At 37.1% G+C, this 72,089-nt stretch overlaps 2 protein-coding genes across 2 annotated transcripts in view; both read left to right on the top strand.

Annotated features, from left to right (window-relative positions):
• Positions 1–14,853: 14,853 nt before the first annotated feature.
• On the top strand, positions 14,854–44,497 carry LOC140227265 (methyltransferase-like protein 27). Its single transcript, XM_072307689.1, has 5 exons — positions 14,854–15,057; positions 34,914–35,036; positions 35,539–35,677; positions 43,534–43,626; positions 44,126–44,497. Exons 1-5 carry the CDS (start codon positions 14,929–14,931, stop codon positions 44,311–44,313), a joined length of 672 nt encoding a protein of 223 aa, XP_072163790.1. The 5' UTR covers positions 14,854–14,928; the 3' UTR covers positions 44,314–44,497.
• Positions 44,498–58,641: 14,144 nt separating this feature from the next.
• Positions 58,642–72,089, top strand: part of LOC140227887 (endoglucanase A-like) — a 20,418-nt gene continuing 6,970 nt past the window's right edge. The window contains exons 1-4 of the mRNA XM_072308272.1: positions 58,642–58,747; positions 63,869–64,036; positions 70,380–70,724; positions 71,408–71,519. Coding sequence (XP_072164373.1) covers positions 58,642–58,747; positions 63,869–64,036; positions 70,380–70,724; positions 71,408–71,519 — 731 coding nt within the window. The remainder of the gene's footprint in view (positions 58,748–63,868; positions 64,037–70,379; positions 70,725–71,407; positions 71,520–72,089) is intronic.

The following is a 72,089-nucleotide window of genomic DNA, read 5'->3' as shown; positions in this document are numbered from 1 at the left end:
ATATTTATTTAGCGTCTTATCCATACTACCATTCCATCAAAATTTGTGAGTGAGCTGTATAAATAATCGCGTGGTGGCTCATTAAAGAAAATTATACTGAATAACCATCAGAGATGTTCGATTGGTTAATGGTGTCATTAATGAAAGTTAATTATGCTTGAGATAAAAACTGGTGATCAGTACGTCAGTGTGAGCCAGGCGATTATGATGATTGGCAACAAGAGCAACATACTGTCCATAAAAATGAGTTCGAGTTGAAAATCCAAATTGGCAAACGTCTCTGATCAAAGCGAATGTCTCTGATTGAAAATCTCTGAAGGGATATTCCCTCATCTGACACTTACACACTGCATGATACTTTATTCACTGTTATTTGCGCGCTTATATTACGCACTGACGCGCCATCCTGGAATCGAGTCGGCATAATTCAACAACGGAAATGCCCACAAATCCTGAAAATGTGAGTAATAACAAAAACTTTCCTGGTGTTTGTGCCGATTTATAAGAGTTATCATTCCGTAGATTTGCCAATTAGTATCATTTGTGAAATTATGTATTTTAAACTTTGGATTAGAAATAAATTAAAGAAGGATAGACAGTAGATATGTAAGATTCTACATGAAGATCAAAGGCCGCACGTCTCTGAGCAAAATGAAAAACGTCTCTGATAATCACTGTTTCATGAAATAAAGACATCCATTCTACAAATTATGAGAACATTAAAGTAAAATTAGGTCTTGATGGGTGCGGTTAGTATTATAGGAACAAGAAGAAGTTTACACGGGCGTGTTATATTTATTAAGAAAAATGAAGCTTCCTGAAAAATGTTGAAAATATGTAGAAGAGTTTCAAATTTAAGGTTTTCTGTTGATTGAGCAAGTGTAAACACATTGCCTGGACAGAAACTGTGCTTTATGACTAGTAATAGGTCAGTAGTCTATAGTTATAATGTAGTAGTCACTTTGAATTACGTATTTTTTGTGAGAGAAGCAGAAATGTAAGAAAAACAGGTTTAGGTCAGGGACGTTCTCTGAACAAATAAGATCTGTTCTCAGACCAATATTAATGACCCATCATGGCGAATTGCTGCCTACGTTTGTAGCACGTCATAGGTTCCTCAATCCAAATATAATGCTAATATCTTGTAAAAATCAAACCCATTAAATACTGATAAGCAAAGATGTTTACGTCAGAGACGTTATACGGGACGTTTTACATATTTTCAACTACTAAAATTTTGGAGTAGATCTTTCATTATTCCACAGTAGATGGCCCTCGTATACATACATTGTTCTAGGTAATTTGCGCAATCTAAAAACAATGTTGATTTTATAATTTTGATCAGAGACGTTCATTTTGTGCGAACATTGCTCCAGTGCACGGCAAGTTAACTTTAATATAATTTTTACTCTATTTTTTTTTTCTTACAGCAAGATAGGAAGACCGGATGGATTGTAAACACTCCGAATATCCTGTTTAGGATCTTTAGTCTCAGTCATGTTCATGGAGCCTACAAGTTCCAGACCACGGCCGTGGTACTGGCAAGACCGGACGGACATCTTGGAAGTGCCATCTGTTTACACAATAATGACTTTCCCAACCCCGGTTTCAGGTATCGCAAGCGACAAAGTCGATACAAGTGCTGTACTATGCACTGATTGAGGACATTGAATACGAAATGAAGGAGAAATTCAGTTCAATGTTATAATGCCGACACCGTTTTTAATGCACGTCAATACGTTTGCTTTTGAGACTGTGAAATTTGAGGCTTACGCTAAGAAGTAAAGGTTCAAATAATTTGCTCTCAATTTGAAACAATGGCAGGACACACTTGAACCCTTAATTATGTTTAATTGCACCCTTACTTAACTGCCTTTATGAATTTTTGCCAATTCCTGCAAATAAGGTTTTTGTACAGTGGATAAGAATATGCAAATGAGTGAGCTAACCATGTCATAACCTCTCCATTTACCATTGATCGTGTACAAAAAATAAAACATGAAACATATGAATGAAACATAATGCTATTCCTGGTTGATTACCTTCGGAATAGTGATCAGTTACATATATACCCGGATTTAAGCCTGGGCATAATTATGTTCGAATTAAAAAACTGGAAATTTCAAAATATTATGTTCAAATGTTATGGCAAGTTGTGAGGGGATGACATGCTCATTTTGCCATTTGCAGATTCATAATGACCATTCAAAAACTGTTTACTGAAGAACTAGCGAAACTTCAAAATGTCACAACCTTCTCATTTTTGTGGAGCCCGTATGATTTTCTTTCTTATCAGCGAATAACGTTATACATTTGGGCTGAATTTCCCCTTTAATGAAGCTTTTTCCTTTGGAAGTAAGTGAAATATTCTTGTGATATTTTTGAGGTTTGTAAGCCAAATACATGAGAAAAGGAAAAATACTAACGTCTGTGATGAAACAAAGAAACGTCTATTAAGAATGTCCCTTACCTGGTTTCCACTATGAACACTATGCATCACCTTTGAGTTGAAGGAAGAAGGATTAATAATCCCCTAACGATGTGACAGATAAAATGTGATATTGTTATGTTATCATTGCCAACCTCTTGAAAGAGGTTTTCATTTCACTTTTGGTCAACAAACAGTTGCTATACCATACTGTCGATATTTTTTTGAGTTTGGTGTTGTTTTCCTTCTTCACATTTCACAGTTGGTCATGTGTGTGTGTGTGTGTGTGTGTGTGCCTGCGCGCGTGTGGGTGTACTATTCAGACAGAGGAACTGGGAAAATCAAAACATTTTACGCTCCTGCGAGCTTATGTGGTTTTCTCTTAATCTTAAATTTTATATGAACTTAAACAATTTGAATCATGTCTATCTTTAGCGCAACCTGTTGGGGGAGCAAGGTTGTTATAGATAAATAAATGAATAGATAGATAGATGGATAGATAGATGAATAAATAAATAAATAAATAAATAAATAAATAAATAAATAAATAAATAAGTAAATAAATAAATACGTATTTATATATCGAAATATCAATGGCTACGCTGGATATATCTCAGGTATGCATAATCATGTACGGCTTACGTGATACTACACACTGTAGTACTTCTATCCTTATTCAGTCAGTTTTGTTTTGTTTTGTTTTTTTTTACGTGATTGAGCAAGCGACTATTAAAACAGTTTCATGGAACAAGAGGGAAAATTAATTTGAATGTGCTTTGTCAAAAATTTTGTCGGTTCCATTTGTCCGAGCTCTTTATCGTTTTGGCAAGTACTAGTATACAAGACTGTCCACATGTTTCGACACATCACTGAACAAGACATGAATGATTGGGGTTCCAATAAGTCTAGAATGACTTATTAAGTCGTGAATGGTGATTATGCAATTAGACAAAATCAATCACCTGGTTCTGTTTTAATGAAGACTGGAAAAACAAGAAATGCTCAAAGATGGTTTTCTGTTTCCATTACAAAAAAAAAAGTGTCTTTGTTACTTCACTTTGATACAAAATATTGAGAAAAAATATTCACCTCTGACATTACAGCGTGTGCAGTGCTCTGGGATCCATCCACTTGACAGAAGTCTTGGTGTCTTCTAAGATTAACAATGCAAATGAATACACTTTCTTTAATCTTTCTCTATGTCAGGGATCTGTACACGAAGTCACGACAAATATCTGTTTGTGCGTATAATGAATAATGCGAATTATTCGACCCAAACTTCATTCAATCTACTAATGAACCAATGCTAACTATATTAACCGATAACATAATACGACATCATACAGTGGTTTGAAAACTTTACTCAAAGGACTAAGCGGCTAGGATAGCGCAGTAATATACAAAGTTATAATATACAAGAGATAGATACATTTCTATTTCCACCTTCTAAAAACTTGAAATATATTGTACATGCGTCAATGGGCGTATTATAGAGGCTTTCCTGCCCGAACTTAATCTAGCTAGCTACCTCCTTCACTGACATTACAGAAACAAAAACAAAAAAAAAAGCAGCTTGTCTACATTTCCATCAATATAAGCAGGGAGGTGGGTGCACAGCACATCATATATGTCATCCCAAGTCTTTTGAATGGTGAGAGAGGAAGCTTGCCGAGAAATAGAGATAAAAAGCACATTCTCTTGAATACATCTCTGCATTGGTCCCCTGTATAGGCAGTCAACCTTTGTTATCAAAGCCAAAGAACCTATCAGCATCTTGTATCATTCTACGGGGGTCAAGTTCATTCCCCTTTGTTTTATTCTCCAGAGTGCCTACTGAAATCACCCAGTGTACATTGGGCTATGTGAACACTTTTATCTTTTATCTCCATAATACGGTGATATCTATGCTGTACTCTCTGCATCAAGCACGCTTCTCAAAGTCACATAGAATAAAGATGAAGTTACAAACATCTACAGTCCGTCATTAAGCTTGCTGAAAGTGGTGTTCCCCACCAATACCACTCCATATTAATAACACTAAAGCATATATGAAAACAAAACTACATACCCATTCTTAGTTGCTAATGCACTTCGGGCGACTGAAATGCCATCTTCATTAACCACTTGTTTGTCAATTAAACTTCATACAGTAATTATTTGGTAGAACCAAACACTCTCAAGTTATCATAATTATGTAATATAATGAACGCCACATATCATGTTAATCAATGTAAAATAGTATAGGCACATCATGCATAATTATGTTCTCACCTTAGTACTACGGGTAAGGGACTGGACTGGCTAGCCACAGGAGCAGGTTGATTAAAATGACGTTGCAACTAGATTACTGTGATATATCTTGCATATAATATATTATGTGTGGATAGGAAATAAATGAAATTCACATTTAAATATCACATGCAATGAGCGGGTGCGAATACACGGGAAGGGGGTGGGGGTGGGAGTGCTGATATTACAGTGACCCTCACGTATATAAAGTGCATATTCTTGAACAGGGTGTTCTGGAACCCTTCAATACACATTGTTACCTTAGTGATAGTGATAATGCCCGCCAAGTTTGTTGACAAATTTAACCGTGCTTTCAGGAAGAAGAGGAAAATAATTATGCAAATCAGGCTCCATTTTGGCCACTCCACCCCCATCCCCACCCTCCCTACACACACGCACACACACACACACACACACACACACACGCACACGCACACGCACACACACACACACACACACACACACAAACAGGCCCTACCTCGGAACTGCCATTACTGAAAACTTCAGTCACAATCTTATTTACTCATATTCAGTTGTAGCACCAACCTAGCTTATTACGTCTGGTTCTGAAGAAGATTTGTAAAGATCCCTAAAGTGGGGTCAATTTTTTTTTTTTTTTAAATCTGACACACTTTTGCAAGAAGAAAATTAAAATGAGAAAACTTTCTAGCACAGTATACTTTGATTCCAATATTCCACGTCACATTGATGTATAAATACACATAACAAAACAAACAAGACACAAGATAATATAGTGGCTCATGACAAGCAATCATGTCAGCATGTGATACCAAATCTGAATAAGACTACTCTCATCAATAAGATGTGAAATATAAAGGAGGCAAAACGCTGAAACTAGAAGCAAAACAAGTGCGTAGGGCCTACTAAACTTGATTTGCCGTGCGTTAAGAGATCATTATGAAATAATATTTGAAGGGTTCTCGTCAGGCAACTTATAATCATTGGGTAGCATTGAGTTAAATTTTTGTTGGACCCCAAAATTGGACCATGACTTGCACCCCCTAATCCATCCCGCATCTGCGAAAAACAAACGTACAGTCACGAGTCTTCTTACTAGTTAACTTAATTACTTAAACCATAAACTAAGCTTATCCATTCCCGTCAGTAGATTTGCAGAGATTTCTTGAATTTCGGGGCTTTGCACCCCATCCCCTCCAGGAACAATTTGCAATTACATCTGGCAATTTTAGTGAAAACTTGACCATTCATTTCAAGAAGAGGTTAAATGAAAAATTTAGGCCCTCAAACTTTTACCCCTTCCAGCATAAATTGCAACCGGTTTTGTTATTTATCAATTGATATATGATACACTGTGCTTCACTTTGTATTATTGTTCTTGCTTTGCATTAATTTTCTCATGTACATTACTTGACTTTAAAGGGATCGTACAGTTTTGGTTGAGACCTAATTTCAGGTTTCTAACATTTTTTGGTGAAATAATGAGAAACTTCTTATGTAATATGAAAGAGCATGTAATTCCATGAGGAATTCAACGTTTATTTGATGAAAATTGGTTTTGAAACGACTGAGATATCCAAAACAGAGCGATTCTAATTTAGTGTGGGACCCACAATTTTTTTTTTGTTGCGATCGCTTTGTTTTACTTTGTTTTTGGATGTTTCAGTCATTCCAAACCTGATTTTCTTCAAATAAATTTTGAATTCCTCTTAAAATGGTATGCTCTGTACTATTTCATAAGTGTTTTCTTGGTATCTCGCAAAAAGTTAAAAGCCCACTTCTTATCTTCACCAATACTGCACCATCCCTTTAACCAGTTTTCCATTTTTTGTGAAAGGAATGTTCAAATACGTACACTTGTAAAACGCAGAGGCCTGTTTGGATTATTTCCCGCATATTATACATGTGCACCATGTACATCATAATGCACTGGTTCAATTACCTGGACGACAAAAATATTGTACATTGAAGTTGCAAACATTGTACAATGTATTGCCGATTCACGAGGTGTTGAAAAATTTCGTTGAACATTCACACTGTGTACAGAATTCCATGCAATACTACGTGTAGACACCCTATACGATTAATGTTAATCTTCCATGCAATAGTTAACAGTTCACATTTTCTTTTCGCAATATGATTTTTTTTTTCCAAAATTGTTTCTTCTTTCTTAGTGGATAAGACTCCCGGCTCCTGATCGGAGGACCCGAGTTCGAATCCCGCCCAGTTCTTACGTCCTTGGACAGGATTTTTTTTTACCCACATTACCTGGCAACGATAGGGTAATGATAATGGCAGGGCCCTCTGGTAGAGCAGTATGAAAATGGGTTGCATGCATTCTAAAGACATGCAAGGCCATACTAATGAACAGGAAAGAAAAAAAGAAATGCGACGGAAAAGTGCTATCGTGAGCATTCTCGGGATAAGTATAATAACAATTGTATGTGCTCGACGCTTGTTAAGATTAATTGGCAATTAAAACATGTAATAATGCTGTATATCATAGATGAGACCTGCCTTATGTTACATGCAATCATTTTTCACATGAGCAGAGAGAAATGAAGAAAATTTACGCAATAAACGGAACGCCGTCAACGATGCCGCGACTCCCGCGGATGAGAACTGTGACTAAACGTGCCTGAAATTACCACTCATTTTAGGACAAATTATTGATGCTGATCACGTAATTATGGTGACAGTTTTCATCACATCGAATCCTGTCATTGTTTAATTCCTTCGGGAAACTATGCTCTCAAACATCATTATTTTTCTCTATCGACTCGAATGGCTCTTACTGCCAGATGGAGAGCACCATGTGCTTCCTGCTTATTGCCATGCATCATGTTTAATGTGTGCTTTGCAGTCAGACCGCAACGCCGCTGTTAATGAGCTCAAATCAAAAATTTATCGTACGCGCAGGTTTTTGCGCATGTCCTTCTCAACACCCGAGATTTTGCGAGATAATTCAGAGACAAAGTGCATGGTCTACGAGATTCATTTATTGACGACATGAAGATCTACTCTCCGTGACTAATTGACATGATTTGTGAATATTTGATATTAATCAGACCTTTTAATGCTTATATCATGTGAAATGAACTTATGATACCGTTATTCTTATCACCGCATCCTACTGACATTTTTTAAAACGATCCTAGAACATATTATGACAAGGCTTTCTATTTATTGATCACCCGACCCGTTCCAAAGTTGAATCAACTCATTACTGATATCCAACATTCTAGAGATTCTTGTCATAATAGGCACAGTAAGAACTGAATTGGTCCCTCGCTTAGAAAACTATAAAAATTGAAAGTCTCGTCGAGTGAAAATCGTGGAGTGGCAATTTGAGATACATGCATGATCATGTGCTCTCAGGGTATCATTAGTTAAATTACTCAGCGATGTATACAGTGGAATTAGATGGAATAATTATTGTAATTCACAATAGAGATCCCCAAAGAACTATGCGTGCACAATAAGTTTTAGATCTTTTATTACTGATTAATAATGAGCCATTCATTAATGCAACAGTTACTGCTAGCTGAGTAAACAAAGTCCAAGCCAAAGTTGAGCTGTCGATCAGATCAGAGTGGAGTGTTGTTCTTGTTGTTGACGTGGAGATGCGCGCGCACACACACACTCATAGGGTCCTACACTTTTATCTACACACAGAGTATTACTGTATGTACAGCACACGTTTACTGTCCTTCCGCGCTGACCAACTGTTCAACTCTCCACTCAGAGGGAATTAACCAATCAGAAACGCGTATTCGCGGCAAACTGAAATCTCGTCAAAAATTAACTGTACAACGCAATGATTTATTCGATCACCTGACCCGTTCCAATAATCAGTCCACATGAAGTCATCATATTTCCATAGTATGATATTTCCTCTTTCATTTCATACCTCTTCGATTTTGGTCCACGTTTATTTCATTGTTCTAATGTACCCCCTAAGAAAAATGAAAAATATGCAAATTTTATGTTTTATAATTTCCTTGCTCAGTATATTTTATATGTCACAACCTTTCAAGTAGTCGGATGTCATTAAAGTACAACTTTTCAGCTTTTTATCGATGTATTAATCAGGAAGATTGGTAATGTCGTTTAGATTTACAGGAACTCTAAAAATATGGTCTTCCAGCTCATTACGTATTCACGTCCGCAAGGTCCATGCATACGCGTACGATAAATGAGAAGGCTTTTCAGGGTGTTGCGGTCTGACTGTTTGCCTGAAGATTGACCCGTCAAGTAGATTGACATCGATGCCGTTAACAAAAAGTTAAGTTACTGAAAGAGCGGGTGACTTTAAGATCATAGGTCTCAAAATGTTTATGTGACGTTACTGTCCTCATGGCTGGCGTCATTTTTTTTTTTCTTCAAAAGAGCCCACTTCCGGGATTCATGAGGTAACAAGCAAAAATCAAAACAAAACAAAACAAAACAAAACAACAACAAGCAATAAAAAAAGATAAAGGCCTTACAGAGCTCATAGAATTCATTCTATTCTTTTTCTTCTCTAGTGTCACTTCCGGGGTAAAAAAACAAAAATTAATGATAATAACAAATTTAGGGGGGAGGGGGACACCAAAGTGGTGACACCCTTTGTATTTCTATGTACGGGTGAAGAAAAAAAGTGGGGAGGCTCTTCCCCCCCCCCCCCCGGATTCGCCGACCCTGACCCTATAATCCATCAGTACTAAAATTAAACTTTTGTATTATGTACTAGCATACGACCTCATCAAATTCTATTTTGGCAGGTAATTCAATTGCTCTTATAATCAAAACGTACGTTATGGGGTTGTCTAACTGATCGGCTAATGCTTGCGAACGTTGTATATTCTAGCAAATCGTAGAATGTTTTGTCAGGGTTCGGTAGCAGTTGCAATCAGAGCAGTTTTCATTGCTTGCGAACAGTTTTTCTTATCGCAAAGAAATTTTGAACATGTTCAAAACTTCTGACAAAACCTACAATTTGCTACGTTCGCACACATTCGCCGCTCACAGTTAGATATCGATACAGATTAGATAGGACTACAGATATGTGTTTTAGTATTTTTAAGTCGCGAAGTATACTAAGTCTGTCGAAGGTGAACTGAGTGGGGAAAGACAGTGGGAAGGGTGGTATTCCCCTACATGTACTACAAGGGCGTCACCAGCTATTTTTCAACGGGGGTGCGTTTTGACCCTAATGTAACGAGATCTTTGTAGGGGACAGACATTTGGAATATAGGAAGCTCTCAATCCCTAGACTTTTACTGTTTTTGAGGGAAACCAAGCGGGGAAAGGGCACCGGCGTAGCTAGGATTTCATCTTTGGGGGGGGGGGGGGGGTGTTAGTATGCGACGGAGCGAGCATGAAGGGGGGGGGGAGGGTGTGGAAGAGCACTTTTTGCATTTTGATGTTGTAAATGGTGCAATTTGATGCAGGTATTTTACGTGTTTTATCAGTACATTTTGAAGTAAAATGTTATTGAACAATTTGTCTATAAATGGTATAATTCAAATAAACTGCTAGCAATGATTCGTACACTGATGTCATGAACGCGACCGAGCCCGAACAAGCGGAACGAGCAAGGGGGAGGGGGAGGTTGTGGGAGGGGGTTGTCCCCCTATAAATGGATTATGGAATGACGGTGTGAAACGACAAATTACTGGCAGCAATATCGGGAGAATGGCTTAACGATTACATGCGAGCGAGCTTTAGAATTTTGACATTTTACAGTCCACAAACTGCCGTTTGTAGCCATATTTTTTTTGCTTTGGAAATTAAGGGGGGGGGGGACCGGGTGCAACTGCTGGCAATTACTGGCAGCAACATCAGTGGCCCATTGCATAAAACTTACCATTGAATTTCAATGGTAACTACCGTCAAAATTAGGCGTCACAGCCAATCAGCATCAAGGATTATAAAATTTACCGCAAATTTGAAGACTTACCGCTAGAAAGGAGCGGTAAGTCCAGCGGTAAGGGTTTTATGCAACAGGGCCCAGGTGAATGGCATAACGACTAAATGCGAGTAAGCGAAGAGAGCGAGCTTGAAAATTTTGACCTACAGTCAAAAAACTACCATTTGGAGCTATATTTTTTCGCTCTGGAAATAAAGGGGGGAGGGCGCACCGGGCGAAACTGCCGGCAATTACTGGCAGCAACATCAGGAGAAAGGCATAACAATTAAATGCGAGCGAGCGGAGCGAGCGAGCTTCAATATTTTGACATTTTACAGGAAAAAAAAACCCTGCCGTTTGTTGCTATATTTTTTCGCTTTGGAATTTAAGGGGGGCGCATCGGGCGCAACTCCTAGCAATTACTGGCAGCAATATCAGGAGAGCATAACATTACATGCGAGCGAGCGGAGCGAGCGAGCTTGAAATTTTTAAATTTTACAGTCCAAAAGCTGCCGTTCTTAACCATATTTTTTCGCTTTTGAAATCAAAGGAGGGGGATGCACCGGGCGGAATTGCTGGCAATTACTGGCAGCAACATCAGGTGAATTGCATAACGATTAAATGCGAGCGAGCTTGAAAATTTTACATTTTACAGTCCAAAAGCTGCCGTTCTTAGCCATATTTTTTCGCTCTGGAAATTAAGGGGGGGGTGGAGCGCATGCCACCAGGCGCAACCACTGGCAATTACTGGCAGCAACATCAGGTGAATTGCATAACGATTAAATGCGAGCGAGCTTGAAAATTTTTACATTTTACAGTAGAAAAACTGCTGTTTGTAGCTATATTTTTTCGCTTTGGAAATTAAGGGGGGGGGGGCGCACCGGGTGCAACTGCAGACAATTACTGGCAGTAACATCAGGGGAATTGCATAAAGATTAAATGCTAGCGAGCTTGAAAATTTTGACATTTTACAGTCCAAGAACTGCCGTTTGAAGCTATATCTTTTTTGCTTTCGAAATGAAGGGGGGGGGGCGCACCCGGCGCAACTGCTGCCAATTACTGGCAGCAATATTAGGAGAATTTAAATACGAGCGAGCGGAGCGAGCGAGCTTGAAAATTGTGACGTTTTACAGTCCAAAAACTGCCGTTTGTAGCTATATATATTTTTTTTTTGCAGTAAAGGGGGGGGGGGGGCGCACCGGGTGGAACTGCCGGCAATTACTGGCAGCAACTTCAGGAGAATGGCATTACGATTAAATGCGAGCGAGCTTGAAAATTTTTACATTTTACAGTAGAAAAACTGCTGTTTGTAGCTATATTTTTTCGCTTTGGAAATTAAGGGGGGGCGCACCGGGTGCAACTGCAGACAATTACAGGCAGTAACATCAGGGGAATTGCATAAAGATTAAATGCTAGCGAGCTTGAAAATTTTGACATTTTACAGTCCAAGAACTGCCGTTTGAAGCTATATCTTTTTTGCTTTCGAAATGAAGGGGGGGGCGCACCGGGCGCAACTGCTGCCAATTACTGGCAGCAATATTAGGAGAATTTAAATACGAGCGAGCGGAGCGAGCGAGCTTGAAAATTGTGACGTTTTACAGTCCAAAAACTGCCGTTTGTAGCTATATATATTTTTTTTTTGCAGTAGAGGGGGGGGGGCGCACCGGGTGGAACTGCCGGCAATTACTGGCAGCAACTTCAGGAGAATGGCATTACGACTATAAATGCCAGCGAGCGGAGAGAGCGAGCTTGAAAATTTTGACATTTTACAGTCCCAAAACTGCAGTTTGTAGCTATACTTTTTCGCTTTGGAAATTAAGAGGGGGCGGGGGGGGGGGGGGTGGGACGCCCGGTTCGCCCTTCCCCTGGATCCGCCACTGGTAGTCAAGGGTGTCGGTTTATGTTCATGACTGGGGGAGGTACGACCAGCTAGATGGCGTCGAAATGACCAAGCATGGGAAGGATGTCCAAAATCTATCTAAATAGTAAACACTGTGTAGAATACACTTGTAGTAGTAGATATGTATAAAATCAGTGCTGCCAGAACCAGGGGTGCGAATTGTTTTTGCCCATGATTTTTTTTTTTATCCCCGATGCAAAATTTCAACAAAAAAAAAAGAATAGATAAAAAATAATTATTATTTAGGGTCCGACGTTGAGGTCGCTCGCAGACTGAAGTTGTGTTTTTTTTTTTTTTTTTTTTTTTTTTTAGGGTCTGAAGGAGGGTGCGTTCGCACCCAACGCACCCCCCCCCCCCCTCCCCGGTGACGCCCATGTACTAGTACCACACAAGGGAGATTTTTCAATTTCAGATGTAAACATTAACAAAAGACAAAAACTGTTAGTGGTGCACACTTTTTTGTGGAATATTTGTCCAAGTCGACTTTTTAAAATATTGACGCTTGTATATTGTAATTAGCTGTTGCTTAGAGCAACAATGGTTCGCAACTTTTTGTTTGGGTTGCATTAGTGATCTGACGCCTTCTGTGAAGTTTGGTCGTAACCCTGTGCTTCATCATAAATTATATGTAGATCTAATTCCTTCCGGATTTCAGCTTCATTGACATGACTGAGGTTTCCAGCCTCCTTAACAAGCGAAGGGGAAAGAAATTATTAAAGATGTTATATGTTTTTACACATTGTGCCATTAATTGTATTGTCTAGGAGGTAGCCTCTGGCAATGCACAGAAGAGCAGTTTTCAGAAACAATATTGTACTTATAATCTGATAATTGCAAAGTCAGTTAGACCATCATGTTGTTCATCAGAGATATCCTTTAATAAGTTCATTTTAGACTTATTGGAACCCAAATCATTCATGTCTTGTTCAGTGATGTGTCGAAACATGTGAACAGTCTCGTATACTTGCCAAAACGATAAAGAGCTCGGACAAATGGAACCGACAAAATTTTTGACAAAGAACATTCAAATTAATTTTCTCTCTTGTTCCATGAAACTGTTTTGATAGTCGCTTGCTCAATCACGTAAAAAACAAAACAAAACAAAACTGCCTGAATAAGGATAGAAGTACTACAGTGTGTAGTATCACGTAAGCCGTACATGATTATGCATACCTGAGATATATCCAGCGTAGCCATTGATATTTCCTTATATGAATACGTTTTTATTTATTCATTTATTTATTTATTTATTTATTTATTCATCTATCTATCCATCTATCTATTCATTTATTTAATTATTTATAACAACCTTGCTCCCCCAACAGGTTGCGCTATACATAGACATGATTTAAATTGTTTAAGTTCATATAAAACTTAAGATTAAGGGAAAACCACATAAGCTCGCAGGAGCGTAAACTGTTTTGATTTTCCCAGTTCCTCTGTCTGTAATAGTACACCCACACGCCCGCAGGCACACACACATACACACACACACACATGACCAACTGTGAGATGTGAAGTAGGAAAAACGCTATTATCAGTAATAATACATTATCATACCATAAAGAATTCCAGCAACTCTATTCTTACCCTTTATGACCGTAGAGGACGTGTGTTTTGCATATACTGCATTGTACTGATACGAGGCGAAGCCCTTCAGCATTTTGATATTATACAAACCCTGTTCTCTATGGAAAAATATCAATGCAGAGTGTATTGCCATCAATACCAGTAATGACAAAGAGTAAAGAAGCGCACGCAGTACACATAGACGGACGTAGTACACCTTGGAGCTCAACTGCGGTCATTTTAGGAGCAAACAGCGCGATTATCGAGGGTTACTGGCTGCGAGAATCAGTACTGTGAAACGCAGGTTTTGATTGGACAGTAATATTGCACTGCCAAACAGTGAGATACGTATCGAGGACAAAGAGATACGTATCACAAAGGAAAGTATACGTATCTCGTATAATTCAATACGTATCGTGAATATAAGATACGTATCATCAAGAAGAGAGTATACGTATCCCAAAGAGTGTGATACGTATCGAGTACGTATCGATACGTATGGAGAATATGAGTTACGTATTACAAGCATAGAGAGATACGTATCTCATTATTCTCGATACGTATCAGATGATAAAGGGATACGTATCTGTTCTGTGAGGCATCTGATTGGTCAAATTGGGATACATATCTCTTGCATTTTGGATACGTATTGTTTGCGGGTACGTATCGATTGTGCGACTTTTGAACACGATGGCCCGCCATACAGAATGGGGGGAGGCTGCGCATGTTGCGTTCGTCTCCGTGCCGCACAAACCACTCGCCACGATTGTAAGTTCGTCATTCGGAAAGTTCTCGCGCGATCAGTCACAAATAAAATATCAAAATTTATACTCCAGATTCAGTAGAGACGAGAGAGCGCAGACGTTATTCAAAATGTATGAGCAAACGGGAGCATTTGTTTCAACATGTGTATCGCCGTCAGCCAAGCATGTGGAAATGCCTGCTTTGGACATAATCCAAGTGCAAAAGGCGTACGACTCGTGGTCAGAGACGTATGACGAGGTAAGCTGCGTCTAAAGGAGATTTTCATCTTCATCATCTAGTCAGATTTTTGATAATTAATTAGATTTCAACTTCATTTTCGATGTGTATTGTCCATTTGGAATTTTTTTTCCAAGTCTTACACATAAACACAGAGAACATTGAACAAATATTATAATCACACATCACAAGACATTCATCGTAAACGTTGAACATAGGCCCTTCTTCAGCAAGGGACTTCTTGAATCTAGGGCTCTTCGTGTCGTGCAGTTAGACAAGTTCTATAACAACTCATGTCGATCATGTACGTGTGTCAACGAAAAGTATCTGTGAATAAACTAGCAGTTCGCCCGGAAACACGCTCTTCCATTTAACATCCATGTTGTATACCTCTCTCATCGTGATGGTGAATTGCGTGAATTTTTACCTTATAACTAGCTATATTTCATTGCCGAAAATCTGTCTACTTCAGTCAGACCGCAACGCTGCTGTTAATGAGCTCAAATCAATAATTTATCGTACGCGCAGGTTTTTGCGCATGTCCTTCTCAGCACCCGAGATTTTGCGAGATAATTCAGAGACAAAGTGCATGGTCTACGAGATTCACTTATTGACGACATGAAGATCTACTATCCGTGACTAATTGACATGGTTTGTGAATATTTGAAATAAATCACACCTTTTAATGCTTACATTCTACAAAATGAGCTTATGATACCATTATTCATATCTCTGCATTATATCGATATTTTCCAAACGACCCAGAGACAAATTAGAACAAGGCTTTCTATTTATTGCCAACCCGACCCGTTCATAGGTTGAATCAACAAATGAATGATGGTCAACGTTTTAGATATACTTGTTATAATAGCACAGTAAGAACTGAATTGGTCCCTCCCTTAGAAACAAACGAAAATTGAAAGTCTCGTCGAGTAAAAATCATAGTGTGGCAATTTGAGATACATGAATGATCATGCGCTCCTAGGGTATCATTAGATAAATTACTCAGCGATGTATACAGTGGATAAATAAGGAATAATTATTCTAATACCAAATAGAGAGCCCCAAAGAACTCATATGCGCAAACTTAGTGCTAGATCTTTTATTATTGATTTGTATGCTATTTATTAATGCACGCTTCTCTATCTAGTTGTGCAAACAAAGTTCAAGCCAAAGTTGAGCTGTCGATCAGAGTGGAGTGTTGTTCTTGTTGTTTACGTGGAGATCTTTGTCTCAGCTGGAACCTGAGCGCGTATACATACATTGTGTGCGCGCACACACACACACACACCATAGGGTCCTACACTGTCATCTACACACAGTGTATTACTGTTATGTAGAGTACACGTTCACTGACATTCCGCGAGGTTCGTTCAACTCTCCACTCAGATGGAATTAACCAATCAGAAACGCGTATTCGCGGCAAACTGAAATCTCGTCAAAAATTAACTGTACAACGCAATGGTTTATTCGCCAACCTGACCCGTTCATAGGATCAGTCCACATAAAGTCATTATGTTTTTATAGAATGATATTTCCTCTTTCATTTTATACCTCTCCCATTTTGGTCCACCTTAATTTCGTTGGTCTAATGTACCCCTTAAGAAAAATGAAAAATATGCAAATTTTGTGTTTTATAATTTCCTTGTTCAGTATATTTTATATGTCATAACCTTTTAAGTGGTCAAATCTCATCAAAGTACATTTCTTCAGCTTTTTATCGATGTATAAATCATGAAGATTGATAATGTCGTTTAGATTTACAGACACTCTAAAAATGTGGTCTCCCAGCTCATTACGTATTCATGTCCGCGAGGTCCATGCATACGCGTACGATAAATGCGAAGGCTTTTCAGGACGTTGCGGTCTGACTGACTTGGGGCGGGCATAATTCCCGCTCTACCACCATCCTGCAGACTCCCCATTAGTCATCTCGCCCACATTTTCCCGCAACATAATACATAGTTGCGGGACAATGGATTAGCGCGCATTGTGCAGCTCTCCACAGAACTCCTATTTTCTATATTTTGTTGTTACCTCCGCCAAGAGAGGAGGTTATGTTTTCATTACCGTTGGTTTGTGTGTTCGTTCGTTTGTTCGTTTGTCCGTGTGCAAAATAACTCGAAAAGTAGTTAGCGGATTGGATGAAACTTGCAGGAAAGGTTGAGAATGACACAAGTAACAAATGATTAACTTTTGGTAGTGATCCGAGAATTTAGGGGGAATTTATGAAGGATTTTTGATATTTTGGTAGGTAGGGTCAATAAACTTGGGAGTTCAAGTTGCGCGTATTTGATGTTTGCATGCGCGCACTAATGTGCGTGCTCTAGTTTCTGCTAGGGCGAGGCGCGCCGTGCAGCTGAGGGTTTATGACGTAACAAAGGCTTCTATAATTGGGGAAATCGGGCGACTCTCAGCACACAATGCAGCTATAAGTATGTATGGGTGGAAATCACTGATATCTCTATGGAAGAACAAGATCAGTGGTGGAAATGAGCTGCATGAAATACAACGTATTTGCAAATTGCCACTGGCATTCAATGCATATAGTGTAGACAAGAACTTTCGTGTGCATTTTGACTTCACGAATCCTGGCTCTCGCGAAATTCGCAAAATTAAAATGCAGGTAAACATTCCTTGTTTTACAGTATCTACAGCACAGAAAATATAATAGCATCCCTGACGTGATGTTTCTATCTTCTTTCTAAAGTCTGGTATGAAAGACTACTACCTGCCTACTAATTCTTTGGTTTGAGGCAATACAAGCATTACAAAATATCAATGTATTATAGAAGCCACATACTTTACACTGCATGCACACAAGTAAAACTGAAACGTTGCAAATAAGACCTTGATTCTCTAGACCGATTCAAGTGACTGTTCATGGAAGTGCGCCCTCTTAAGGCGACGCCATAACTGGGGGCCAACCAGGCCGGGTCGGCAAGCGCCGTGCGTGCTTGGCAAGGGTGCCAACGGCAGCCAGTGCTTTTACCACCCGGCGCCAGCCGGCCAGCTAGCTATCTCTGGCGCTGGTACATGTAGCGATCGACGCATCTGGCTTTGAGACAACTAGAGTCTACATTTTAAATATAAAATTAAACAACCTATACCGACTATGAGCGAATGGGTAGATGTCATTATGGATGTAGCCAAAACTTGAATTTCAAGGTAAATATCCGGTACGATCTGTGAGTGTTTGTAGACTCCATGTCCCTTGACTTGGGTACTCGCGTGTAAGCCCCATATAGATCTATACAGAGAGGATTATAAGAGCATTAAAAACACCTTGGGAGAACTGGCTAGGCGCAGGTAGACGTCTAGATAGTAAGCCTAATTTAGACTGTTGAGAAGTTAACTGATATTATACAAATAATGGATCAGAATCTTGAGCTATATATGGCGCTATCGTAGCAACAAGTTAACTTAAACCGTTTTAAGGTTTGCCTTTTCTCGGACCAGAGGGGTAGAGTCTGTCTAACGTTTTTTAGATCTTGTCTAGAATTCTAGGCAACAGTCCAGACTAGATCTAACCCGTCTAGACCTATTGACTTCTAGAATCTCAGATACATCCTATATCATTTTCGGTTGTCACTAGCTTCCGGCAAGTCTAACTAACTTTGTAACCAAACTGAAGGCAAATCTAGGCGTTTCTAAGCCGTATAAACTAAAGAAATTAATTTACTTCGCCTGATGCCAACAACCAAAACTTCTTCTGTTTAAGGTCTAATCATTACTTTTTAACATCGCGCTAACGCCTAAAATTATAATCTACAATTTGTGCAAAAGTGATTTTCAAATCAAACTTTCTTGATATGAATTATGATAAGGAACGGATATTTGCCACCATTCATGGCAGATTAATATTTATATGTATCTCTTCATTAATTCAAATTCAGAGTTCCAGGCCAGAATTGAATATGGTCAATTTGACCCTGAACGCTTAGTGAAGAAGTATAAAAATTATAAGATTTTTTTTTAAAATTATAAGAATTTGAAAAAAATTATAAGAATTATAAGAATCTTTTTTACACAATTTGAAACATTCATTTAGCTGTAGTGTAGGCTTTAAAATGTTTGTCATAATAGAAACTAGTATAGCCAGGAAGTGTTTGGTAAGTATTGCACCAAGCATTAAAAAAAAAAAAAAAAAAAAATCAGTGAATTCTCAAAATCTTTGATCTGAACTTGTCTTCTACAATGAACAACTTTATTTTACGAATATGCAGTGATAGCCTATTTAAATAGAGATTATAGTACGGATAGGCCAAAGTTTGTTTCGAAAATCTGTGCATTTTTTATTCCGCTTTATTTCACCTAAGTGTATATAATTATTCATCATGCGTCAGTAGTGTCTGAATTTCACACACTGACGTGCAGCTTCCCTTTACGGCTTTATTTGTGCACCAAACAACTGCACAATACATGCATGTGGGTTTTTTTTTTTCTGGACCTTCCTTTGAAGAGCTTTCATTCTAGATCGATATGTTTGAATTACTCAATTATTTTGTCCAAAAGAAAGGCAATAAATGTCGCTGAATTACTTTTCCACATTGAGTAAACAATCACAATTTTAGCGCGGCGGTCCCCGATGCAGCGGCCGCCGGCGGCGCATGCGGCCGCACCCGGCTAACTATGCGCGATGGGTACGCTAGGCTGCTAGCTGCAAGTGTAACTCGCTGGGTAGCTAGGTCGCTGGAAGCCCCCGTTGGCGTGTTTTTTTTTTAGACGGCACAGATTGGGGAAACTAAAAATCTATCGGGGACCCTATCCCTAAACCTAACCCTAATCCTAATCCTAACCCTAACCATCAAACCCTAACCCTAACCCTAACCCTAACCCTAACCCAAACCCTGACCCTAACCCTAACCCTAACCATAACCAAAAACCCTAACCCAACGTTTTTCCCATAGGTTTAACACGCGCCATGCCCCAATCTGTGCCGTCTTAAAAAAAAAAAAACGCCCCCCGTTGGCCCCACCGAACTAAAACATAGTGGAATGCGTGTTCACCCATGAAATACGCAGCCACCAAAACTTGCTACCACCGCCATTTTGTTCGGGCAATTTTTCCTTATATGGAGTGCGGGCTGTGTCTCCGAAGCGCAATTGACCATTGTCATGTACAAACGTGCATTGTTACGTCATAATCACTAGCCACTGGACGGCGTACTCTTGCTTGCGCGCGTACCAGTGGCCCAGTCTGACCGCGCCAAAGCGTGCACTCCATATAAGGAAAAATTGCCCGAACAAGATGGCGACGCAACACGGTAATTTGGCTGCACGGTCTCGTGTATGTTGGGAATAGGGACACGCATTCCACTATGTTTTAGTTCGGTGGTTGGCCCCCAGTTATGGCGGCCATTATAGCGCCGCCAGCGGCGGTAGGTGAATAGGCCATCGAAATTGAAACGGTCTATAACTACGTATGGGTGGAAATCACTGATATCTCTATGGAAGAACAAGATCAGTGGTTGAAATGAGCTGCATGCTTGGCGGAGGTCTGCGCTCTCAGAGTGCTTCTCTAGTTTATTCTGGTTTAGCACATACTTGACATTTTTACATCATTGTTATCTTGTTATACCAGTGATCTAGATATTACTAGACCATTATTTTTGTGTGTGGAGTGTTTGATGATTTTGGTCACTTATTATACCAGTATCATTTTTCCTTTGCAACTTAGCCTTTTTCAGCCAAGGCAAGAAGGCATGGTCTCCCATACACTGTAAGTAGTTGCCTATAATGTAATGCACTGCTACATGTACAACTGTATACCCACTCTATTCACTGAACCTGAACTTGGACACGATGGGACTTCTTCAGCTGTGCCTGGTGCTTGCTTTGTGTCTTTATGTGAGGATGAATGGACCTGACGCTCAGCATTCCTTCCTTTTGTTCGTCAGCCTTTCATCAGAAAGCATTTTTTGAAGTGTAGGATCTCCTATAGCCAGAACAGTGCTTCTTTTCAGATTGAGATACTGCAGGATGGAGATATCAACCCTAACCCAGGTCCAGACCAGCAAATGTCACCTATCTTCTTTACTCAGACTATCTCTGTCATCTTCTGAACGAGGAATCAAGTACACTCCAACAGAGCTTCTATGGCGGGCTAGATACGAAAGACATACATAAATACATGAGTGTAGGAACGACTGTAGGGTTTTAGCACACCAGAATGCAATAACTCGTGCACACATGCATTAGTGAGGGAACGGCTGTTGGGTTTTAACCATTCAGGATGCGATTAATAGACATCCATTAATCTATTCATGCTGAGCGACGGCTGTAGGGTTTTAGCCAATCAAGCTGGATTGTTTTAAACTATACAGCCATTCATCCCTGCAGCATGAATGAACAAGACAACCATTCCTCCGCGCGGCAAATGGACGAATTGTTGTATTTTTTCACTCATTCCCAGCACCTCCCTGAGTATACATCCACACCTGCCTTATGAGGGCAGGTCATGAACCCTTGATGTGGAAAGGAATGGAGACCATTGCACCAACGGTATGATAAATATGTCAGGGGATTTTAGGGGTTAGCAGAGCCCCAAGGCTAATTACGTGCAGAGGGAAAGGCAATGCTCCAGTACTCAAAGTGGTCAAACGATGGATGACATTTTATAGAACAGATTCTTCGAAAGAGAGAGGGAGAGAGTGGGAGAGAGTGAAACCATACAACCATTCGTCCATTTGCCGCCCGGAGGAATGGTAATTGCCTTGTTCATTCATGCTGCAGGGATGAATGGCTGTATAGTTTAAAACCCAACAGCCGTAATGATGCAGGGCCGTATGGTTGTTCGGTTAATGGCACTTCGGCCCGTACGAGTGACAACCATACAGGCATTCTAGGGCTGTACAGTTGCACAGTTGCATAGTTGCACAGTTGCATAGTTGTACGGTTTCTTGAGTTCTGATTGGCTAAAACCTGACATCCATTCCATGGCTGTATAGTTGTATGGTTGTGTCGAATTCTGTCGTATCTAGCCCGCCATAGGTTGTGTCGAATTCTGTCGTATCTAGCCCGCCATAAACGGACGCCAACCGCACAGGTAGCACTAAAGTACATTACAGTTTTGACTTTGGCTGCGGTAGACGCAAACGGAAGATGAAATCAGCTATACGTATTGCTAGGTGCGGCTGCAACCTGCAAAGCGGTATAAAACATAGCAATGTACGCAATGGTCTAACAGAGGCATTAGTGTGTAACAGAAACTGCTGTGCTTCATTCGAAATCATTATTACGCACTCGCCACGGCACATACAAGCATACAAGTACAATTGTACATGGGTATATCTCAGGGGCCGCGGAACATTTTTTCAGTTTGGGAGGCTGCGCAGCCGGGGGGGGGGGGGGGGGTGTATCACCGGCGTAGCTTGGATAATGATCGTGTGATCTTGGGAGGGCGGCGGTTCCTTTGCGAGGGAGCCAAGCGACCGAGCCCGAGCGAGCGGAGGGAAGGAGGGGGGGGGGGGGGAAGGGTGTGGGAGGGGCCTGTTCCCCCCTCCCACGGGGAGAACTTTTTGCATTTTGATGTTGTAAATGGTGCAATTTGATGCATCTTTTTGCGTCTTTTATTGACTTGAAACCGCCCCACTTTTTTAAGGTAGCAGGATATTTTGATGTGGATTATTATTGAACAATTTGCCAATTAGCCTGGATAATGATCTTGTGATATTGGGAGGGCGGTGGTTACCATGCGAGCGAGCGAAGCGAGCGAGCCCGAGCGAGCGGAGGGAACGGGAGGGGGGGGAGGGGGTGGGGGGGTGTTCCCCCTCGCACGGTGAGAACTTTTTGCATTTTTATGTTGTAAATGGTGCAATTTGATGCATGTTTTTCCGTCTTTAATCGACTTGAAACGGCCCCACTTGTTTAAGGTAGCAGGATATTTTGATGTGGATTATTATTGAACAATTTGCCTATAAAGTGGTAGCATTTAAATAAACTTCTTGTATTAATTCATTGTCACTATGAATTTCATGAACGTTGTCTGCAGTTAAGCAATCAAACAGAAAAGACATGCTCACGAGGGTGTATAATATACAAAAGGGATATTTCTCCTCCCACACAAAGGTGATTTTACATTTTCAGACCTGAAATTCAGCGATCTGGTGGAAACTTTTGGTGCAATACTTGGATTTTTTTCTAGCTCCCCCACCCCCCCCCCAAAAAAAAATATTTATGGAAATGATTTGGACTTTTTTCAGGAAAGTGTTAATAGCAAAATCACGGCATTTAGCTCTTATTCCGCGTGTGCATCATCTGTGTGTATTCACAAAGTCTAATGAGGTAGAGGGGGAGGGTGTGGGAGGGGGATGCCCCCTCCCACTCGACGGAGCTTTTGCGTTTTTAAAATCAAGATAAAGCGATCTGAAGCACACTTTTTGTGAGAAATTCGGGTACTGTGATTTTTCCCCCGATTTTTCCCCTTTCTTTCTTTTTTTTTTTCACGATCCAAAAGTGTGCGGGGGGGGGGGTGCTGCAGCCCCCAGCCCCCCCCCCGGTTCCGCGGCCCCTGTATCTTCAATGAACTTGGACCATATCTCACGTGAAACGGGTATGATTTATACCGCGCAATTTGCGAGATACAGAGCCTTCTACAATATAGCCTATGGTACTTCGTACTCCTCTCCCCTCCTTCCATGTTTAAGCGTACAAATTTTGTCCAGTGCAAATACGATAACGTTGCACATAATTTCATGCAAGGTAGGCTGCATAACTAACCCAAACATAAATATTATACAGTATGTTCCAAAAAAAAAATATGCAATCAGATTTTCGCATTGATAACACCCACTATGATTAAATTGTCTAAATGCTACTTCAGGGTCTTAAAATATAAAATTTTAGCTCTATTTTGCAGTAAACCCCATTCGATTGGTTAAGCGGTCACAGAGAAATGTGGATTGTTGTAAAGCATGTCATGAGTCTGATTCTTCCAAGTTTAGCACTTCAATGATCTTGTGTGTGAATACAATAGACAGAACTTGGAGGGAAGAGATTCCTGACATCCTCTACAAAATTCCTCATTTCTCTTTGACCACTGAAGCAAATCGAATGGGGTTTCCTGTAAGATGTGGGAAATGAGTTACAGTTTCATACCCTGAATTTGTATTTAGATTGATTCGATATTTTTAAAGATATCATTGCAGAGGGTCCCGTTGTAATTTTTTGGGGGACATACGGTATTTGAGGTCATTGCCATCACTGAAGACACGTAAGCTTCATTCTGAGGTAATTGACCGCTCACATTCCTGAGACCTTTTCCTATGAACCAGTGCTCTGTGGAATATGCATACATGCTTTGATTATAACGTCAAGGCGTGATTTGTAAATGATTGAACTTTTAGGATTAAACCAATGAAGCCAAACATCAATATTTGTAATCCTACACAGATTTTGATATTCTAAAAGTCTGACCTCACATTGTCCTTAGATGTCAAAGTTGGATATACACAGGGTAATGATCAATGTTCTGTGGTATGAGAAGACACTTCTATTGTAACATTTAAATGCTAATAGCATAATGCATGATTGCACACCAGGTATACAGTTAACCATTGAATATACGTCAAATATCAATATTCTGATATTTTGAGGTCATTGACCTGTCACTGGTCAAAGGCAGAGACATGTAAATAATTTCCCTTGATCTGAGGAATAGTAAAGCGATTCAGTTGTAACACAATGAATTTTTAAGACATCGTTATCATGTTTATCATCAACCAATTGCACCAAATATCAAAATTCTGATAATTTGAGGTCATTGACCTCTGGAGGTCATCAGAGGTCAAGTGTAGAAACCTGTCAAGGATCGGTGGAACATTGAAGCAATTCCGCTGAAAAAAAAAACACAAACAAACATGGTTTTAGTGCATCATTACCGTGTTTATCATTAATCATTGACAAATATCCAAATTCTGATATTTTGAGGTCATTGACCTCCGGAGGTCATCAGAGGTCAAAGGTAGAAACCTGTCAGGGTTCTATGGAACATGAAGACAATTCCACTGTAACAAAAATGAGTTTTTAGTACATAATTACCATTTTAACATTCATCAATGACGCAAAATATCTATTTTTATCAAATTTTGAGGTCACTGACCTTTGGAGGTCATCAGAGGTCAATTCAGACTTACCTCCCGATCTTAAAATGAATCTTATAACATGTACTAACACTGGTGAAAGTTTCATGCTTTAGTCAAATTTTGCACAATTTTTCGGCTTATCTGCTCTACTATAAGGGAAGTATCGTATCATGTTATTAAATTAACAGGGTATTTAGGGTTCCAGGGAGAGAGCCACCGTTTAGGGTTCCAGTGAGGACCAAGTTTAGGGTTCCAGAGAGGACCACAGTTTGGGGTTCCAGAGAGGACCAGAAGTTGGGAAGCCTACGAAACAACCAGAAAGGGGAGACGACCCGCTACTTCAGGCAGGGCATCGTCGACAGCCTAGAGCAACCAAGCAAGGAAGCTTCTAGAATTAACAACCGGGCAGAGCAACCAAGCTCAAGATCAAGCGAAATTGGAAATCTGTACTCAAGTTTGTACTTATGTTATTATTGTAAACCATCACAACTTTGAGACCAGCATAATAAATAACATTGATTGTTATATTGTACGAATATTGTGTAATTGGCCACTTATTTCGAGGCACATGAGTTGCACAAGTCGAAAGAGTTGATTGAATGAATGGTCTGCTAACAATCTGCTGCATTTGGAGAAAGTCAACCTTTGACTATATAGAAAAGATCCCAGTCGCAGGGAGGACTTTCAGTCCCCAAATTCAGAGGAAAGTCCCCTATGACACTAGTAATTGTATATAAGAGAAAAATCTTCAGGGAAACTCGCACACCATACCTGTTGTCGAAAGTCTATAAAACCAGTTCGTAGTTCTACTTTCTGCATGAACAGAAAGAGGTCATTCGTACTGGGTCAAAACGCATGATGGTTTTAAATCCACTGAGAAAAGCATCTGTCATATATCACTCATGCAATGCTTTTAAATGGTACTTGCCAATACATCCACCTGACAGGAAGCCTGGATTTGGCGTTCAATACAAAACAACGAAATGGATGCTTCCCTCGAGGGTTGTTTAAAGGACCATTTTTAATCACCTGGTCTCGCTATATGGAAGAATTATTTTTTATTTTTTTTATTTTTTTTTTTTTTTAACACGAATTCCATTAATTGTTGTGCCGGGCAAGCTTACCGGTACGCAATATGTTGCTCTGAAAACGAGGGAAGTGCCTAACCAACTGAGAAAAGAAAGGTCAATTGTACCAATGTGCACATGAGCTAATTACGAACTGGCTTGCTGTTCTGTCACTGTCATTGTCTGTTGATCCTGGTCTTTCACTGCTTCCTGTGTAACTCAAGAGGAGAGTTCGTCATTCGAAAAGTTCTCGCGCGATCAGTCACAAATAAGATATCCAAATTTATACTCCAAATTCAGTAGAGACGAAAGAGCGCAGACGTTATTGATTCAAAATGTATGAGCAAACGGGCGCATTTATTTCAACATGTATATCGCCGTCAGCCAAGCGTGTGGAAATGCCTGCTTTGGACACAATCCAAGTGAGAAAGGCATATGACTCGTGGTCCGAGACGTATGACGAGGTAAGTTACGTCTTAAGGAGATTTTCATCTTCATCAACTAGTCAGAATTTTGATAATCAGGTAAATTCAATTTCATTTTCGACCTGTATTGTCCAATTGGAAATTCTTTCTTTTTTTTTTAATTCTTACATAATTACAAACACATAAAACAATAAACAAAAATATAATCACTCATCACAAGACATTCATCGTAAAGGCTAAACGTAGGCCCCTACGTAAAATAACATACTATCTTGTAAAACTCGAGCATTCAGCCAATAATCTGACACTTCATTAAGCAATGAATTCCAACATTTCACCTCTCATGAAACACAATTTTACATTTCCATTACAGCTCATCATGATTACTAATCAAACAAAGCAAACTCTACATTGTTAAACAATTTGTGAAAAAGATTATCACACTGAGCATAAAAAACGGAATACACGAGGCTGCCACCACCAAATATTTCGGTACCTGTGTAACTTAATCTTAAGAATGATACCCTTCCATAACAGATCGGATAATATGAAATAAAATAAAATAAATCCGTCAAAAATCCTGCGTGGCCTACATAGGCCACGCACAGGACACCGACGAAATCCAAAATATCAAAGTATATCATCCGGCACACGTACTGACGATATACATCTCTGATAACAACTGCATACATATATACACAATCTGTACAGGTATAAAAATGTTAAAAAGTATTTCAGCGATCAAATACAATAGAACAAACAGAATGCATTATAATCAGTATCGGTAAAAGCCTATGAGGCTTGACAGGTAGATACACCCATAATGTATGACATGAAATATGAGATCCAGATTTTTTAAGTTGTAATTTGATATATTTGTATTTATATTCTCAATATCTTTTTTTTTAATGTAATGTATTGTTTTATTCATTATTTGGTCACCGGTTTCAAGTCTTCGGTTTTAGATATCCCTTTCCTCGTAATATATACACACACACTCAAACACATTTTTGTTGTCGTTAATTAGTATTTTGGTTAGGCATTTAGTTGTGTTTAGTTGAGTTCTCTGAGCATATTTCTGTCGTCTTTTTGTCCGGTTATTTCTATTATTGCCATTATTTTAATGGCAGTAATCGGAATAACGAGCTGTGACCGGTATACCACGAACCCCGTAATATTGCAGTTTGGATAGTAAAACTGAGTGGGAAAAGGTGTCGAAGGCCTTCGATAAATCCATAAATATTGCAGTTGTATGCTTATTTTTATCTATAAGATTTAATACCCGATCATACAAATCGATTTAGAGCAAACTCAGTGGAATATTGAGAACGGAAACCATACTGATTAGAACAAAGAATATCATTCTGATTAAGAAAAGTGTCAAACCTATCAAATGCTATTCTCTCCAATATTTTTGCAAAAACCGGTAGTACTGATATAGGTCTGTAGTTATTACAATCATTCTTGTCTCCTTTCTTAAACACAGGGATAACTTTAGCAGTTTTCATACTGGACGGAAATACACCGGTTTCGAGAGATAAATTGCATATAATTATGTACACATGGTTTAATGACAAATGTAATAACTGATTTTACAATGGAAGCAGGTATGTTATCAAAACCAGCACTCTCGTTAACATCAATTTTTTGAACAATATCATATATTTCTGATTCAGAAACCGGTTTTAAAAAGAAAGAATGTTCAAAATTACCGGATAAAATCAGAAAAACTCATAGACGTATCTGTTGTATCAATCGAAGGAGACAAATTTGGACCAACATCAACAAAATGTTCATTGAAAATATTTGCTATTAAAACTTGATCACATATTACATTTTTTCCTTGTACTAAAATTTCTGGCAGATTACAATCAGTTTTTCCCAGAGTCCGGTTAATGAATTTCCACACACATTTTGAATCAAATTTACTTTTATAAAATTCATCATAATAATATTTTCTTTTAGCTTGTCGAATAACAGAGTTCAATTTATTACGATATTGCTTATAAAATAATTCATTACTGTTGTTTGGATTCAATTTATGCAATTTGAATAATCTGTTTTTCTTCTTGACTGACTTCAGTATTGCACGTGTGATCCAGGGCTTTTTAATCCTTTTATCAACAAAACCCCCTTTTCTAAGCGGCATATGTTCATTCAATATAAATAGAAAACGGTTAAAAAACAACTCATAGGCAAGATTGGCGTCAGTCAGCTCAAAGATATCTGACCAGTCAGCTTTCCATAAATTGCCCATCAGTGATGATAATGACAAAGGTGTTATTTTCCGTGATAATACACTATGATTTTTACTATTGGAACTCAACATATAGCTAAAGAAGAAACAGACAAAAAAAATGGATAATGATCACTCAAATCAGAGAGTAAGATACCAGAAATGAAATGATGGTCAGAAGAATTGGTAAAAGATATTGTCTATAAGAGTGGCTGAACTAGAACATACACGGGTTGGTTTACATACGGGGGGGGGGGGAGTACCCCATTGAGAAAAGCATATCAACGTAATTCTGAATGACGCTGTTTTGGTCATAATGTATCAAAGCAAGATTCAAATCTCCCATAATAAAACACGCTTTCTACATTGCATTCAATGAACTCAAAACTAGATCGAAGGATTTTATGAAATCACCGAAATTCGAAGAAGGTTTACGATATATAATTCCAATTATTATCTTGTTCTTAATCGCATCCGTGGTTTCAATGAAAAGAGATTCTACGCCATCAACAGACATTTCTACATTTTGTAAAGTTTGAACAGACAGATTTTCTCTCACATATAATTCTACTCCTCCACCTCGGCCTTCAATACGATTGGCTTGGAACATATTATAACCCTGTAGAGAAAAATGATTTGATGTACTGCTCATCCATGTCTCAGTTACTCCTGTAATAGAAAAGGGGAACTTAAGAACCTGTAAATCTTCATAAAGTTTATCAAAATTCTTATTCAAACTTCTGGCATTATAATGGATCAAGCTAAGCTTGTTCATCGACGCATTGATAGATGCTGAATCGCGAAACTGTTCAAAATCATAATAGTTGCAATCAGAGGTGTAATTTTGAGAATAGGAATTCTCATTGTCATTAGAAATGACCAAAAAATCAGTGCCTAGATACTCACAGAAAGACGTCACTGTAAAACAGGGATAATGAAGCTTTATTGATGATTCACAAAGAGTCGATGTCGCGGAGAGAAGTGATCAGTTTCTTGGATCCGTTTTTTTGTTATTGTGAAGAATCTTCCGTCAGAAGACCATGTTTGCGTAGTGTTCAAGTGAGATAATGCTTTGTAGTACAGTTCCTGTCTTTCAGATGTAGTCTTCGCGGATGACAATTCATGTCCCCTTCAATCGCGACTTTTGGCAACATACATCCGGTTACGAGCATATAATGGTCTACATTAATAACAACAATATTTTTTATTTTTTTATTTTTTTTTTGGTGGTGGTGGTGGTGGTGGTGACCTGAAAGAAAAGCTTTATAACTAAATTATTTAGCAAAAAATTAGAATCATATGTAGAATAAACCATAACACGTGAAAATTTGCAGGTGTAATAAAAAATGCCTCAAATACCACGCATGACTGTGGGTAAGAAGTGAAAAGAATAGCCTATATATATAAATATATATATATATATATATATATATATATATATATATATATATATAATTCAATAGAACATGAAAACCATTATAGACCCTGATAATTGTGTGAAAATTGGGAAGTAGGATAAAGGGCTTCAAATGCTACGTCATGTCACTCAGTTTACAAAGTCTTACAAAATCAGTTTTGCATTGAGGCGCAAGCAAAATTTAAATGACACTACATACATGACATATTCACAAAAATGATTATAAGCTTGAACTGAGGGATATCAATATATAATTGAATAGATAAAATGTGGCATTAAAAATTGGCAGAGACAAAATATCCCACCGAGTAAGGCCTTGAAGACTATAGCTTTAATCTTGCAACCTTGATAGTCGCGGCAGCTAACTGAAATGAGTGCATTCATCAAACACAGACCGGCGAGTTATTGTGTATTTCTGTATATAAGAAAAGGCACATGAAAGCAATATACACACTCACAAATTCTTTGGTTGCACGATATCGAGCCACCAAAACACATTCGATTCTCAAAGGGATTGTGTAGTTTTGGTTGAGATGGGAGAATTCAGATTTTAACTTTTTGCGAGGAAATTTTAAACCACTAATGATTAATATTGAAAGCATACAATAAGAGAAAACCAGAGTTTATTTCATGAAAACTGGTGTTGAGATGGCTGAAATGTCCAAAAACAATGTAAATCAAAGTGGTTCTTATAAAAGGTGGGTCCCACCTTTTACATGTGAGCCATTTTGATACCAATATTCATAAATGAACATTTGAATTCCTCTTAGAATTATTGTATATTCTCTCATAATTCATGAGGTTTCTCGTAATCTCACAAAACTTTGGAAACCTGAAGCCCCGTCTCAACCAAAACTATCCCTTTAAGAAGTGATGGCCAGACATTTACAGTATATTTCTATTGGCAAGCCGTGCAAAAAAGCAAATAGATGGACAGAGAGAGAGAGAGAGAGAGGGGGGGGGGGTCCTGAATTGGAGGTGTTTGCATTTGGAACTATCAACGCAATAACGATTTGTATGGCTGGTAAAAGTATTTGGGTTTCTTTTCTTCTTTTTTTTTCAGCAGAAACTATTCTTGTCATAATAACATTGCACATCTTGAACTGGAGAAAGAGGACATAAAACTTCTGCACAAATCAAGACGGATTATATTATGCTTGAGTCAATTTTAGATAGAAACATGGATTGAATATTCTATTGTGTGATCAAGAGACTATTGATGCAAACAGATAAAGATTAGCTATGACAGAGTTTTATCAGTTGTCACCCTCTGTACAAATGCATGTGTGAGATCGCAACTGCTGATCTACATTCTAACCAAACTAATATTGGAAAAAGGAACCCATGGGAGTCAAATTTGTGATCTCATACTGCTTTCCGGGCAGCGACACTTCCACCAGGCTATCACTGGCTACCGGTCCGGCAGTCAGTGACACGATAAACTTGGAACAAATACTCAGGCTCCAAATTTCCGACATTGTTACGTTAAACAGTTCATGAGGCGAACAAGTAAAGGCTTGTTGAATGAAAGGAAGGCAGTGTTGACGTCGAGGGGTGAAGATGTGCCATGACAAGCTTTTATTAATCACCCTCTATACAAATGCATTTTGAATATCGCAACTGATGATCTACATTTAACAAAACTAATGTTGGAAAAAGGAACCAATGGGGGTCAAGTCTGTCATCTACTGCTTTCCGGGCGACGAGATTACCACCAGGCTATCACTGGTTACCAGCAGTCAGTGACATGATGAACTTGGAACAAGTATCCAGGCTCCGAAGTGGCGACATTGTTACGTTAAACAGTCTATAAGGTCAACAAATAGGCTTGTTGAATGAAAGGAAGGGAACGTTGATGTAGAGGGGTAGAGCCAGACTATGTGACTGGTTACCTGAGTGACACGATGAACTTGGAAGAATACCAAAGCTTCGAAATTCCGTATGTTATGTTGAACAGTTCAAGGCCGAAAAGGCTTGTTGAATAAAAGGAAGAGAAAGTTGACGTAGAGGAGTGAAGATGTGCCATGATAAGTTTGTATTTATCACCTTCTATACAAATTTATCTGTAAGATCGCAACTGCCGACCTATAAAACTAATGCTGGAAAAACGAACCGATGGGGGTCAAAGCTGTGATGTACTGATTTCCGGGCAGCGACACAACCACCAGGCTATCACTGGTTACCGACAATGACGCGATGAACTTAGAACAAATGCCAATCATGCTCCGAAACTGCGATATTCTTATGTTGATAGGCCAAGGCAGACAAGGTTTGTTTGTTTGTTTGTTTGTTTGTTTTGAATGATAACGAGAGAAAATTGATGTAGGCGGGTGAAGACATGCTGTGATAGATCTTTCATCAATTTATTGTCACCCTCTGTTCAAATGTAATCTTGTAGAATCGCAAATGCTGATCTATACAACAAACATGTCTGGGAAACAATGGGGATCGAATTGGGAGTGGATCGAGCTCTCCTGAGATTGGGGATACATCTAGCAGTGTCTCCGATTTATAGGCATGATAGGGGTTCTCAAAAGCAGGAAATGCTCACGAAAAGCCCGCGAAAGGGGAGCTCAATTTTTTTTTTTTTCAGCACTGAAATATAGGGGGTGATTGCAAAGGGAGGGAACGAGCATATTCGTACCTTGGGGGCATTACTCTTACTGAACGAAAGACGGTGGTAAACTCAACAACAACAACAACAACAACAACAACAACAACAACAACAACAACAACAACAACAACAACAACAGCTTTAATGTGTTCGCCCATCCGTCCATCACATCCGCATCAGAGATCTCCCCCAATAATTCATAAGAACAAGCGGTTTCTGATATCGTACATTAAGGTGTAGATGAGCTGGTTATTAGATTAGAGCAAAATTTCTTATAAAACAAAAAGTCAAAGTTGTTAATTGTATCATTGGAAATGGCATTTTCAGCTGTAAGTGTATCCATGGATGTCTAGTAGAGGCTTGCAGTTATTATGAATACTAAAAAGATGGATTCATAGTTATTCACATGACATCATGGTTCTTGAGAAACGTCAAAGATCAAGACCTACGTGCTTTTGCCTCAAAAAATAAATAAATAGATAAGAGTATTGTTTCCAGCCATAGCTTCTGCTATGGAATGCAGTGATAAATGTAAGTTGTAGGTTGGAAAAGGTCAAGATCACAAGGCGCTTATTTTCATTAAAAAAATGAATTCCTTTAAAAATTTCTGACCATGAACTTGGACAGGGATGCATGAAACGTCAGAGGTCATCGACATTTAGTTTAAAACAAACGTGCTAATTTCTGCAATGAAGTATAGGCATAATTGGTTGTAATAAATACGAAGTTGGCAAAGAAATTCTATTCATCTCATTCAATCAGATTCGATTTCGAATGACCGACGACATGACAATAACTATTGCTGTCAAAATAAAAAAAAGAACAAAAAACAGCATGCTTAAATGCGCAGCAAATTCACAATAAATTAGATTTAGAAAATATTGTCTATTAAATTCTAAGATAAGAAATTAAAGAAGTAAAATGCATGTAATATAGGAGAGACAATAATTTTGGAATGCAAAAACGAACAAATTAATGTGAAGCATTACCTAGATTTATTCATAAAAGCCAATAAACTGATGAGAATACATCAGCGAAATTTAAGGAAAATCCGTCGCGAAATTTGATTTTTGTTTTACAAAGTTTCGGTGCAGCAAACGCTTGATGAGAAGAATGGTACAGTTCGTGACGTCACGAATGTTCGACGAAATAAGTAAATCATCAAGTGAATTTGACAAACTTTCATTTTTTTAAAATGAAAAATACACATTCCCTCGACTTGTTACTGACATAAGAGTATACTATTCCCCTGCTTTCTTAATGAGGTTATGTCATACGTTCTTTGACTGTGCTAATAAAGTGAAATATATGTTGAATTTTCTCTATATTTTCTATTAATGTCATTGTCCATACATGGCGTCACAAACTGTTGTAGTCTTCTCATGCAGCGATAGTTTACAGAAACTTAGATGGTCGGAGTTTTTCAAACATTCACTGGTGTATTCTGTACTAACTTTGCTATGATCCCTCATCGACATAACATTTCTTTTCCAATGTCTTAATACCGAAGGATTTGCATACGACAGCAATTTCGGTTCATTGCAGTTGAGCCTAGAAATATAGACTGCGGATAATTGAAGGTTCGGCATGTTCTCATTGACATCTATGCTCTCCCTATGAAATTCAAATGCTTCCGGTTTTTGCTTCTCACGAATAGGTCCTATGTTTCATCACCTCTCCCACTACCCCCTCCATCCCCCCCCCCAAAAAAAAAAAAATACAGTGCACTCTCATTATAAGGAAGTCCTCAGGACTGGCGGTTTTCTCTCGTCATATCGAAATTTTGTTATAGCAAAACAGTAAAGTGCATAAAGATAGATGATGATATTAGGACCTGAATTTTCAATCTGTGGGTAACGAGAATTCACCTAACCGTACTCGTCATAACAGGAGTGCACTGTAACAATGCCTATTTACCAAAGAGAGAAATGCTTTGAGATCATAGACTATAAATTATTCAGAGTCAACGAGATCATTTTTTTTTAATGCGGCGACGCATGTCTTCTTTTTTTTTTTTTAAATCTGGAATACAAGGACAACAACAAGGCTGGGTACAACGGCCCCCGAGTTGGAGCTGAAAAGCTTTTGGAACTACTACCAGGCGAGGGATCCAAGATACTTGACTGCCCATGTGGAACCGGACAAGCTGCAAGAGAGGTCAGTGCTTTTACTCTTCTATCTTTTTGAGGAAACATGCTGTGTGTGCGACGCCAAACAAAAGGAAAAAGAATGGACATGAATTTTTAGATAAGAGCCGCGCCACACTTGCAGCCAAAAATTACTTTTGTAAGGCTGAACACCTGTAGAATGGGGGCACACAGATTGTCTGTGTATCATCGTTTTTCATTTTACTCATGTTTGTATTCTCATATCATATACTATATTATCTCCTATATCTTTTGTGTTATTATGTGTAATCTACAAGAATTGTATTCACTGGTTTGTCATACATGTACTGTTATTCATATTGTTTGTTTGTACTCTCATACCCCGACACGGGGTCGAAAGAGTCAATAAAATTCACAAATTCAAATTCACAAATACCAACAGAGTTAGCTAAGACAACAACAAAAAAACCATGATTTTCATGTAATCTGTCATGAACATGCTCGCAACAGGCTCTTTTGGGTTTTTTTTTTTTTTGTATTATGGTTTACAGGTGAAAAAATTGGACATCAATAAGACCATCACGGGCGTGGATATATCTGAGAAATCTCTGGCGCTTGCCAAACGCACTGGTCTATTCGACAGTTTGCATAAATGCGACATCATGAAGGACAGGTTACCTTTTGATGATGGTAAGAAAGAAATTAAGTAGAGACTCGAGACTTTGTGAAAAGCAGATCAACTTTAAAGGAAACCAAAACTCAAAGAGAAATGTGGATTGAGGGAAAGCAGCAACATAGTAGAACACATAAGTGAAAGTTTTAGGAAAATCGGACAATCGATGCAAATTTTATGAATTTGTAAAGTTTTGGTGTTGGAACCACTGGATGAGGAGACTACTGGAGGTTATGACGTCATGTGTGGACAACAATATCTAGAAAATATGAAGGGAATTCCATAAAATTCATTTTTCATGAAAATTACAGATTCCGTCAACTTGATGCTGACATACATTAAGGGCAGCAATTACCCCCTGCTTTCTGAAAGCGGTTAGTCAAGCGTTCTTTCATCATGCTAAAAAAGTGATTTTTTTTTTTTTTTTTGGAATTCCCTTTATATGTTCTTTATATTGTCGTACACACATGACTTCATAACCTCTAGTAGTCTCCTCACACAGCTGTTTCAACACCAACACTTTAAAAATTCATGACTTTTGCATCGATTGTCCGATTTTCCTCAGACTTTCACTGAGATGTGTTCTACTAATGTTGCTGCTTTCACTCAGCATGCTCAATCCACATTTCCCTTTGAGTTTTGGTTTTCTTTAATAGACATTTTATTGTCATGGACAGACATTTTATTGTCATGGACAGTCAAGCATTATCTTGTAAGTTGTTACAGAACTTAATGCTAATCAGATTTTTTTTTGAAGAAGACACATAATCCTTTTAATTTTTGTGGTGTGTGTACCGTTTTTTATTATCATAATCTACAGATATGAATCATAAATGAAGATTATTCTTTAATTATTCAGCAAGGACGACACTTGTTGGCCGAAATCGATAGAAACATACAAAACAAAATCAATGACTTGTAAATATAAAACAATAAGTAAATTGATACTTGAAATAAAGGGCAAGAAGGCATGATTTTTTATAGAGAATTAGCCATGCTGTTTATAAAGTATGATTATAAATTTTGAATATATTTCAAGGAATGAAAGAGTGAGTAGTCATAACTACCTACAGTCGGAGAAAATCTGGATTGAAAATGAGGTGAGCGTTTGCAAGTTGTAAACCCATTTTTGTGCTGGTCCCACACATTGAACCTTGTGATGTACTTCGCCGTGACTCTTCTTCTGTAACATTTCATTGCCTCGGTAAGATGCCAAGAGCCCCTTTTGTGCCTAGAGCAGCGTTTGTCACTCCTTTGTTACCGCTCCATTGTTCGAATCACCTCATCCAGTTTAATGACAACTCCCTTGAATACCAGGCAATCAGCTGCAGTAGCAAGTCAGGTGATGACAGACCTGTTAAAAAATTAGGAATTTGTTGGCCTTCTTGAGTCAATCGTTGGGAACGCCATTGAAAAGAAACTTTCATGAAGAATGTTGAAGTTCTGCAAGGGGAAGTGTTGGACCTGCAAAGAGACTTGGAGAAGAAGGACAAAGAAGTGAAAAATCTGCAGCAGAAGGTCATCAAACTTGAGCAAAGCAACACAAGATTGGAAAACTCCATAAACAATCAAGAACAATACTCCCGGCGATCATGCATCCGTATCTTTGGTCTGCAAGAGAAAAGAGGAGAGAAGACGGACATGTTAGCAGCAGACATCATCAAGACAAAGCTTGGAGTGACCTTGGACCCGGCCAAGGACATCGATCGGTCTCATCGTACTGGGAGCCCGCGTGAGACTGCGCGGCCTGTTCAGTCTCCTCGTTCGACCAATGAGGCTTCATCGTTCCAGCCACGTCCGCGTCCCATCATCGTCAAGTTGACCAGCTACCGGAAGAAAAGAGAGATCATCGAAAATCGCAAAACGTTAAAAGGAAGCGGAATCGTCATCGTGGAGGATCTGACGTTGAAAAACCAAAAACTTCTGTCGCAGACCCGCAATACCCACAAGGTGATATCAGCGTGGTCATCTGATGGCCGTGTCATCGCCCTTCTTGGTGCATCTGGGGGAAAGAACATCACAAAACTGATTACATGTGAAGAAGACCTGAAGAAATTAAACACAAAATGATTGTCATTAAACACATGTCAAACGTCTTGCATCTACGAATTTGTGACTAGCAAACAAGTACAGCTGTAGAGTATATGATTGTATCTCAATCCAGTTCTCCGTTTATGTTTATTATTTTGTATTGATTTACAGGTTTACTTCATTTTATATTAATTTTGGTACCTGCATTTTGTAAATTCTTAGTCATTATGTTCCAGTGTCATATGTGTGTTCTGTGTGCAATAGTGTGCATGTAATGTCGTGTAAGCATAGAGTTCTAGGATGTCTCAATGATATTGATTTCAATACTCTGAATGAATTTTTATCGCCACCTGAATCTGAAATTAACAATGATATACTTCAAACAAATTTTACACCGGAGGAGTTCAATGATTTTATAGAAAATACATATTTCAATGAAGATTTGAGTAAATATCTGTCCTGTATTCATATCAATGTGAGAAGTTTATATCGCAATTTTGATGCTTTATCGCTTTTTCTCTCTTCCTTGTCTATGCAAATCAAAATTGTTGGTATTAGTGAGACATGGCTAAATGATAATTCACCTTTATCACTGTGCAATATTAACAATTATGAGTTTGTTGGTAATAGTCGCAAAACTAAACGCGGGGGAGGTGTTGGGTTTTATGTACATAAAGATATCTCTTTTAATCGCCGATGCGATCTTGATATTAACACTGATTTTTTTCAGAGTATATTCATAGAAATAACAAATTGCAATACTTCTACTTTGATATGTGTTGTGTATAGACCACCCAATAAATCAGTTAATGAATTTTGTGAGTCTTTAAATGATATTTTAGATATTGTTAAAAAGGAAAAGAAATGTTTTTACTTAATGGGCGATTTTAATATTGACTTGCTTTAAAAAAAAATAGGGTGTGTGCAATATGTAAATATTTTTTTAGATTTGCTGTCATTGAATTCTATGTTACCTTTGGTTCATTATCCCACACGTGTAACTGACTCACTCTTCCGCTTCATTACTTGACAATATTTTTACTAATGATTCCTGTCAGATCCACTCTGGAATTATTTTAACTGATATATCAGATCAATTCCCGATATATTGTATTTGTAAAAGCGTAATTTCATCGTTTAAAAGTCAACAAAGACAAATGAAGAGAGATACAAATGAAAATAATATTTTATATTTTTTACGGTCACTGGAATCGACGTCATGGGAGTATGATAAAGATGATGGTAATATTAGTTTTGATAATTTTTTTGATTTAATCACTGACAAATATAATGAATCATTTCCGATGATTTCAACTTGTTGTAAACGAAGGAAAAATGATAATGTGTGGTGTACAAATGATATTCGTAAATTAATAAGGAAAAATGTAAAATGTATAAATTGTATAAGAAGAATCCAAATGATTATCGTAAAACTCTTTATAAGAAATATCGAAATAAAGTGACTAATATGATAAAATAAGCTAAAAGAAATATTATGAGAAAAAGTTAGCTGATAGTACTGGGAATAGTAAAAAGACATGGGATGTGATAAATAATGCCTTAGGGAAAAAAATGCAATAAGAAAACAACCATTAAATCTATTAAGTGTAACAACGAAATAATTATACATGAGAAAGAGATTTGTAATTTGTTGAATACATATTTTGTTAATATAGGTTGCGATATTAATTCATCTTTTGATGATTCAGATGAGTATGATTACCTTCAATATGTTACAAAAGTTGAGTCAACTGCATTTTTTAAACAAATTATTTGTAAAGAAATAATTGATGTTGTAACCAGTTTTAAGAATGATGTTAGTGCTGGATACAATAATATTGATATGCGAATTGTGAAAAGAGTTGTTCATTTGGTATGTAAACCTTTATGTGCAATATTTAATCAGTCCATGGAATCTGGTATTTTTCCAGATAAACTGAAGATTGCAAGAGTTGTACCGGTTTTTGAAAGTGGTTTCCCTGATTTAATGACAAATTATCGCCCAATATCAGTTTTATCCGTTTTCTCCAAAGTTTTTGAAAAATGTATTTCCACTAGGCTTATTGAATTTCTGACAAAGTGCAATATTATCAAGAAAAATCAGTATGGATTTAGACCGGGGCACTCCACATCTTCTGCATTGATTGATTTCATTCATAAGGTGATCTGTGCAATAGACAACGGGAAAATTTTACTGGGCTTATTTTTAGACCTGAGCATGAGACACGCTTGATCATAATATTCTTTTGGCTAAATTAGGTCAGTATGGTATTCGTGGAGTTATTTTGAATCTTTTTAAGAGTTATTTGAGTAATCGTAAGCAGTTTGTATCAATTGATAAGAATGTTTCTGAATATAAAAACATAAGATGTGGAGTGCCCCAGGGATCAATCCTTGGGCCTATCTTATTTCTTTTATATATACATGATTTGCCAACTGTTTCTAATATCTTAAATGCATCTTATTTGCCGATGACACAAGCATATTTTTGTCTCATGATAATATGGATTCTTTACAAGAGGTTCTTAATCAGGAATTGCAATATGTTACAAGTTGGCTACGAATGAATAAATTATTAATCAATATATCAAAAACTAATTTTATGATATTTACAAAGAAAAAATGTAACATTGACACTGTATCTATTAATATGTGTGGTTCTCAAATCATGCAAGCTTCTTCACTGAAATTTCTTGGAGTTTTTGTACACAATAAGTTGAATTGGTCTAATCATATTAATTATATTTGTAATAAATTATCAAAAAATATTGGTGTAATGTACAAACTTAGTTTTCTCCCGAAGTCTGTTTTGAAATCAATTTATAATGCTATAATTTTACCTTATTTGTATTATGGAATAACTGTTTGGGGCAATGCTCATGAATGTCATATTCAAAGACTATTACTACTTCAAAAACGTGCAATACGAATCATTGCCCATGCTCTTATCTTGCCCATACCCCACCACTTTTTTTATCCCTGAAAATATTGCAATTGAATGATATGTATAAATATCAAGTGGGGATTTTTATGTATTTATGTAAGAATTCTATGTTACCAAAAACTCTTTTGCACTTTTTCACATACAATAATCAAATTCATAATTACAATACGCGAACCGCGAGTGATTTTCACCTACCTTTATCTCGTACATCTTTTTACCAACGATCTATTCTTTACAGTGGTCCTTTTCTGTGGAATTATCTCCCCTTTGAAATACGCAATGCTAACTCTTTGAATATATTTAAATCTGGTTATAAAAAAAATTCTCTTCAATAATTACAACCAAATTTATTTAAGTTAAGAGCATCAGTTTTTATCCTTTATCTTATGAGACATCAGATATTTTGTTATTGTCATTGTGTGTTGATTGTCATGTCTTAGTCTTGTCTTGTTCTTATGTTTTACTTGCTTCGAACACATTGGTAACAGAAATTTAACGAATGTTTGTAGGTCAGCCGAAAATAAGGGACATTTCCTTTCTGGCTGCTGCCTACCATAGCAATTCTTTTTACACTGTTTAACTGATATTTTTGTAATTGTATTCTAATGTTGTTGTATGTGTTTGTTTGTTTTTATATCTTCTTTGCTTTGGTGAAATAAAGAAACTTGAAGTTTATAAGCTTATAAAAAAAATAACATTTGTTATGAATAAATGGATGAGAAAGGATGTAAAGTGCTGTGACTGCAAGATCTTAAATGGAATTATAAAATGGGCTTTAGAATCTCTGCAATCTGATTGGTCGATTGTCATGCATTGATTTTACTGATCTGCACTGAGCCGTGCGTCCGGTGAAATCCGAACGCATGGCTCAAGTCTGATAGTGTAGTAGGTGTACTGGACGCATGATGGGGAAAATGGTAGCATATCATGAATTTACGTGCCCATTTTATAACATAAAATGATGCACAGGCACCCACTCGCTGCACTCGTGGGTTTAAACAGTTCCAAAGTTAAACTCGTGCATCCAATTCTCACCGATCCACTCTGTCCTGTGCATCAACTTTGTGTATTATAAACTTTTCAAGCAATACAGCAAAGCACTGAAATACGGGATGGACACAACACCTCACATTTTCGCAGTTAAAGGGGATTATGTCCGTATAGTTCCCTGTTATTTTTTTTTCAGTGTTCATTTGATGTTTTATATCTAATATAATTTGTTATTTATCTGTTGTCAACATGTGTTTATGAATGTGTGACAAAACCAATTTTCCATGCCATGTTTTTATACATAATTTGGACAAATAAATGAAATGAAATGAAATGAAATGAAATGAAATGAAATGAAATGAAATGAAATTTCATGAAATGAAATGAAATTTCATGAAATGAAATGAAATTTCCTACTCCCTGTTCAGATATTTATTAAAAGTATACATTGCACTATCATATTGTTTGATCAGGTTGAAAAAAAAAAAAGACATGACGCAATATTAATCGTAGAGTATATGATGACTGAAAGATTGTTATAGTTGTTAGTAAAAAAAAATAAAAAATACCTCAGAAGAAATAGAGAACTGCTACTATTCCACACTGTGTACATCAGTAAATGAGAATAATTACTCAACGATTAAAGATTTTGTTTCATTTCTTGTATTCGTCGTATGAGAATACACATGGTATTACCGGCCTATCTGCCAACACTGCTTCCATTGTTGTTTGTCTATAAAGTCAGTGAAATGAGTGCTATCAACATTTTCATAGACATATAGCACACAGAGGAGACACGAGGAACCCGATCATGCCGAAGCGACATGACAGATGTTTGTCTTTTCCCTTCGTATTCTGATCTTGTTCGTTCCAGTCCTCGCCCCTGTGAACATGTAAGGCCTAGAAAATGTCAGACGCTTCTGGTTCGGTTGTACTTTTAATACACGATATTTCTTTTGCGTCCCACTACTGGCCGCCTTCAAGTTTTGTTACGGCCTACATCATGCTGTCATGCTTTGTTCTGTTCACCCCGTTTTATTATGAACTAAAACATATCTCATACGGGATTATCGTGGCATTTTTTTTTTTTGACAGTTAAGAATTATCTGACACGGCATCCACGGTAATCACGCTGCCTGTCACATTTGTTTGTTTCTTCATTTTCCATCTGAGAAGATGGCTGGATAGCCCATATTTAGCTATTCTATTCTAAAGCTGGTCTTCCTTGGGGTCTAGTTGGATGTCAGGTGGGACCGCTTCACCGGGTTAAACACCCTGCTCTTTGCGATGAAGGAATGAAGGGGGATCGTTTACGTGCATAAGATGTGACTCTCTCACACACGGGACCATCATTTTATGTCCTATCTGAGGGAAAGCGTGTTTTGCCTCTTGCTATGGAGGGGATGGTATGATTGCACACAACATTGCTCAGTTCAAACTCGAGTTCGCGCTACCGACTGAGCCAACTCACCGCCCTATAACTCTTTGTCCACGGTGGCCTGAAACGTGACTGAAGTGACCGCAGGGAATGGTGTAAATGCAGCATTATAGTGTAGAATGGAAACACACATTTTTCACTACCGGTATTTTCATTTTGCATTATTGTGGAATAATGCCAGATATTTGAATTAACCATTTTATTTGTTTTAACAGTTAGATTCAAATGATATTGTACTCAATCAGCTCATTCAATTAACTTTGTATCATCTATGTATGAAAAAGAAGTTCAGAAATAATGTCAATCAATGAATGACTCAATCAATCAAAATGTAACTTAAATACGTGTTCATTCCCCATGAAATGATGTACCACAAAAGATGAACTTGCGTTCTCCTATAGTTTGCTGTGGTTTTTTTTTTTTTTGACAGCTTTCTCCATAAACAAAATAAATATCATTTCTCTACCCAGATACCTTCGATGCCATCCTTTGTGTCGGTGGATTCATACGCTCTCATCTAAACCAAGACGTCTTCCCAGAATTCCATCGTGTTGTGAAGCCCGGTAAGGAGACATCGGCTGCTATACTAGTATATTATAATTTCGGGTGCACGTCATAAGACCGACATCCATACAGCCCATGAGTCATAAAGCCCATGAGTTATACAGCCCACGAGTTATACAGCTCACGAGTCATACAGCCCATGAGGTCGACACTAATCAAACAAGGCCCACGAAACCAACACATTAAGCCCAGTGTTGTATCTGTCGAACTCATTGGCTGTTTTTACCTAGTGTCGAACTCATGGGCTTTATTTGCCTAGTGTCGAACTCATGGGCTATATGATTCGTGAGCTGTATAACTCACGGACCTGTTTTCAATGTCGAACTCGTGGGCTGTATGACTCGTGAGTGTCGGTCTCGTGGGATGACCCCATAATTTCTATTCATGCCTAGGCCTACAATTTGTTTGCAATATATAAAGTATACACCAACGTAACACAAAGAATATACATATAGAACATGATGAAACATCTTGGCACCTTCACTCTTCTACATATAGGTGGCGTTATTGTCATAGTGATGCGAGAGCAGTATCTTTACACCGCACCAGAGTTCCGTGGAGGACGACTTGACTGCGCCATAGTCCAGGGTGTAGAGGACGGCAAATTCGACTACCTCTACCGACAACAATTTCCTCGACACATTCAGGACCATGAGGGCGTCGCCTTCGCGATACGAGTTAAATAAGCTGAGGGACAGGGTTCCTGTAATAGGGAACCAATCAGTTTGCCAATACAAGCTAAATTTCTTTTGATATATTCCCCTCAAAATAACTTTTGGTACTTTTGATACTTCATATTTCTCTTGTCTTATATCGGCATTAACTTCATTAAATATAACATCATAAGAAAGCCTAATTAGTTATCTCTAAAGAGCCACCTCACTTGTTATGACTGGTTGTTCCTGGAATGTGCAAAACAGCTGTGTATGGGGACAGATTAAAATTGAAAAATCGCTATTGATAATGTACAGTCTGTACTGTTTTGATGAAAAAAAGGCCACTGGAATAAGCAATGCTGAAATATAGGCACTTTCAAGCACTTCCATTTTCCTATTTAAACATTAGATGATTATCATTGAACTGATACAACCTTTGTGTATAATCTTCATCTGCAGATTCTACTGCCATTTCAATTCATGGATGACGCCCGGATACTAAAGAGAATCCACAATCTTACAATGAGTTCCTTTTCAAGCACAGTCAAGTCATGTTTTCCCTTTGAGGATAAAACAAATTGGGATTACGCGGTTTGACAACACACTTGTCCCATTTCGCAACATTTCACATTTGTCATTTTCTTTCTTTAGCAAAATGTGTTTCGTGTATCAAGATTAAGGGTTTTATGAGTAAATTTATAATTGGTGTTGTATTATATTAGTATTACATATTTAGATAGGGCCTCATCAACGTCAAGCTCTGCTTATGATGACGGTCCCCTGTATTGATTTCTCCTTTGTTCATAAATACAGTATGCCTTAATATGTTATTTTGATTCATTATTACAGACTGATGTTGTTATGAAAATGATATTTCTTGTATTGATTTGTATGTTAAACTCTCCTTTTTTTTGCATACTATGTATAACCACTTTGTTTTCATTTGTTATTGTATTTGGAGAAAGAAAATGCAGAAACAAACCAAACCAACCAACCTCTCCAGATACTCAGTCATACTGTGCCAGGAATGCGTAATGTAAATGAGTGAGTTGTCACTGTAAAGGAATATTAATCAGGCATTCTTATGAAGTCACTTTTAAATAAAATGATGCAGACTTAAAGAAGAAATTTATAAGAAATAATATCATATGAATTGACTGTTTTCCATCATTTAATGTTATTTTGATTAATTTCTGACATAAATCATGCAATAAAGTTGTCTCTGCTTTGAATATAAGAATCTTTATTTTTATCAAATTTGAGCACTGGAAGAAGTTCGATGTGGCTACGAAAAGTGCCAAATCTGTGACGTCACCACGTGTGTATGCAACCAAGTGGGATTTACGTATCTATAGGCAAACTGTGTGCACATTTCAGGAAATTGGTGTGCAATTTGTTGTCAATCTAGAATAAATCGACCGCCAAAACTACATATTCACGTCGTAAAATTGTTTGTTTGTTTGTGTTCATTGGAATCATATTTTACACCCATAAATTTAAGGAAAAACAAAGTTTTAAAAGCACAAAACCTATCGTCAGCTCAAGTTTCACGATTGCCGTGATCAGATGTTCCTTCGTACAGCCACAATTTGCTATTATTGACACAACAAATCGATCATTGTTGGGGAATTGCGTATAGCTGAGGTAATTCTACATACTCATGAAGGATGATAACTAAGTCAAAGAGCTGTAATTGGTTGGAAATTATTTTTACACCCATAAATTTACGGAAATACGACGTTTGAAAAGCACAAAACCTACCGTAATCAGCTTAAGATTCGCGATTGCCGTGATCAGGTGTACGCACAACAGTACCAACAGAATCGGCAGTGAAGAGGTATTCCTTGATGCCGTGATTTCAGCTTGATTCTTCTTCGAAATGACATGATGAAGGTTTGTTAGATAAATGAGACCTTCTTTTTCTCTTGTCTGTTGGTTTAAATTCTAATTTCTGCCTCAACTTGCTAAAAAAGAACAGTCTAACAAAGCGGGAAACTGCAACATTTCCGTGCTGAGCAGCAGTCACGATACACGTGTTGCATGCTAGCATGCATCGCTGCTGCAGCGATCCCCATAATGTAGTATAACACGTAGGTTGCTTGTAAACAAGGGGGTCCTCGGCGCAGTTGACCAATCGTGAACACGTATTTCGATCACGTGTCTTGGTAAGCAACAAGGCTGTTTACGCGTCTGGGAGACGATTTGCATAAACTGCTAAAAGTTAATATATTATACATCATAATAATGCAGTGCCGGATCCAGGGGAAGCGCTCGCCTTTATTTATTTATTTTTTTTTTTTTGTAGAAACAAAAAAAAAAAATGTGGGAGGGGTCGAATCCACCATTTAATTTTGTAAAGGCGCCTCCTCTTTACGGAATTCTTGGATCCGCCCCTGATATGAAAGGTAATTTAATTGACTATCAACCCGGTACTTGTATATAGGTCAATTAAAAAAGGGAAACTTTACGCATGAGTGCACACCTTTGTTTTTCTCTTCCAAGGCACAAAGGTACAAATTGCAAAATGAACAAGTTGTCATTCATGCGTAAGTGTTGTGCTTCTTCCATGTAACAATAAGAAAAAAAAAGACAATTTTAACAAAAAATAAAACATGAAATAAGTTGCAAAAAGAACCCTTTGATTTCTGTAATATCTGCAATATCGATCATACGATCGTGATTAAAAGTTTGCACGTCACCATCGCTCTGTCAAATATCATTTTGAAAAAAAGGAGGGGAACTTCTACATACTGTAATTTAATTGACTATCAACCCGGTACTTGTTTGCTTCTTTTTTTATTTATCCGCTTAAATTTACTAAATACTGTTTGCTGATATATATCACGTTCTGATATCTATATATATATTTCTTATGAACGGAACTTTAGTTTGAAAAAATTGCAACTATTATTTCAATATCTAAATTATGCCAAACGTAAAATTCCATACTGAAAGATACTATAATATATGTTCTCAATATTACTTAAAGGGGATGGCTAGTAACCGATCAGTGGGAATCAGTGGGAATGCTGAGGGATGATTGTTCCAATCCTTGTGGGATTCATTTAAGAGTACATTATATATCTACTGTTGTGTGAAAATTATTTGCTTCAGAACGGTCTCATATTCAAGTAATGTCATTGACCAGGCACGCTAACCTGTAAACATTAAACTGCACATTACTTGAATATGAGACCATTCTGAAGCAAATAATTTTCACACAACAATAGATATATAATGTACTATTAAATGAATCCCACAAGGATTGGAACAATCATCCTCCAGCATTCCCACTGATTCCCACTGATCAGTTACTAGCCATCCCCTTTAAAGGTTTATTAAATTTTCTATCTAATATTGTGCAGAATGATATCGTAGGAAAGCAATACATGAGTTTCGAGGTAATTATCTCTTTTCACTGCTAAAAAATTCGCATAGTCATGAAGTATGTCTGCATTGAATTGTAGTCCCAAATGACCATGTGTTTCTTTTCTCTGTGGGACTTTGTGCAGAAGGTTGTTTGTTTGTTTTTTTATTAACTTTCTCCCAATACAATTTCATACATAAATCAAGAATTTATTCAGTGATGTCACATAAAATATCAGTATACAGATTACAATATACATGATTTGAAGAAGGAAAGTTAATGTGTAAATTAATTACATTACCAAAATATATATCGTATATTACTAAATTTCCAAACAAACAATTGCCTTAGAAATTAGAGAGAGAGAGATATCAAAATATGATAAACCGCTAACAATATCTTTATCACAAATAAAGATATTATCAATCAAAGTGGAAGAAATACTATTAGCTTTTTGCTGGTTTGTTTATATGTGACCGTGCATCACAAAACCAATAATCAACCAAACCAACCAAAGTCGCACCCCTTGATATTTCGTGAGGACTCACAAAAGGTGAAACGGGTATCAAACCAAGTCAATTTGGGGTTTTCCATATTTTCTGGAAGAGGTACTCTTCATCTACGTTACTCTTGAGTTTGGAATCATAAGATATATGGGGAAGTGGGTTTTCAGCAGTTTTTCCACAACAATTTTTTGATAGAGTAGTGTGATCAGGCATGTCTTAGAGGCCCCTTTTCATTTCTTGAAAATCCTTTGCGCACTCTTCACTTTCAACTCTAATAACTTTTGAAAAGATAAGACTACTGCTTTGAAAGTTGACAGTAATCATGGACTGAATGTGATGATAGAGCATGCTAGATTTCAGTATAATTTGATAATTCCTTCATTCGTGTGCTGTAGTGGTTTACATCCTGTTTTTGTTTTGTTAGTTTGTTTGTTTGTTTTGTTTTGTTTTGTTTTGTTTTTGTTTTGTTTTTTTTTGGGGGGGGGGGGGGTTGTCCTAGTCATTGCACAATAGCACGGCTTGGTAAAGATTAAGCGCTTGGATAGACTCTGTACTTCAGAGCCTCTTCTCAGTTCACAGTTTTTCAGAGTGTGTGCTCTCTTTTCAATATTTATATAGGTTAGGAGAGTCCATTTGAGTTGAGTTATATATCATTCTAAAGCTTAGAGTTTGTTCTTCTCAAATCTGCTCAAAACTAAAAATCCCTGTCAGGCGACGTTTTGTTGGTTTTGTGGTGCAGGGTCACATAGTAGGCCTATGTGGATAACAACCATTTGAATACATCGAATTAAGAAAATTTTGAGAATTCTTATCGTTATCATAATTAGATAAAGAATTAACATTGAAATCACCACTTGAATACACAAGTAAGGACGCTGCAAAACATTTTCCTAAGTCTTCAAAGAAATTACCCATTATGTGTATTACGGGGTCTATTAATCAAACCGACAATCTACAAATAACACTTCACATTCTTCAAATGAAATCTCTCCTTTTTTTTTCTATGCGTTTTTAATGAATGCAAAATGCTACGCCTCCACCTCCTCTGCCTTCACTGTCTGCTCTAACCATACTTTTATGACATTTTTTTACATTAAATAGATTTAGTGAAGTAGAGTGGAGCCAAGTTTCTGTGAATACCAATAACTGAGAAGGAAAATTATCTATATACAGTATAAAGAATGGTTTCAAAAGAATCAATATTTTTATTCAAACTCCTAGAGTTAACATGTAACAAACTAAAATCCGAAAATTCTGAAATTCTCAACAAAGTCCATAGTTGTAGAAGAATTACAGTCAGAAGTTGACGTGTTTAACTCAAAACAGGAGTGCTGCATTAAATCCATGTACACAGTACGTAGCTGCATTTTAAAATATTCCAATTTGTATTGAATTCAATGTCACGTTACATAAGAGGTTTCTGTGGGTGAAGAATGAATGAAAAGGGAAGTGAAGATGATAGATGAAGATAATGATGATAATGGGAAAAACACGTGGGAGATTATGAAAACGAGAAAAGGGAGGGAAATAACAAGTTCGTCACTATACACATCCATGAGCATCCTAAACTTCTCAACCACTTAATGACAAATCAAAGGAACTAGTATGTTATCTGTTGTACTTTTGTTGTAGGTTCGCCTATCAAAAGTAACCAATTCTTATACCATTGGAATTTGTAATCAATATTACAATAAAAATGTCAACAGTAATGCGAATACATGCAGAAGATCACACACACACACACAAAGATACAATTTCATGGTTGAAAGTTTCATCAAACTGTTGTGCAGGTACAGATTACATTTCCCAGAATAAGAGTACACAATGTGTATATAATAACAATGATAGTAAAATATTAAATAGCCCCGTCTGTCTCGGGAGTGAGTGACTTTAGACAGGAGAGAGAGAGAGTGTGTGTGAGAGAGAGAGAGAGAGCGAGAGAGAGAGAGAGAGAGAGAGAGAGGGAGAGAAGAGGATGAGAAGAAATGCATGATTTGATATCATTTGTAAATTCTAATTTTTCGTTTTTATGATCAATTTTTTTTTCAGCATTACTTTGATGAAAGTAAATATATCCATTGAAATATCTTGTGTTTTCACCAAAATACCAGCTGACATTACGCAAAAGGTACGAAATGTACCCTTTCGGTAATTAAAGTGGCTCGCAGCTGTTTATGGCTTGGTTAGAATTTGTTGTGTGATGAAAGTTTTGACGACGAATTGAATAACAATTTTACTAAATATGCACACTTGCGAACAGTAGATGACATTCTTTAAAAGAAATAGAAGAAAACTGTGTTAAGGAAAACGGTAACAAGAATAGTACCCTTAAGTGATTTAAAGTCTAAAGACAATTCAAAATGTATACTACCATTTGTGATGTTGAACAAACCGTAAACTCGGTGAAAAGTGGTTGGTTAATAATTCTTTGGCAATTTAATGTGTCAAATCCCTGGGCCAACCACTTCGTGTTTGGATTACCAAACTGGTATACTCTCGAGCAAATATCAGCCAAAAGTTTATAGGTCACCATGTTCATAATGTTTTCCGATGTTGGTTAAAATTGAATATTTTGCCCAACCATTTTAAGAGTGCACTGTGAGTATCAAATAAGGGGAAACACAGAACACCCGATGTTGACTACAAAATGACGTGACAGTAATTTAGCAACTTTACGTTGTTACAGTAAGCATTTACACAAGTAAACGATGTTTTAGTTTGATATATTGTATATTTGACGATTTATGTTTGTCTTCTTTTTAGCGACTTCGATCATTTGACATTCACACACACACACACACACACACACACACACCACCACCACCACCACCACCACCACCACCACCACCACCAGGTCGGTGAGTTGGCTCAGTCGGTAGCGTGTCTGCCTCACGATCCTAGGGGCCCGGGTTCGAACCCGAGTCTGAACTGAGCAATGTTGTGAGTAAGCATACCGTCCCCTGTAGCAAGGGGCAAAACACTCTGTCCCTCGGATAGGACATAAAATGGAGGTCCCGTGTATGAGAGAGTAGCAACTCATGCACGTAAAAGATCCCGCTTCTTTCATTCATCGCAAAGAGCAGGGTGTTTAAAGGACAAGTTCACCTTCATAAACATAAGGATTAAGAGAATGCAGCAATATTAGTAGAACACATCAGTGAAAGTTTGAGGAAAATTGGACAATCGATGCAAAAGTTATGAATTTTTAAAATTTTTGTGTTGGAACCGCTGGAGGAAGAGACTACTAAGGCTCGTGATGTCATATGAGTACAACAGTACAAAAGAAAATGTAAAGAAAATTCAACATATTTTCACTTTTTTTCACATAATAAAAGAGCACTTGACTTGCCTCTTTCTAAAAGCAATGGGAATAATATCACCCATAACATATGTCAGTAACGAGTCAAGGGAATGTCTACATTTTTCAAAAGATGAAATTCTGTGAAATTCTCTTTATGTTTTCCTTATATTGTTATACGCATGTGACATCATACATTGCAGTGTCTTCTCATCCAGCGGTGACTGCACAAAAACTTCAAAAATTGTTAACTTTTGAACGGATTGTCCGATTTTCCTCAAACTTTCAATGTGTTCTACTAATATTGCTACATTCTCTCAATCCTTATATTAATGAATGTGAACTTGTCCTTTAACCCGGTGAAGTGGTCCCACCTCACATCTTCTTCTTCTAGGTCTGCATACCCCCACGTAGCTGCTGAGTCAGGTCCAGGCGAGAAGCCAGTTATTAACTCCCGAATGTTTTATTATAACCATGGCTAACATAACAAATTTTGTTTTCAATTCCTTGAATAGTGATGAATTTTATGACACAGTAAGGCATTCTGAATCTGACCATGCAAATATTACTTCCAGTTTGTATGAAGATTATATATCCAATAAATACAATACCTCAGCACAAGAATTTGAATATAATTTCGACTCAAATGATCCAGTTCAGAGTCCATCATGTGTTTATTTGACTGAAAATCAATATAAGAATCGTATTATGAATACAGTCAATGAAACATTGTTGTTAACTCACTTTAACATACGCAGTATCAACAGAAACTTTGACAAGTTGCGTTTACTCCTAGAAAACCCAGATCAAAAATCTTGCTCCATCATAGGGCTAACAGAAACATGGTTGAACTCTAATATAAGTCATTTGTTTTCTTTACCCGGATTCGAATTTGTATTTAGAAATAGAAACAACAAAGTCGGTGGTGGAGTTGGTTTGTACATCTCGAAAAAAATTAAATATATTATACATGAGGAGATCAGTGTTATGAACGATAAACTCGAATCCCTTTTTATTGAATTGATAAATCCACATGGAAAAAACATTGTGATTGGCGTAATTTACAGACCCCCTCGGTCGAATTTGAATGATTTTCTGACATATATGCAGGATTTAGTACAAAATCCCATTATACTTAACAAAGATACATTCTTAATGGGCGATTTTAATATTGATCTCATGAAATGTAATTCCCAAAACAACCCACAAGAATTTATAGAAACATTAATGTCTGCTTCGTTTTTACCATTAATTTCCAAGCCTACCCGAGTCGCCAGTCAATCGGCTACCCTCATAGACAACATTTTTTCTAACGTTCTTCCACTTCCTGAGTCTGGTATCGTCCTCTCAGACACCACTGACCATTATCCTATATTTGCCCAGGTTCCAATTAAACTGACTAAACAAAATAACTATCACAAACGACGTAAGATTACTGCAGATAAGCTTACAAGTCTCCAAAACAGCCTCAAAGAAATCGACTGGTCCTTTGTATACAACACCACCGATGTCAATTTGTCTTATGACTACTTCATATCTACTATTACCTCTGAAATCGATAACCATATTCCGCAGCGTAACATAAAAGATAGATATAAGCAAATTCCAAAACTCCCGTGGATAACCCAGTCCATATTAAGATCTATAAATAGAAAAAATAATTTATTTTATAAATACAGATGCAATCCTACTGAAAAAAATAAGAAAAAATATGTTTCATATAAAAACACACTCACCACATTATTACGTACGCGGAAGAAAAACTTTTATGTAAATCAGATAAATAAATATAAAAATGATATTAAAAACACATGGAAAATATTAAAAGATGCTATGAATACACCTAACAATTCATCCAATATTACTGAAGTTCGATGGGGCGATGCCTCCAGCAACACTCCCGCTGGCATGGCTGAAATTTTTAATGACTTCTTCTCTTCAATTGGACAAAATCTTTCTCAAAATATTCCTCTTTCTAGTAAAACTTTTACTGATTTTTTAGATACACCTAACTCCAAAACTATATTTTTTGACCCTACATATAAAGAAGAAATAGTAAGGATTGTTGCCAATTTGAAAGAAGGAAAAAGTCCTGGCCACGACGGAATTGATAACCACCTGATAAAAAACATAATTTCTCAAATAGTGGATCCCTTGGTACATATTATCAATTCATCGCTTACAACTGGCCATGTGCCAAATAGCATGAAAATTGCGAAAGTAATTCCTATTTTCAAGAAAGGGGAGAAGGATGATGTCAACAATTATAGACCTATATCTTTATTATCTTCTATCTCCAAGATTCTTGAAAAAATAGTTTACATCCGGACAGTACGTTTTCTTAAAACCTGTGACATATTTTCAAATGTTCAATTTGGATTCAGGGAAAACCACAGCACAACACACGCATTACTCGCCCTCATCGACAAAGTCACACACGCACTTGACACATTTTCACACACGATAGGTATCTTCTTGGACTTCTCCAAGGCCTTTGACACGATTAACCATGGAATACTTCTCGCAAAATTATCCCATTATGGCATACGTGGAAAGGCCTTGGAGTGGTTCACGAGTTACCTATCAAATAGATCCCAATTTGTACATGTCAATGGTTTTGATTCTCAAAATAAAACGATAACATGTGGTGTCCCACAAGGGAGCTTACTAGGCCCGTTGTTATTCATTATTTATATCAATGATTTTCATAGATCCTCGGAGAAACTATCATTCATATTATTCGCGGATGACTCTAACCTTTTCTTTTCCCATCCCGACCCAAATATCTTAGCAAGAACAGTAAACGAAGAACTGAAAAAGGTTATACAATGGATATACGCAAATAAATTGTCACTTAATATTCAAAAAACAAAATTTATGCTTTTTAGTAACTCTTTAGATAGCCTCCCGGGCAATATATCATTTGATACTACTCCCCTAGAAGATGTTTCTACTTTTAAATTTCTTGGTGTTTGCGTTGATAACAAGCTTTCATGGAGGAATCATATTGATAGCATATGTAAAACTATTTCACGAAACATTGGCGTAATGAACAGATTAAAATATTATCTTCCTTCATGTGCATTATTAACTCTTTACTCTAGTTTGATACTGCCGTATCTAAACTACGGGATTCTTGCTTGGGGTAATACATATCAGATATTACTTGATAAACTGTTTTTATTGCAAAAGAAAGCACTCAGAACTGTTTTTAACCTAACTACACGAGAACATACAGATCCTTTGTTTTTTTACCATAAAATACTAAAAATAAAAGATTTGTATGTGTTTCAACTTGGTCAGTTCATGTTTAATTATAACAGCAACTTTTTACCCAAAATATTTCACGACTCTTTTCATCGAAACAGTCATGTACATAACTATCCTACGCGACGATCCAACGAATTCCATCTTCCATTCATGAGAACCGTACATGCCCAAAATACATTTCTGTATACCGGACCCAGACTTTGGAATAATCTAGATAATAGCTTAAAAGACTCACCCTCATTCCTCACATTTAAATACAAATTCAGAAAACATTTGTTATCTACTTATAATTCTAGATAATCTGAATTAATTGTTTTAATTTATGCTTGAGGTTTCACCTGTCCTGATGTCGCAGCACTTGGCGTGTTCTGTATGCAGACCTCTCTTCTCTCTTTATTCTTCTTTCCTCTTCCTTCCTGTCTTTGTTCCTCGTAGACTTGTATTGTCACCGTCTTCTCTCTTCTCGGTACTGTCTCGCGTCGTATATGTGTGTGGGTAACTGAATGTCTGTACGAGTGTGTCGTCCTTCTTATATTTTCCCGGTACACCAGTTCAATGAACACCGTCTGGGCATTAGCATTGATACTTATTTCCTATTATTGTCGAAGCCAGCGTATAGCTATATTTTTACAAACGACTTAAGTAATCTATATTTAACATAAATGCTGTAAGAAAATAATAAAACAAACTTGAACAATATATTGCTTATTTGTTTGTTTGTTTGTTTGTTTGAAAAGATTTTATTTTCTGCATTTCATATTTTCTTTCAGAATACAAAAATAACAAAGGCAGGTTCAATTACACAAATTCAATTCTGAAAATTATTGACATATTACATAGTAAGTCATATTTTGTATATAAAGACAAATGAAACGTTAAATAACATACAAAATGTTTATATGGCCAGTAATGACTTGATTCACAGTACAATATATAATATATACATATGATGCAGAGGGCCGCCGTTATAAGCCGTGCTTGAACAGACGGACAGCCAGAGTTAAATTACCATTTTTTATTGTATCATCAATTATCTAGGGATCCACGTCCTACAAGCTTTGCTTTTTTGTGGATCGCTATTTTCCAAAATTGAAGTTATTTTCTGAAAGCTCGCGAAGTATACATGTATACGCATCGTTCCTTCTGATTATTGTACATATGTTGATGTATATAATTTATTTCGTATATTACATGAACCTTTTGTAAAAGTATAGACAATATCATTTTATGATATGTATACTTTGCATTACGTTTTGATTTTCTTTGATTGGAAATAAACTATGATTGAACTTGAACTTGAACTTGAACTGGACCCCATGGAAGACCAGCTTAACGTAGCTGAATATGGCCTATCCAGCCATCTTCTCAGATGGAAATGAACACATAAACAAACAAAACGCATAAGTCGCACTTTGATTAGCATGTCATACATACACAGTGAAAAACTGCTTTTCTGATCAAGTAATGGAGTGAAAAGTTCTTCTTCCATATGGAATCCTTAGAAGAACGGGATCATCCCCCGAGACCGACACCTATGAGTCATTCTGCCCAGTTCTAGATTGAATAAAGGTCCATGAGTCATACAGCCCACTATGTAGTCATACAGCCTCTGAGTTTGACACCAGACAAAATAGGCCCCAAAAGTTCAACACTAAAAGCGGGGTTCCCACTATCGTGCGATCCATTGCGAACGCCACGATTGGACATTCGTAACTGATCGTGGAAAATTTGTTGAACTCGTCTGAAATTTCACGTTTGGATACGAGGTTATGCGAGTCAATACGTGTTGGTACGCTTGGATGCGATATGGTCGCGATTGGTCTATTTCAAGCGATACGATCTGTCACGATCTGGTCTGCCGTTCAAATACGATCCGACAGGATTGTCCTGATTGAGTTCACGATTGGTACCGATCTAACATGACCATTACGATCAGGATCCCCGATCTGGTACGTGCAGCAACGTACTGATACGTTCCAATGCGAATACCGCGAACCATTACGGGCTGCTGAGATATGATACGATATCTTTTACGATCGGGATCAGAAGCGACCCCCATTTAAGGCGCGATTGGACCCGAATGGGAATATTATAGTCCGGCTGACGATGGATTTCATCGTTTCCCTTAAATTATGCAGAGTGATTAGGCCTATTAATTTTATCCACAACCATTGATGATGGCAAGGCTCGACAGGTTGACGATGATGACGACGTAACCTTTGCAGTATTGCTAATGACGATTATGTTATCAGAGAGAAAGCAGCACCCAGGCCAGACATAACCTCAGATATTCCCTCGTCTAATATTAAACGTAAAGAGATTAATAGATTATTAAATCGACATGCTCACCCTCCCCCCCCCCCCACTCACAAAGAAAAAAAAAATGAAATAACGAACCCAAATACATAAGATCAGATGATTGCCCCTCTTCCCCAGAAAAAAAAAAACAAACAGCAAGACAAAATGACATTTCTCTCCAATACATGAAGAAAATAATCATATGATGAAATGGAAGCTAAGAATGAGGATGGGATCATTTTGAATGTTATGTAATATAGTATTATGTGTTATATGCGCTCGATATACGAAAGTTGGCCGAATGGATAGTATTGCTTATGTGTTCGATTTCATATTCACAGAGTGTATGTATCATATGCCTTTTTATTTCAAAATGTCGTTATCTCATGGGTTATTAAAAGTTTGGTTTATTCGGCTTGATTTCGTGTTTTACTTAACAATTTTAACATAACTGATACACACACATAACAGAAAAGTGATTCCCTAATCAAAATGATGCAACTTTTTAACAAAAAAGGAGGTTTTACGCAAAATTATTTCGCAGGGGTATATTGCTACACTTATTGAATAACTAACTGTGAAAAATAATAATAATCATACGAGTGATCTCACATCCACGACAATGGTCACTTTTACATTTGCAGTAATAATGAGATTTGAAAATAACCATTTTCCTCTAAAATTATGCTCTAACAAACATACAAAAAAAAAGACATTGAAAAGTGTCAAAATAGATGTAATGAAGTCAAACGATGGCTGATGAAACAACAACTCTTAATTACTATGTATAATACACAAACAGCAGGATACTGCACCCCCCAAAAAAATACTCTGTAATATACTTTTAAAAATTAACCATTTGCCTTTGATATGTACCCATTCCAGCACGATTCTTTAAATCATTTTCATCTTTGTACTAACGTTAGTAAATATGTGCAGACATACAATTGCCATTTCATTTTTTGCTCATTTTTTGTTTTCGTTACAAAAGTTATCCCATATCCTGTTTTGTGTGTCTGTATAATGGTAATAGCAACTCATTAATGAAAACATCATTAACATAATGCATGAAAACATCTAAAAATCTGTAATACAACTTTCATTTTATGAAATCATTTTTGAAAAATGGTTTTGATAATGTACCTTAAAAAATACGACAATTACACCCCACACCGTCATACAATTTACCGTTTGGAAATAATAATCTAAAGATGCAGGCTTCCACCTATCAGAATACAAAATAAATCAATTTATGAGTAAATTAAGGGCAAATGGGCAGAAAATGATAATAATAATAAGCGGAAGTGCAGTGAAAAAGTCGATCCCCATCAACACGATTAAGAAGCACGATTAGAAGAGATTTGCTGCGTTTGGATACGATCCTAGACGATCTGATGCGATGATCACGATCAAAAACTAATCGTGTTAATCGTAGAAAATTTTTGAACCGTCCAAAATTTTCCTACGATTAACGCGATTGCCACGATTGACTTAAGATCTGATACAATCTGATAAGACCATCACGCTTGCTGCACGATTAAGACCACGATTTCAATCGTGGCGCCAATCGTGATAGTGGGAACCCCGCTTTAGGCACCCATCTCAATAGGAAGGCGACCATGGCGATCTGTGACGATCTAACAAATCGTGGTGCAATCGCTGTCCGTCTCCATTTTTGGCCTCCGAGGCGATTATACTACGATTTCTTCACGCTCACCCTACGCTGTAGGTGATAGCGCCACGATGATAATGCGACTCTGCCACGTTGTTGCCGCATTTCCAGGCCGACGAGACGCGCTGCTTCTGGGATCGAACCGACAGTCACTGTGTTGCGATATTCGTACGCTGATCAAGACCTTGCTACATCAGTGATACGTTTACGCCGGGCTCATGCTACGATCTCAAGCGATCGGGGTATAAAATGGGTTTCATGATTGAACTTCTTCAGCCAGATGTCAGTGTCAAACCAACATGGATATGCAGAATTTGGTTTTGCCCTCACATTTTTAGCACTCTAGAACACACTAGTTAGAACCTGATGTGAAATTGCACTATTAGTTAAGTCAACCATTCAATTAAAAGGGTAAGATTTGTATATGATATTGAAGAACAGGCCTACGAGCAAACTACAAATCGCATCCTACAATGAGACAATTTAATGGAGATAATATGTTTGAAAAGATTACAACTTAATTTACTTCCATTTACTTCAAAGTGTACTTGCAATGGTATATGACAAACAAACAATTTAAAGGACAAGTTCGCCTTCATTAACATAAGGATTGAGAGAATGTAGCAATATTAGTAGAACTCATCATTGAAAGTTTGAGGAAAATCGGACAATCCGTTCAAAAGTTATGAATTTTCAAAGTCTAGTTAGATGGTATAAGCAACAAATTTTTTCACAGGCAATTTTCCTAGCTTCGCTAGTTCATCAATCACTTACATAGTATTGAGGAGATTGCAATCTACTCTACAAGCCTTGCATTTTATTATAGCAGTTCCCTCCACTTTAATCAGCTTTGATTTCGTATTTGACGTTAGCACAAGTCACAACATTCAATGTATTTCAGTAAACGGTATTTTTCTTGATTAAAATCATTGTTGTACTGTGTTTGTGCCATTTAGTGTATTCAAATGTTTTATTGCAATATATTATGTTGGAAATGAAATAAACGAAAGGAAATGACAATGAATCTTCAAACAATACATTTTGTTCAAGAGAACTCCACAAACCCGGCAAAAAGCCAAACCTTAAGACTATCCTGAGGTTGGACACAGAGTACTCCGAGCAATGAACGTCCTTCTGTCATTCAATTATATTCTTTTTTTTTTCGTACAGCATCATATCGGTATTATATTGCAGAATATAGACCGGGTAATCCTTGTTAATTACGTGTCTGTTCGGGCAAAGAGGGTATATGATTGTAGCCCCTGGGGTTCGTGAGAATAATACAAGATGCGGCTACCATATCATGCAAAAACGCAAACAAATACCAGCTATATAGCACAAGGTACCAAAATTTGGCGTGTTTTGGCGAGGCACGTATTCGTTCGCTGCAAAGAGCCTACGCTATCTTGTTTTTTCAAGTTTCGATTATTTTACTGACGATGCAAAAAACTCAACGATGATTGTTCATAGTGCTATCTTGGCCCCGTTATCTTGTCTTCGTATTATATTAACGAGGAGGAAGAGCAGATGGCAGAGAATGTAGTGGGCTAATCTAAGTTAAGATTATGCTTCAAAGAGATCTGTTGTCAATTTGGTCTCTGTCTGCCCACATCTGCGCACCTGAATTTCGCTCGCCATGAGATTTCTCATCTTACTTGCGGTCGTCGCTGCGACAGTGGCTGGTAAGTGGATGAAAGGAAATAGGTTCACTTGATAATGAGGGATCAATCGCCATTAATATATATATATCTAACATTGCATTTGCTGAGGATAAAGCAAAATGATTTCTTGTTGGTTGCAGTGTGACCATATATCCATGGCTGAGAATGCCGTGAAGTGGAGTTTTGACCAAAAAAAAAAGTGGGATGCAAAATTCTTGCGGCATTGATATCAAGGAAATATCTCGTTATCAGAGGTGTTCGATGCATGCTGGTGACAAAATGCAATGCAGTGCTGATGGTGCTGATGTGGTAATGCAACAATGCATATAATAATAAGCTGTAACCTGTAACCGTTAAGTATTGTTGTATGATGTATTTTTTTTTATTTAAACCTTTTTGTTGTTATCACACTTTTTGTTGTTATCACAAACAAAGATGCTGAAATTACCGAAAAAAAAAATTTATTACAAACTACAAAAAAAAAAACTTTCTTGCTTAGATAGAAGTTATCTGCTGTAGATTGGATTGAATTCTTAAACCAGTGTTTCTTCATCTACAGGATGTATGTAAAATTTGTTATTTACATATAAAAAAAAAGTGTTGAATTTGTCAGGCGTGAATTCTGAAAGACTACGAACTTCGATTCCTCATCAAAAATGCATCAATACTTGTCTTGATTTTAATTTCATTTCTTTTTTTTTTTCTTTTTTTTTGGGGGGGGGGGTTCTGCAACTTTATCATGGACAAAATCGTGGAAAGAAAATAGATATTCAACAAAATAACGAAACCTATATTGCATTTTCTCTTCGCGATATAACATGGCACAGGCTTATTGAAATTAATACAGTTGTATGATATCATGTACTTTTATTCTCTTTTTCAAAATGTTTGATGTGATTATAGGTAATGACACAAAATGCAGAGATTCAAAGCATTTACACCCTGAAAAAAAAAAAGATCTATATTCTAAAAGAGTCTGTAATTACATGTAAGGGCCACTTACAGGCTTGCTAAATACAATAAGCAAGACAGGTGTAGTTGCGACGGAGGGGGATGAGGACAGGAAGGGAGATTTTTTGGCCTTAGAACATGTTTTAAAATCTTTGTTTTAAGTTTAGTTTAAAGGGATGGTACAGTATAGGTGGAGATGAGAATTGGGCTTTTATCTTTTTGCGAGATACCAAGAAAACACTTATGATATAGTACAGAGCATACCATTTTAAGAGGAATTCAAAGTCTATGTAATGAAAATCGGGTTTGGAATAACTGAAACATCCAAAAACAACGTAAAACAAAGCGATCGTGGGTCCCACACTTTATTAGAACACCTCATAGAAATAATATGCTCTTTCATATTTCAAAAGATGTATTCAAGAAGTATATTCAAGAAAAATTAATGGCAAATGCTCAATAACGCAAAAAATAATAATAAACATTTATTTTGATTCGTAACATATTGAATTAATATTATATTTTCTTGACACCTAAACTTGAAAGAAGACATACGGTTTATCTGTTTGAGGGAATTTGGCAATGAATTCCATTATTTAAGGTTGATCCATACGTGCTAATGATATCTTGCGGTTAATGAAATAGATGTTGGACGTACTTGTTGAGCACGAGTGCAAATTGCTATTGTATGAATCGAAATTAGAAAATGAAATCATATGGAAGCATTAGTAATGATATTTGTACATACAACTAGCTACCTGTAAAGTGTGTGTATCATTTATCTTGAAATGTGTAGTTTATAGAGCGGATATTAAAGGCCTAAAGATTGAATGAATCATCTCCTTCCCCCTTTAAAAATAAAGATATCAATTGTTTTACCTGTTCACTGGCTAAATGACATACGTTACTTTTGAATTTCAAATTTTAAATCAATACATCTAACAATGAAGGTACGATGTAATACATTATTTCATTGAGTTTTCCATATACATTCATTTCAGAGAAAAGTGAATCATAACATTGTACAGACCCTTTTCCCGTCTCATTTGATGACTATATACGCCATGCATATTCTACCTTTTAAAGTGTGTTATTCATGCAATTCTAAACATGTTATCATATGCGTGTCACTCGGGTACTCAATGAAATATATAATTAGAAATGTATGAACCCATATTGAAAGGAAGCTTCGATATCAATCAATGAATCAGGTTTTTGTTTTTTTGTTTGTTTGTTTTTTTTTTTTTGCTGAGTTATTGTTTGTGCTCTCTTCAGACAATTTTAAAAAGAAATTATTTCAAAAAAATCTGTCGGGTGTCCTGTCACCATGGTCACTGTGGAAAAAGATGTGACGAATTAAATAACTTATAATTTTATCACTGACACTTTATGTTGTAAATTAGAGCCGGCACGTATATAACTATCATTTCGATGGTTATTCGACACTCTGGCTGTTGATTAAATTACCTTTCGGGTGATCTGAAAATAGTACGTCCCATACATCTAGATTTTTTTTTTCATGTACTTCCTTCTCTATCATCATTTCATCATTATCTAATGTGCCCAGTAGGTTCAAAACATTGTAGTAACAGTTTGTGTTGTCTTTTTCATGTGAAATTTTGTACGTTAGTGATATGCTTTGTTTCCTTCTCTTTTATGACATCTTAATTCCATTTCCCCTCGTGTGTAATTTTTGTACAACTATAGATGTAAAACTGTAAAATGATATTGTAATTTTGTATTCTGCAATCATGGAATCATTGTTTGAATTATTTTCGAAGAATATTCCCTAAGATATGCTCTCAGGCTTTCATTTATTTACTGCTTACAGTGTAAAGTTTATGTTTTTTGTCGTAATGATCCAAAAGTATGCGATGTTATAGAAATTGAAATAGCTTTACACGGCTTTCTCTTCTAAGTAGAATGATGTTGCTACATTACGATACTTGGTAAGCTTTTAACTTTTTAGATACTAATGAATCAATGCTGAATGACGAGCACAGAGGAGAGCTGCATCATGCGCTCGATCCATGCTATCAAAAAAAAGGTCATCTCTTGAAGTAGTGTACATTCTGTTTGAATTTCTTGTATGCATGTCATTTTGTAATGCGCAGTAGAGTATATCATTATAGTAGCTGCGCAATATAAATGTCCTTTATTATTATTATTATAATTACAAGGCAGTCATTGAACAATTAATCATTTTGTGGTGTTACTGTGGGTGTACAGTGGGCCTTTACATAATATCAGTCTTGTTCTAACTAATTCACATAATATATACATGTATGTACACGTAAATGTATATAATAAATATACCTGCATAAATTATATGTATATATCCCTTATCATATATATATATACATATATATATATATATATATATATATATATATATATATTATGCATATGCAGATTTAAGTTTCAAACCCGTATATAACTTTTACACGTCTCCGTGTTTGTACATAAAGTAAGCGTTTTTTTTTTCGTTCTATTTTCTTTTTTGTTTGAAGTTATATTATTGTGTTTGTTCATTGTTTCGTGCTTTATCTGTTTGATTCAAAGTAACATCGGCCTATAACTACGACGAGGTTTTGCATAAGTCGATTCTCTTCTATGAAGCCCAGCGATCTGGATATCTCCCCGATAATAATCGCATCCCCTATCGAGGCGATTCGGCTGTGGATGACAGGGGGAATAACGGCGAGGATCTGACTGGAGGCTGGTATGACGGTACGAACCAACTATACACTTTGATTTGAATTCGATTTGATTTCAAACGATTTCGTTTCAATTTCAGTACGATCGTATTTGACTGCCATTGCCGTTCACTTCGATTGCGGTTTGTTTTGAGTTCATTTCACTTCAATTTTAATGTCCTGTCAATTGTGTTTTTTATATGTTTTTTTTTTTGGCAAATTTGACTGAAGGGGGAAAAAAGTAGTTTGGAAATATTTAACGTCGTTTTGTTCCACGTGTTAATTCAGGTCTTACACGTTATCCGTTTCCAGTCCACTCCCAATAGTCTATTACTTGTATACTGATAACAATGTGTCAACTATCATGCCCATGTTCACAGTAAAAAAAGAATGAATATGAAAAAGTGAATAATATGTATATAATATGTATATATATGTATATATATATATGTATACAAACATATACTAGTATATGAACATATATATATACATATATGTACATATATGTATATAATTATATATATGTATATGTATATATATATATATATATATATATATATGTATATATATATATATATATATATATATAGAGAGAGAGAGAGAGAGAGAGAGAGATCCTGACCGAAATGTTAGGAAGAAATCAAATTGCGACTTTTCCCTTTAATCAGTCATTCACTCTGCCCGTCATAGCCTTTATAAGGATCTACCAAGAGAAGACATTACAGTATTATCTAGATGACGTGACATGTTATGATCAGTGGCGTGTCTAGGGAAAACGGCGCCTGGGGCAAGCGCGAAAATTGCGCCTCTAATTTCTGAAAAAAGTGTTCAATCCCAACCCCATCCCGGTTATTTATTTATTTATTCAGTCTTCTTTAAAAACAGGGTAGTCTTTTCAGAGCCAAAAGGCCTGCTTTTAAAAAGAGCCCTGTTAACATAAATACAACAATTACACATCGAAAACATATTTGCATAAGTGTAAACAAAAAAAAAAAATAATTACATCAAAACCAAAATATACCAAGTCAAAACACAATAACAACTAAACAGGAAAACAAACAAACAAACAAACGAGACAGAAACCATTAAACCAAGCTCATAACAGAACAATATGCTACATTAACAAGACAGGGTAACCAACCTGCCACATAACAGTTGTGGCTATAGTTAGTGCGCAAAACTGTAAGAATGAATGAACCAGAATCTGCGTCAAATCTGCACTTATAAGTTGATTGATTGTATTTGGGTCTTAAAAGAGATGAGTGTTGTTGCCGTTCGAATGTGGGTTGGGAGTTTGTTATAAATACTGGGTGCTATGAAAGAAAAGGATCGCTTTTTAAATTCGGTGTTGGGCTTTGGAATGAACAGTGGATTTAGAGTAGAATGACGGGTGACATAATATATAGGACGTTTTGTGGCAAGATCATTCAGGTAATACGGTGCTAAGTCATTAAGTATCTTGAAAACAGAAATACAATACTGATAGTTGATTCTACTGTCGACACTTTGCCACCCAAGTCTATTCAAAAGAGTTTCTTTGGTAGTTGAGTAGTCCGCATTTAAAACCAGTCTTGCATATCTGTTCTGGGTTCGTTGCAATTTGACAAGGTCTGTTTTGTTACACTTGCCCCAAACCACCGAGCAATAATCTATGTGAGGTAGGATAAATGAGTAATACAGCTGTGCCAGAATTGTTTCTGTTAGAAAAAACTTTATCCTCCTGATACATGCTATTGCTCGAGTAACTTTTCTAATAATATTAGATACATGTAACGACCAGTTTAATCTCTGGTCAAGAATTACACCAAGGTACTTAATATTTGTAACGATTTCAAGGTAATCTTCTTCATGAGTAATTCTTAGAATCTGGTTTCTAATTCTACGTTTGGTTCCAAAAACCATAACTTTTGTTTTTGTGGCATTGATTTTCATTTGATTAATTCTGAACCATTCACACAATGAATTATATTCCTTTTGCAGGGTCATTTGAACACTTAGAATATTTTTTCCCCTTGCAAAACAATGCCGTGTCATCAGCGTAAAGGGTGATTTTAGTTTGATTTGCAAAAGATAAATTACACATATCATTGATAAATAAACAAAAAAGTAAGGGCCCCAGAATGGAGCCTTGGGGGACACCAGAGGTAACCTTCTCAAAAGCACTCTGGGCTCCTTGAAAAGAAACACATTGCTGTCTGCTACAAAGATAAGATGAAAACCATTGTAGTTCAGTTGTTTTTATGCCATAGTAAGGCATTTTTGATAAGAGGATTTCATGCGATATAATATCGAAGGCCTTTTTTAGATCTAAGAAAATTGCACCTGTTATAAGGCCAGAATCAAGGTTATTTAGCAAAAAATCAGTAATTTCAATTAGACATGTAGCCGTTGAATGCTTTTTGCGAAAACCTGATTGCCTCTGCGATAGCAGTTTGTTTTCTTGCAAGTATTCGTAAAGTTGTATGTGGACCGCCCTTTCAAGAATCTTTGACACACAAGATAATAGGGATATCGGACGAAAGTTGCCCAGTTTACTTGTATCACCACCTTTGGGTACAGGAACAATCTTGGCCTTTTTAAAATCACTCGGGAATTACCCAGAGTTTAAAGATTTGTTTAAAATACATGTAAGAGGTTCCGCGATGTACGGAGCTGCGGATTTCAATAGCCTTGGATGTAAGTCATCTAAACCGGCATAAACATTCATTTTTGTCATCGTACTGAGCTTGAGTTATACCGGCACATATGATATGAACCCACTTGTTACAAACTGTACAGAGCAATGCTTTCTGATTACATTTTAATGGTGTTTTACAACACACACATGGAAACCTAACTGGCATAAATTGATATATCAAAATAGATCATCAAACACATCAAACATCAAAAGAATGAAACATGTAATCAAATAAATCACGAAAATGATTATTCAAAGGTATTGCACAAAATGTACTCAAGTAAGCATTACCATTCAGACGTTTCTAATCAGTCTGAGTTCAGTGTTCACGTGTTTAGATTCAATCTCACCAAGTCTCTTTCTCTGACGATTGTGATCTTATCGCCGTTTGGTTTCTTGACAATAATCCTCCCGTCCTGTGTCCAAAGTTTGAAATCTCTGCTGTCTAGACCCCTCTTTACTTTCCAGTAGAGTTTCGAGCGACCTTGTGTCAAACTTTCATTGATGTAGACGGTTTTTGACTTACTGGTTGCTTTCCGCAGGTTGAATCGTGCTTTGTACACCTCGTCTCTCGTGCGGTAGGTCGCGAATTTCACGATGACATCGCGGTGCTGCTTTTTTGCCTTGGTTGTCGCCTGACTCCTTTTCGCCCCTCCGGCCATGGGTCCCAGTCGGTGGCAACGATCGATGTAGGGACATTAAAAAAAAAGTCCACATGATATGCTTTTCAAGCACTTAAAAGGGGTCTCTTTGAGGGTGATTTAAATGTAATAAATTTTGATAATTATTTCGGCCTACAAGACATGGAATTCTTGTCATTTTTTTTTTTTTGGGGGGGGGGTATCAAATATCACAATTTTAATCAAGATATAGTGACGGCCTTATAGATAACAATTTATACCAACAAACTGACGACTTGGAAAAATATTCTCAATTAGTACGAGCAAGTGAGCCGAAATCTGTTTGTTTTTTGGTGTGGAATATCAAATATCACAATTCTAATCAAAATATAGTGACTGCCTTATAGATAACAATTTATACCAACAAACTGAGGACTTGGAAAAATATACTCTCAATTAGTACGAGCCAGTGAGCCGAAATTTGTATATCACTGTGTAGGACACATTGCATTTATCTCATAGTTCGTTGCACTTGTAAATCATACAATGCTGGCACACTATTAGCCCCCCCCCCCCCCCCCCCAAAAAAAAAAAAATGTTTGTTTGCCCTTAATTGTCAAAACCCATGCAGAGGGTCGGTAGGTCGGGGTTTTTTTTATACCCTTTTTCCTCATACAATTTTGTAACTTTGGCAGAGCATTTCGTACACTCATCCTTCTGGCAATGCTTCGGGTTCTAGTTCGACGTTCAACTTTGTACAGGATGTGGCGCAAGTTAATGCACTCAAAACTCCAAGGGATTCATTCAAATTTACGTCTTGTCAGGGCCCGGTAGGCGAGGCAGAAACACTCACTGACAAACACGTATAACGTTCATCTATTTTGTCTAATTTTGCAAACAGCTCAAAAAAAAAAAAAGTACCTTCCAGTGAGATGATGGCAACTGAACTCCAAACGGTTTTGGTGCCATGACAGCTGGTAACGGATGCTGTAAAAGTAGCCATCTTGGCAGTCGCGCTGTGCTGCGCCGCGGCCGGTATGGTAGCTAGCTAGATAGCGCACTACCTATGCACGTGAGCCAAAAAGGTAGCTAGCATGCAATGCATGCTATAAAACGAAGCCTGCGGCCCCGCCCGAACACGATTACAACGGGTCGATGAGATGGAAAAACATTTTTAGACTTTGTTTTTCATTCTTTCTTTAGCTTAATATGGATAATTTTGGGTTTAAGACCGTTCACAAAATTGCAGAAGATGAAATTAAAAAAAAAAAAAAAAAAAAAAAAAAAAAACGAATCGAATTTTCGGTCGGTCGCCAAGGGCAAACAAACCATTTTTTTTTTTTGCCTTATATGGTGGCTCGCTCTGTATCTGAAATATAAACAGATCATGCGACAATAGAATCAAAAAGCTTGCTAAAACTTTTCTGAACATGTTCGTATAGGCCTATGGGAAGTACGTGATTCTCTTAAATATATGGTTTATAATTCAAGTAATTATTATTATTATGATATCATTGCTGGTCCGACTGGATTTATGAATGGTGATATCTGACAAGCTGAAAAAAAATCGCAAGGCATCAGTGTTAGTGCAAGCGAGCGCAGCGAGTGAGCTCCTTTTATCTTTCACTAATAGATTGGCGAATAGTTTTTTTGTATAATTCTCAATAATGATATTGTGGCTATATTGATGAAATGCATTTCAGTTGGAGAGAGGCATATATTAGTTGTACAGAGTCAAAATTCATGTGTTATTGCAAAGAAACGCTGAAGTTTTCTTCAGTATTTGGTTGTGAATCACTTCGAAGCCGTTAGCGCCCTCTCTTGATCCAATCTGCGATCGCTTCAGAACGAAAGTAATTGCAGCCGCTGATCCGTGTAACATTTTGCCTGCTAAAGGTTTGTTTGTTTTTTCTCTCCTTCTTCTTCTTTTTCTTTTTATTTTAATCGTTTTTCTTTTTTCGCTTTTGGCGCCCCAAGGAGTGGCGCCCGGGCACGTGCCCCCCTTGCAGCCCCCTAGATACGCCATTGGTTATGATATAAGTAGTGTGTATACAGTATACATTTAGAAGAAATGTGATAAGAATCTCACTTAAATGAGATAATATGATAATACGTAATTCTTCTAGAATATTACATTTGAGCAAATCGGTCAAATACTTCAACATGAAGATGATGATGACCATGAAAGCCATGCATTACGACAGGCCGAAAGGGGTAGGCAGATTAAAAGCAACATCCGCCTCAGACTCAAATTTCTTTTACTCACACACACATACACACACACGCACACACGTACACATGCACATCGATATAAATATATTTTATTTATCATATATATATGTATATATATATTTTTTTTTTACGTGTGTGTGTGTGTGTGTGTGTGTTCGTGTGTGTTCTCACAAATGAACTCGAATTTTTCTTCGAGAAACAAGTAATGCACTGAGCAAACTATCATGTCCCCGTTTGGCGTACGTGCTTTTTGCGAGAATATATAAAAAACTGATTTCGTTTCTTTGGTTTAAAAAAAAGTCACAATGAAAGACTGACATTATTTGCACAATGTTTTATGTATACTCCGTTTTGTCTTTATATAATGTAAGATTGACATTATTTTTGTACAATGTTTGTGTATATTGCAGTTTGTCTTCGTATAATGTGTTTAGTTTTTGTTCCTGTGAACGTTTTTGTTTCTGTGATATGAAATTGGACGAAATTCGAATAAAGAATTATATATATATATATATATATATATATATATATATATATATATGAAGAGTTTGTTTGCAAAAACCGATAAGTCCATATTTGCCAAATAGAGATATTTGCAATTAAAGGTCAAGAAAAATAAAGAGAAAAATAAGAAAATTTTTGCTTCTTTTGACCATAACTTCAAAAATGTTCCTTTATATGTAGTGACCAATATATCATTTAAAAGGCATTATTTTGTACTTTATGGCAGAGACCGTACTTCAAAATCTTCAAAAATGGACTTATCGGTTTTTGCGAACAAACTCTTCTTATATATATATATATATACATTGTATATATCATATAATTATAAAGAATGCGTATTACAGCTGGAGATACTGTCAAGTTCGGCCTTCCTATGGCATCATCTGTCACCATACTGGCCTGGGGCATCATTGACTTTGAGACGGCGTACAGAGATGCCGGGGAGTACTACAATGCGCTGTACAGTATCAAGTGGGCCACTGACTATTTCATCAAATGCCATGTGGGGCACAACCAGTTCTACGGGCAAGTGGGAGACGGCCACACGGACCACTCGTGGTGGGGCAGGCCCGAGGAACTCACGATGGACAGACCCGCGTGGAAGATCGACGAGTGGAACCCTGGCTCTGACCTTGCCGGAGAAACAGCGGCCGCACTAGCGGCGGCATCGATCGCCTTCAGAGACACCGGTGTGTATCTAAGCGCAGACTTGCTGTAGTTTCAAGTTCTATTTCGTTGTCGATATTTGACAAATTCTACCATTAACTATCTCTTTTTAAAACAAGTTAACAAACCGTCTTTTTCTCCCATACCAGTCATGTTCCATTTGAATTAGAGAGAGTTAATGTGAAAAGAAACAGACCTAGAGGTAATCTTATATACGCCAGAAGCATATGTTAGTATCAGGTGACGATGTGCAACACCTTTGAATGACTTACTGATTTTATTTCTCTTGATATTTGTTTTGTTAATCTGCAGATTATCTTCGTTCTGCCTTGGTAGATCATTATCACAGTAACGTTGTAATCCTTTCGTGGTATACAGACATATGTATTCTAATGAGGAATACGTTCTTGGAAACATCAAAATAATGTAACCAGAGATTAAAGAGATAATCATGAAAAGTTAGAAAATCTCTAACCCCCCACCAGACGTTCCTATACACACATGAGTTCTGTGACAACCAGTTCAGAAGTCTATGTCTGAAGGGCAGTGCAATTTGTGATAAGTTATCTGCAATAATATACGAGAGATGTTATAACAATGCGTAGTACTCACATTCTTTACTTATACCTACTTGATGCAACAGTTTCCAATCTCATTCGAGATCATGTCTGTCGACCTGTTCCGTATCCACATTTACTATTCTCAGATTCAAGCTATTCATCTACGCTGTTACAGCACGCCAGGGAACTGTACGACTTTGCCTACTACTACCAAGGAAAATATACCCAAGCGATCCCAAACGCTGAATCCTTTTACAGGTATCTTATGATGATGTAGGCTATATTAATAAAATTGCGAAAAGCATCGTTAACATGTCATTGTGGTGTTTCGCAAAAATTAAGATCCGAAACACTGATGAGATCATTTTTTAGGTTTACATTGTAAGTGTGACATGTCGATATGACTTTCATACTATATACACAAATCTTTTTTTCTTTTTCTTTTTTTTACTACCAACAGTGATCTTTGTAGGCCCGAAATACAAACCATGTATTCGCTTGATATTTAGCTGAAATAAAGAAATACGATACCAACAAAACACTTTTGAAAATCTAACTATAGTGTAGTTTCCTCTGTAAGTTTTTTTCAACATTCTGCACTTATCAAATATCACTGAAACACAGAGTCTCTCCGGCTGTTCAAAAAAAGACTTTGCAAGTCGTGTTGAAATTCGTTTAATGCCACCATTGGAACCAATGATGTTATAATGACGTCATTGATGCCTAGGTCATGCATTTAACGAAGTCTTGTAATGAAACACATGCACAAACAATTAAACTAAAACAAAAAAATTACTTCATCAAACATCGAATTAGCCCACTGTTTTG

This window comes from Diadema setosum, chromosome 4, assembly GCF_964275005.1.
Source record: "Diadema setosum chromosome 4, eeDiaSeto1, whole genome shotgun sequence".
Lineage (NCBI taxonomy): Eukaryota > Metazoa > Echinodermata > Echinoidea > Diadematoida > Diadematidae > Diadema > Diadema setosum.
Note: the sequence above shows the minus strand (reverse complement) of the source record. Positions and strands in the feature narration are given on the sequence as shown.

Coding starts and splice junctions, on each gene's coding strand:
- LOC140227265 (XM_072307689.1), top strand. CDS start 14,929: ATGTATGAGCAAACGGGAGCATTTGTTTCAACATGTGTATCGCCGTCA. Junction 35,037..35,538: donor CCGGACAAGCTGCAAGAGAG/GTCAGTGCTTTT, acceptor TATGGTTTACAG/GTGAAAAAATTGGACATCAA. Junction 43,627..44,125: donor CCATCGTGTTGTGAAGCCCG/GTAAGGAGACAT, acceptor TTCTACATATAG/GTGGCGTTATTGTCATAGTG.